Genomic DNA, 72,089 nt, shown 5'->3' on the forward strand with positions numbered 1-72,089 from the left:
TGGAAAGGGCAAAGGGACTGTGCTGGAGAGCCTAGGGAATGACAAAACCATGGAAAGAGCGAGCCTGAAGCTTTGGAAAGTCTGCGCTCAAGTGCTTTTGCAGAGCGCACCTCAGCCTCCTTCAAAACGGAACACAGTTAAACCTCCCAAAGGTACTCAGTGAGAAAAAAAGAGAGGTGCATGCAGTGCTTACAGACATGGTCTCAAGGCACGAGGAGCAGTCAGACCAGAGGGCTGTGCAGCCCGTGACTGGCAAGCGTGGGGCTGGAGCCTGGTCAGAAAGCACTCCCCAAAGCACGTGGAGCCCCTCAAGCCTAACCCTGCCTGACGGTTAGCCAGGTTGCAGGCACCTCAGGAGACAATGGTCACAGCACCCATTTTGGGGGAGACATGGAGGGAAGGAGAGCTCATAGGCAGTCTGCAGACCACTCCTGCAGAGCAGCAGGGACACAGCTAGAGTGCCCATGGCCTCCGAACGGCTGCCCCACAACAGCTGCTCTAGGATATTCCCAGAGCAGATGTGCAAAGACAGAGTGGATGTGTCAAGATTTTAGTGACAGAGGTCTGGACATTACTGCATCCACCTCTCATGGAAATGAAGCCTTCAGACCCATCTGGTTTTGGTCCTTCCCCGATTTCTGAGACTCAGAGGTGTTCAGACACCAGTAGGGATCTGGGTCGTTGCATGGAAAATGAGAGTACACACAAGGCTTACATGGGGTGGGTCTGTTTCTGATGGATCTGTACCCCCTTATAAGTATTCACACTTACATGCTGTGATGTGATGTCCAAACTCACCATTTCTCAGTGTGCTCGAGCGAATCACCATCACACCAACGATCGCCACAGTTGTGACTAATTTCTGTTGCTGTCCCTTGCATTTTTGGGAGGAAAGCCAAGTACTGAAGATGGGGATAGAAGCTCTCTCAGTAGGTGTTTCAAGCTGCCTTTCCACTCGTGCCTGAAAACTCACTTGCTGTGCGAAGATCTGACAGCACAGGCCGCAAAATGCACCGTGGTGCAAAGCGTGAGGTAGGGGAGCACAAGGGACAAACTACATTTTTAGTCATCTACTTCCTACATAACACTTGACAGATCTTTGTTTATCACCAAGAATAAAAAGTCTGGAAACAGAATGTTTTATGCAGTCACTTTATTGTTCTTCCTCTGACCCTGTGGATGAGGACTCATGACTCCCTCAGGCCAAAGGTCAGATTTTGTAAAAATAAATTTTTATTAGTTGTGAAACGTTCGTCTGCTTTTTAAAAAATACAAAAGAAGTCTCATGTTTTTCAGGCAGCCACCTAACAATTTGCAGCTGAAACATAGCAAGGTAGCACCTGGTACATGACAGTCAGAGCCACTGGGTAAAACCCAATGAAAATTAAAAAGAAATATCCAAAGAAAAACAAACAAACAAAAAAACCCCAACAACAAAAACAAACAACAAAAAGTCAGTAAGTTTGCAGAAAGGTCATTTAGTGTTGTGAAAAACAGAATACATTTTTTATAACACATGCATCAACTTTCCCTTAGTGAATAATTTGTAAAATGTTTCCTTTGGTGGTGTGACGAAAGCACCACCTCATCCTTGTGTCCATTCCCAGCATGGCACAGCGTTCCCTGGAAGGGACATACGCATCCAGAAACAACGGCTCCTTCCCTGCCCTGTCCTGGGGCTGACTGGCCTGTATTTAAAGCTGCCTTTGAAAACATTGCGTGTGACATTATAGAAATAAAAGGAAGCTCCTTTTGAAGAACTACCTGTTCTTTATTATAACTGAACGTCTGTGCAGTGAACATGAAACCCTATGCGCTAATATTTAAGCACTAATAAACCTCCCTCTCATCTAGTTGGTCTAGATGACAACTAGGGGGGATATAATACTGCTGGCTGCTGCTCCTGTTCCTATCTGCTGTAACCAGGAGCTTTTGTGGTTCGACTCTGCTGTACCATTATCTCTGCCTTAAAAATTGAGTTTTATCTGCTTTTACTAGCTTTTACAAGGCATCAGGACCGGGCCCTGTGCAAATCTCTTTTATTGTCAACCCTCTACATGTTTTACAAGGAATCCATTAGTTTTTGATTTGCAGGTCTCCGCAAATCATCTTCATCATAAATACTAAAATTACTGCATTGCTTGTAGTTTTTCTCTTGCCCATCTGGCAGGGCCCGATGCCGTTCTGCCAGGTAACTTTCAAGATGTACATGTCAACAGCAACAACACTTTGGGGGAAAACAAACAAACATTAAAAGATTGAATTAAAATATTGATCTGCGGTCTTCTGCCAGGGCTATATAAAACCCATCCTGAACCCATAACAGCTTCAGGAGACTCGGGGGAGCCGGGTACAGATTTTGGTCACACTGTTTCAACTGATTATATTAATTTTTAAGAAGTTTCGCCCTTCAGCCAGACTTTACTGGTCTGCAGCTGCAATGTCCTTACATAGGTCTTATTACAATGTAATATCAAGCAAAATGGTTTTGTTTCCACTTCAGGAGGGGGAAATGGAGGGCAGGAGAAGGAAGACTGGTTGGGATAAGCAGGCTGCAGGCACTTCCATTCACTCCTCTGGTGTCTTCAGTTCTGTGTTTTCTACCGAGCAATTGTTGGCTGCACCAAAGGGAGCGCATGTGCAGCTACAGCTCCATCAAAACTTGTATCATTGCCCTGATGTGGTGTAAGATTAGTAATTCCTTTTTGTTTTATTCATTTGACTCTTAAACCTTTCATGGTTCTAATCAACCTGATCACTTGAAAAATCAGAGAACACAAAATGATCAACAATTAAGGCTCAGTTCAACCACCTAAACATAGATATTTACTCTCACAGAGATGCCCTAGGGTCAGGCCCCTCACCTGACCTCTCCTGCTGGTACAGAAGAATATGAGTGTTCAGCAGGTCCTGGGTCACTTTTTCTCAGCACCTTGTCAGTGTCTCGGGGCATTTCTAATGGTACTGAATGCAAACTAAAATCCATAGATATCACAGAAGTCCAGTGAAAGATGTCTCCTTACATTTTGCATTTAGCTTGTACTTAGATTCTAGTTTGCTCTTTCCATTTCCAACCTGAGAAGGGTTTGTGTGCCTCCAAAGTGCCCGTTTTCCCCAACAATGTCACTGCATCTAGTAAAGGATTATACTCCCCCTCTCAACCTTGCCCCTTTGTTTTCCTCAGCAGCAGTGCGATGTCATCTTGTGACAGCTCTTTCCAGCTCAAGTCACTGCCTACCTGCTTCTGCAAAGCAAAAAAAGAGGACTTTGCAAAGCCCTTTTGGGGATGCAAAGAATTAAAAAAAAGCCAGTTGGATAGGAGCAAGTGGGAAAATACAAAAGAAAGTCAGAGGGAGGCAGAGCAGGACACCTGAGCTTTGAGAGGCATGAATCTGTGATAAACCCCCTATTAGTTTTGCTCAGAGAGTAGGGCCCCAACCAGGGCAGCTGGGTGGGCAGCAGCAGGGTCTGGACCCGGGGGACGGGGTGGCAGCCTATTAAAAAAATTACTCTTTTTTTTCCCTGTTTCTTTTTTTTTTTTCTTCCCTCTGTGGCTTCAAAGAAAAACGATTTGCTCATTTGGTAATAACTGATGGGGACCGTGAATTACTGAGCTAGCCCCCAGCCTAGTGTTTATCTCCTCGCCAATAAATCTCTAAACTGAAGCAATGAAACTAAGTGGTGCTGCTATTTCTGCGCTTTATTTCCATATTAATCAAAACACAAGCCCACCCCTGCCTCCTCCCTGGCCCAGTGTAGCTGGAGAAGACGAGACCGGTGAGGGGACCGCGTGGGTTGGACTCATCAGATGGGGAGTCCGGTGGGATGGGGAGGGGGAGGGAGGGAGAAAAGAAACCCCACAACTGAGGGAGTTAAATCAAACGCCCAGGGCCTGGGGGATTGGTGTCAAGTTTGGGGCAGACCCCCGGAGGTGGGGGCAGCAGAGTCCTCCCCCACGGGAACTGGGAAGCACTGGGAAGGGAGGGGAAGCTGCTTCCCCCTGGGAGTAAGAGCAGCGCCCATCACTCTCGCGGCCCCGGCAGGGCCGGGACCTGCCGGGAAGCAAGTACGTGCAGAAGGGAAAACAAACGGGGTCCATCAACCTCGGATATATTTATATTTATATTTGTATTTACATTTACATTTATATTTATGTGTTTGTGTACAAGTGTCTGTATTTTTTATATGTGCACACAGCCATTACTTATTTTTGTGGCGAAAAATAAACGAATTTCCAGAGAGCGCAAAGCCCCCATCTATCCCAGGAGAAGCTGCCCGTACCGAGCCGAGCCCAGCCCAGTCCAGCCGAGCCGTGCCGTGCCGTGCCGAGCCACCCCGGCCCCGCAGCCCCGCCACGTCCTGCCTGCCCCGTCGGGCACGGACAAGCCCAGAGGGTGGGCACTGCCAGGCTTTGCCACCATCGGATCCTTCCCCCTTTCCTATTTCTATTCCCCCCCCCCCGCCGTCTTTTCTTTTCCTTTTCATTTTTTTTTTATTTTAATCTTTTTTTATTTGCCGGTTGTCTTTGTGGGGGAAACCCCCCTGAAGAAAAACCCACCGTTCCCCTTTCTCTCCCCATGAGCAGCTTCACCAGAAGTTGTTCCTTTTTTTTTTTTTTTTTTTTTTTCAGGGGAAGGGAAGGGAAGGGAAGGGAAGGGAAGGGAAGGGAAGGGAAGGGAAGGGAAGGGAAGGGAGGGGAGGGGAAGGGAAGGGAAGGGAAGGGAAGGGAAGGGAAGGGAAGGGAAGGGAAGGGAAGGGAAGGGAAGGGAAGGGAAGGGAAGGGAAGGGAAGGGAAGGGAAGGGAAGGGAAGGGAAGGGAAGGGAAGGGAAGGGAAGGGAAGGGAAGGGAAGGGAAGGGAAGGGAAGGGAAGGGAAGGGAAGGGAAGGGAAGGGAAGGGAAGGGAAGGGAAGGGAAGGGAAGGGAAGGGAAGGGAAGGGAAGGGAAGGGAAGGGAAGGGAAGGGAAGGGAAGGGCCGTCCCTCCTGCCGCACCGGTGCAGGAACCCGAGGCGAGGAACAGAACCCGGAGAGATTTGAATTTCTGTTGATCAGACCGAAGTTTCCTCCCCGTCCGAGAGCAGGAGAGGAGACCTCTCCGAGAGCGCCTCCTCGCCCGCAGCATCGCATCTCCAAGTCGCTCGAGGTTTCCCCACCCGACCCATCGGAAAGGAGAAGGAAACGGCATCTCTGCGGATGCTCTTTCCCTTTCCCCCTCTCCGCTGGTCAGGACGTGAAACCAGGGAGGCGAGAAGCCTGGCGTTTCACTGGCACCGCTCGGGGCACCGTGCTGCCGGAGAGGAGCCGGGAGGATGGGACATTTATCGCCCCTTTCCTGGGGACTCAAAACCCCGGCTCAGCCCCACGCGACTGCTCGGTCCCTTTTGCTGCGGAAAAGGACGAAGCGGCTTTGCGCGCCGTTCCCTCACCCTTGCACCGCGGCTGGAAAAGAGCCCGGGGCTCCCGCGGAAAGCGAGGCAGAGCCCGGGGCGGCTGCGGGTGGCTGGGCGGGGATCTAATGCCCCCAGAGAGCTTTTGCTCAGGCAACGCGCACTCCGTCCCCAGGACCGAAGGGGCCGAGCGGCAGGGATGCTCTGGGGAGAGGCAGCGCGGCCGGGGCTGGCGGCGGGTCCCGAGCACCTGGCTTCGGCTCCGGAGGGCTGCCCCAGGACGGAGGGGTGACTTCGTTACAGCCCAGCCCCGTCGCAGGCTCCGCAAGCTGTTGGCAGCCGCAGCTGGGGGGCAGCCCCAGGCAGAAACAGCCTCGTCCAAGCCTGCCCCGCTCGGCCCGGCCGGGGAGAAGGATGCGGGGCCGGGGAGGAGGATGTGGGGCCGGGGAGAGCCGCGGCTCTGCGCCCCAGCCGTGTCAGCCCCGCCCGGAGGGGGTGCGCCGGCGACGGTCGAGTCGGCTGCGGAGGGGCCGGCAGCCCCGCGGCCGGACTCGCGGCCCGCAGCCCGCTCCCCGCAGCCAGCGCGGCCCCCAGCCCCTTGCCCCGACACGCCGCCTTTCCCCGGCGTGTCCCTGCCCTCCTCCCGCTTTCCCTCCGTCGGGGGTGCAAGTGCCTCTGGCTGCCGGGGCCGGGCAGGAGCTCCCCCCCCCCAGCCCCTCTCCCCGGGACGGCGGGGCAGGCGCCAGCGCCCTGCACAGGGCCCGGAGCCCCGCTCCGGTGGCCCCGTGGGGGTCACCCCCGCCGCGCCCCCAGACCCCCTCCCCAAGCACAGCCCCTCCCGGGGCCCGGGCTGCACCCAGCACTGCCGTGGGCCTCCCCACTCTCCACACCATCTCCCGCCCCCTCCCCGGGCAGCGCCGGGCTCTCCTCCGGCGGGAGCCCCTCCCTGCTGCCTGCGGCCAGCGGCCCGGCCCGCTGCCAGCGCTGGGGGGTGGGGGGGGCATGGGGCCGGGCACCGCGCTGCCTTGGGCAGAGGCGAAAACCCTCCTGCAAGGCGGACGAATCGTGCACAGCTGAAAACGGAAGGGAAGGGAAGGGAAGGGAAGGGAAGGGAAGGGAAGGGAAGGGAAGGGAAGGGAAGGGAAGGAAAGGAAAGGAAAGGGGAGGGGAAAGGAAATTGCAGCATGTCTTGATCATCTTGCTGAAGTACTGGAAAGATTTACTTCAACCTGAGAGTGGCTTTTGTACAACATGGTGCGTTAGTTCAGTACGTTTTCGGGGCAAATATACATTCTTCTTTATATTTTCAAATGTTTGTGTATGCGTGCTTGTGTCTTAACGATGATCTGGTTGCTGCAGTGTTGCACAGCCCGTTCCCCAGCACAGGTCACGCAGAGGTGCCTTCCAAAAGTTGTTTCGCACCTCGATTTAAATGCCTCCCCTTTCCCTGACACTACTCAGCTTGCGACTCAGGGGGAATCGCCTTCCCCGTGTTTCTTCAGGTCCCTCCCGGACACTCCCTCCGTGTAAGGCGGGGGGCCGGGGCTGCCTGGCCGGGGCGTGCAGGACCCGCTCCCATGTGCGGAGCCGGGGGTCGCTGGCAGCCGCCCTCCCCCGAGGGTCCCGCTCCTCTGCCCGCACCCACACCGCTCTGCTCCCCGCGGAGCACCGCCTCCCGGCGCGACGGAGCTGCCTTTCCCAGCCCCCTCCCGCTTGCCATTTCCCTCCCAGAAAAGGGCTGACAGCTGGACCTCCAGGAAAAAAAAAAGTTATTGCCCCGTTTTTACCTATAAAGGCACCTGCCACCCCCCCCCGCCCCTCCCCAGCTGTGCCCGCGGCCCGTCCTCCCGCCGCCCGGCACTGCCTGTCGGACCGTCCGTCGGCTGAGGAATTCCTGCCGACTTGCAGCCCGGCAGCTCGCACACACCGGGGGGACGTTTGGGCAATCGCTGTCGGGTTTGTCGCTGCTTCCGAGGCAGGGCGTCTCCTGAGCCACACAAGGAGATTTGCCAGCCTCCTCCGGCTGGGTCAGAAAAGTCGTGGCAAAACCCAAAGCGATCAAATACGGCGCCTTTTCTCAGCTTCTAGTCCCAGACAAAGGCGAAACAGGCAGCTTGTAATTCATTTTTTTTTTATTTTATTTGGAAATCTCATCCAGAAACACTGGTCAATAATAAATATATCGATAGTTATCAAGAATATATAAAAAATAAAGACACGGTGTTGTCTTTGAGGCCTTAACCAAAAACAAACAAACAAACAAACGAAATTAATAATAACAGTATTTCAAGCAAACGCCCAGCAAAACATACCGAAAAAGAAATGAACAACAAGGCTTCCGATGTAGTTATACAAGTCACTGATCTGGCAAGAGCTGCCCCCGCATGCAAAACCAAACCAAAGCAAATGCAAAAAGCAGCAAACCCGAACAAACCCAAAGCCAACAAGAGAAACGAGCGACGAGGACCCCAGCCAGCCGACCTAGCACACTTCACCGAGAGCAGGAGATGGGAGAGTTTGCAAAACAGACCCGCGGGAGGGCTGTGCTGTGTTTTGCACTATTTCCCTCTTTATTTATTTTTTTTTAAGAGGACACAGAGGGAAGAAGAAAAAGAGCCGCAAACAAAACCGCATTGCAACCAACTCTGGGAAAAAAAACCCAAACAAACAAACAACCCCCCCCCAAAACCCCAAACCCACCCACAAAACTTTAGTGAATTTGCTCGGAAGTCCCTGTTGCCGGGGTAGCCGCCCATGGCCGGTAGCCACGGGTGGCAAGCTGCGGTGGGAAGCATGCATGCCCTCTCTGGGCTACCTCGGGCCGCCGCTGCGCTGCCGCACCCGGGTTTGGAGCGGGAGGTTTCGGAGGTGTCGCCGTGCGAAAGGAAAGAAAGGAAAAGCCCGCAAAGAGAAGAAGCCCCAAACCGATCTCATCGTCAATTAGTAGCTGCGAACACTACAATGACAACCATGTCTTTTTTTTTTTTCCCCTTTTGCATCCATTTTAAGGAATTATTTACATTTGATCACCATCAGCGGCATTATTATTATTATTATTATTATTATTACTCTTTTTACAACAGGGACATTTTTTTTCCGGTTTAGTATAATAAGAAAACACCGCCCGAGGAGCCGGCTAAAACATTACCTTTGCAAGGTCCTTACTACACTAATCCCGTGTTACGGGGGGGGGGGCTTGGCGGGGCGGGGGGCAGCGGGGGCAGGTCCGTCGGCGGCGGGGGGGTCCGGCCGCAGCCCCCTCCCCGCAAGTGGGACCGCCGGCTCCGGCGCCGCCCCGGGGGCCGGGGGGGGCCCCGTCGAGTCACTTGAGGAGGTCCTTGGTCTCCCCCGAGATCCTGGCCATGTTGGAGGCGGTGAGGGCCGAGAGGTGGGGCGGGGGGGGCATCTGGCAGATGGTGCAGGGGCACGGCAAGCCCGCCCAGTGCTGGAAGCCGCTGCCGAGCTGCAGGGCGGGAGGGGTCGAGGGGGTCTTGAGCAGGGAGTGGGGGGGGCGGATGGTGCCGATGGCCGGCAAGGAGGCGGAGAGGGAGGAGGAGGTGTTGGCGGAGGACAAGGCACTGCCGAGGATGGGGTGCACCTGGTGCACGGTGCCGGCGGCGTGGGGCGGGTGCCCGGCGGAGTGTCCCACCGTGCCGCAGTGAAAGGCCGAGTGGTGCCCCCCGTAGATTTCCCCCACCAGCCTCTTCATCTCCTCCAGGGAGCTGGTGAGCATCAGGATATAGTTTCTGGCTAGCAGGAGGGTGGCGATTTTGGAGAGTTTTCTCACGGAAGGTCCGTGGGCGTAGGGCATCACCTCCCGCAGCCCGTCCATGGCGAGGTTGAGGTCATGCATCCTCTTACGCTCCCGGCCGTTGATCTTCAGCCGCAGCTGCTGCAGGTCCTGCTCCGAGAGCTGCTTCTTGATTTTGTACTTGCTGCCTTCTCCTCCGGCCTTGGAGCCGTTCCTGGAGAGGCCTTCCCCAGACATCTTCTGCACCAGGTCGTTCTGGGTGGAGGAGACAGAGTTGAGCCGGCTGTCTTGGTGGTGGTGATGGTGGTGGTGGTGGTGGTGGTCTCGCAGGTACATCTCATCCATGTCTGGCGAGGAAGCTCTGCTGGAGACAGAGCTGGAGTCAGAATTCATTGTATTCGGGCTTCTGAGCAAGAAACTCTTCCCTGCTCTGGAGGCGGCGGAACAAGACAACTCTCCTTCGAAAAGCACTGAAAACGGAAGGAAAAAGAAATAAACGGACGGCAGGCTCTGCCAGCGAAGGGCTGGAAGTGCTGGAGGAAGAGGAAAAAAGCCCCTCGGCCCCCTCTCTCACCACTCTCTCTCCCTCTCTCCCCCGGTTACTCAGCCTGTTTAGAGGATGGCTAGTTAGTGTATGCTTGGACTAACCTCAGCCTGAAAAAGAGGGGCTTTTATAGAGCTGCAGCAGAGAGCAGAGACAAAAGGAGCCCTCCTATGTATAATGGTCTAGTTAGGATGACGTGCCATTATTCAGGGCGGTGCGCTTTGACTGTCCCATTTAGCAAGGACCCCTATTCATATTCATTGTGGTGCCACCCGGGACACCTCAGCCACGGACCATCAGGAGTCAAGGAGACACAAAACCCCTCTGATTGACACCGCACACTCATCGCTCCGTGTGCGCGCCATCTCCTCCCCCTGCCCCTCATTTCCAATATAAAACCGCATCCCGTCTACAGTAGGGAGGCGAGGGGCTGCGGGGGGCTGCGCGCCTGCTCGGGGCCGGCGAGGAAACCCCGGCCGCGGGCGGCAGCGGGCAGGAGCCGCCCGGGGAAGTCCCCCCGCTCCGGCGGGGGGGGGACGGGGGGACGGAGGACGGGGGGGACGGGACGAGGGACGACACGACGTCGGTCGCCCCCGTCCTGCAGCGAGCCCGGCTCCAGGCGCGGCTCCCCGCTTTGTTCGCCTTTCCCTCCCCCTCCCCCCGTCCCCCCCGGCCGGGGTTTGTGGTGCGGCACCGGCTGGCCCTCGCCCGGCCGGGCTGGCGGCAATTGGCTCGTACCTGGGTCGCCGCTTTGTTTAAATGAGCGATTACTCGGGCAGCCTCCGCGGGAAGATGCGCGCTGGGAAACCCGCCTCCCCCCCGGGCCAGCGACTCCCTTTAAATAAACGGGGAAAGCCGGGGTGCGGCGGCAAGTCGGTGTGCTTGGCGGCGGGAGGGGCGGCCGACCGGGAGGGCCGGCTCGGGGGCGGGCGGCAGCCCCCGGGGGTCCGCTCGCCCCGGGCTGCGGCGGGAGGGCGGCGCGGCGGGGCGGCCGGAGCAGCCGTCGGCGGGACCGAGAGGCTGCCTTCGAGGCCGGGGACGGGACGGACGCAGGCGGGAAGGGAGCCGGCCCCGCGGGGCGGCAGCGCTGCAAAACAGCCCCCGGCGTTCGCGCCTGTAAGTAAATCGGCTCCGGGCACCGGCTGCAGCCTGGGCGGGACCTGCCCTCGCCGGCGGGGGGGCGGGGAGGGGGTGCGGGGGGGCTCTGCCGGGCAGGGCTGGCGGGGCACCTGGGGCAGGTGTCAGCGCCCCAGCTCTCGGCCGTGCGGAGCGTCCGCCGGGGGCCAGCTCTGCCTCTGCCCCGGTGGCGGACCGAGGCGGCGTGGCTGCCTGCGGGGCTCTGCCGGACCGGGGGGGTGAGGAGCCCCCCCGCGGGGACGGCGGCAGGAGCAGCCTGCCCCATCCCGGGGAAGGAAGGGAGCGTGGTCCTCCACCGCACCTTCCCAGCCCCCGGTGGCACCCACGCGGTGAGTGCGGGGCTGCCGGCCGGGACGGAGCAGGAGCCGCCCGCGGCGGGCGGGCCCTGGCGCTCCCGGAGCCACCCCGGGTGCCCCCGCTCGCCCGGGGGGGAACCTCGGGCTGAGGTTTCACCTGCCAACAGGCGCGTAGGGCCCAGGAGACCTCGCCCCTCCATAGTCTCCAGGCCCCGAGGAGAGCGAGGAGCCAGGAAAAGAGGGACACTTCCATCCGACTTAACCGTGCTTAGTCTGCTGAGCAAAACTAAAGCCTTCTGATTTCAGCACTGTCAGTAAATCCCGCGGTGAGAATGAGGAAAAGAAAAGAAAAGAAAAGAAAAGAAAAGAAAAGAAAAGAAAAGAAAAGAAAAGAAAAGAAAAGAAAAGAAAAGAAAAGAAAAGAAAAGAAAAGAAAAGAAAAGAAAAGAAAAGAGAAAAAGAAGTGTTTGGGAGAATACATCAGAAATAACTGATCGCCACCTCGGCTTATCCCGCTGCCGCCGCGAGAGCCGTAAACCCACCCAGACTTCCCCCAGCTGAGAGCTTTGCCGGGCAAACAGGCAGGAGACGTGGCCGGGCCCGAGGCCCCCAGCGCCGTCCACGCCCGCGGAGCCCGTGGCCGCCGATCTCCGCGCCCCGCGGAGGAGGCGCGGGCGGCCTCCCCTGCCCGCAGGGCCGCTCTCCGCGGGGTTCCCGGGGGCTGCCCGCTCCTCCCTCCGCCCTTCCCTCTCGTGGAGCCGGGATGAAGCAAATGAACAAAACTTGACACGGTGACCGGCTGCGGCGGCGGCAGGAAAACGCGCAGGATCGGGGGAAAACCCCGGGCCCGGGGCCGGCGGCTGGCCGGGGGCCGGCAGCTCCCACCCCCTGTCCCCGCGTCCGCCGCTCCGGAGGAGACGCGCAGCTGGGTTTGGGGGAGTTCAAGTCCGATGGGGACAGAGAAGAGGAAGGCGAAAAGATGCCGTCGGGGGAAGCAACAGGAGGGGTCCCGTCCTCCCCTCCGGCAGGGCGGGCTGCTGCGGCGAACCCCGCTGCCCTCCGGGCCTGGGGCTTCTTCGGGACGGGACGGGGGCCGATACCGGCCTACGGAGCTGCCGGTGCCACCGCGGGGCGGAGAGGGGCGGGCGCTGGGACGGGAAGGAAAGGTCGGGTCGTCACTCGGAGGAATATTACGAATATTTCTTCTCTCCCCCTTCCCGGCGATGGCTGCTCCCCAACGCCCCCCGCTCGGCTGGGCGGGCCAGTCCCGCCGGCACGGCCGCAGCATCCCCCTCCCGGGACGGGGCGGCAGGGCTCGGCTCTGCTCCGAGTCGCCTTAGGGCAAAGAAAGGATTTGGGAAAGTAACGCGAGGTTAAATCACGGGCACGGAGACACTCGCCAGGGAAGTCGTTTCGGAAAAGGGCAGCACTGCTTCAGCACGATTACTGGCTGTAACATTGCCTGGCGCGTCCAGCCTCCCCCGCTGCTTTCCTCTGCCGCTTTTACTTCGCTGATGCTGGGGAGAGATAGAGGGAGGGAGACAGGGAGAGAGAAAGAAAAAAAAAGGAAGAAAAAAGAATAAAAAAAGAAAGAAAAAAGAGGCAGAGAAAGCAAGAAAAGAAAGCAAGAAGAGAAAGAAAGAAGAGAAAGTAGGAAAGAAAGAAAGAGGAGAGAAAGAGAAAGAGAAAGAGAAAGAGAAAGAGAAAGAGAAAGAGAAAGAGAAAGAGAAAGAGAAAGGAAGGAAGGAAGCAAGGAAGGAAGGGAAAAAGAGCAAAAAAGAGCAGAAAAGAAAGAAACATTGAGAAAAGGAAAAAAAGGAAGGTCTCGGCAGAGCAGAGCGGTGCGTGGGAAGTGCCACTCGTGGGCGCAGCCAGCTGGGAGGAGAGCCGCCCGGACACTTGCTGGCTGAGCCCGCGGGGAGCGGGGGAGACCGGCCGGCCCTGCCCGGCGGCGGGCGGTGTGTGCTCTCGGCGGGGCGGGGGGGCCGCGCTGCCCCGGGGCCGGCTGGCTGCGCCCACGGCCTCTCCCCGTCCGGGCGGGTGCCCGCCACCCCCCTCCCTCCCACCCGCCGGCCAGGGGCATTTCGGAAAGGGCTGCAGAGGAGCTCCGGGCGAGCCGCTGTCCCGGTTCAGTCAACAGCAAAACTCCCCCCCGACGCCGGCAGCGACGAAATGAAGCCCCGGGAGTCAGAAAATCAAACGTTTTCCTAATCGGGGTGTAGGAGAAGGGCGAAAATGGTAGCTGAGTGGTAGCTAAATCAAATTAACGTGCACTCCCCCGCCTTTTAATTCCTGTTTTCACAAAGGCAGCGAGCTTTGGCGAGGGAGGGAAATGTGTTTTCTCTGGAAAGGCAAACTGCTCGGGAGCACACGGAGTACCAGGTGCGAGAGCGTCCCGCACAGCGTCCGCGCCGGCATCGGTCGGGGCCGTGGGAACCGCGACCCGCTCGTACCCCAGAGCGTAATGGTAGCGGCACGACGGGCGGCTCACGGGACAGATGTGGTTTTAGAGGCTTCTCGGAGTGGAAATCGTGCGTTTTCAAATATCGGATTTTAATTAATGGATGCACTTTGAGGCAGTGTCCGATTTTGAATTCTCATAGCGTTTGGTATGGAAATTGGATGTACTTTTCTCTTGCCTAGTGTTACTATGAAAGAGTATTAAATCTTGCATTTCCCTTGACTTTATTGTCCTGGCCGGCAACACAGAGTCGGATTCATGATATGAAGACTGGTTAAATCAGTATTATGTATTTTTCTTTTGGGTTTATTAGAAGGCTGTTAGCTTTTATGGTTTATGGCTATTAGTTTTGGCTATCTCTGTTTGCTTTTAATTTCATTTCGACATTTGACAACCGTACTTTCAGTATAAAAGTAGCTATAACTGTTAACATTGTAATAAGGTAGTTGTTGATCCTATTGAAGAAACACAGATCACTGCCTTACAGGAAAGCTCTCAGCCAGCTCTCTGTGAGACGGGTGCTGCTAGGAACGGGTTGTGCTGTACCGCACTGGGTGCTAAAGCTGAAATTTGGTTGTTTCTAAACGGTGTTCATTTTATTTTAGAGACGACAGCCGAGATTCCCTAACCACATGCTGATTTTGCTCAAAATACATTACTGGATTACCTTTAGGGTGACGGTATAATTCAGATTGATAGTATCTCGTCATCTGACACTTTGACATCACCAAAGTGAATAGGCTGAAAGACTATTTTAGTTCTCGTATTTTTGACGAATTTGCTTTCCAAAAGTAGGGCAATACGAAGGTAATGCCTCCGACTGGAAAGGGATGAGAAGGCTGTCCTGGGCTGATGCAGTCAAATTCTGCAGTCAGATAAACCCGGAGATAATATCCCTCTGCCTGGATACAGGAAATTTCTTCTCCATTCATACATTTTCAAATTCGTTGGCAACAAGGGGTCAGAACAAAATTCCCCCCTGTTTATTAAGTATGAAACTGGAGCCCTTAGTCAGACCTTTAAAGTATCCTGAGGATGACGACAGGATCGGGTCCATGCCAGGCACTGTTTCTGGGGAGAATATAAACTTAAAGGAAATAACTGCTGGGCATTCCAGTGCAGCTAATTAAGGATGGCATTTTATTTTCTGTATTTAAATACTGATTTGCAAAACTTCTGGAAAAAATATGGCATAAAACCTTAGTAATAAAATTTAAAATGTCAAAGACTAATTAATTAGAGATGTGCAAATTGCTAATCCTCTGATACATGACATTTGCTACTAAAAGCCTGAAATTAGTTTCCATAAACAATAAAAACCACTTAATCAACAGTTTGCATTTAATTCCTTTTTTTTTTTCTGTAGTGAATGCACCTGAAACCTGGATTTTATTTACAGAAAAGATTATAGAAAATCAGTTTGAATGTTTCTAAAGCTATCAGACGTGCCATGGTATTACTCAACTGCGAAATATTTTTCTGTCTTTGGAATCTAAGAAGAAAAACCTGTCAGTTTTATTGAATATGCATCTATTGAATAGTTTAATTGTAGATGCTTGGTAAAACTTGCACTACCTTTCAAATACAGCCACAGAGCTGAGACTGTGATGCACATTTCCCATACGCAGAGCTCAGCCGGTGGTGCACACTTCACATACGCAGAATGGGCTAAACCTGGCATTCCTGGCAAACAAACTCGTCACATACTTTGCAATCACGGCTGGCTTGTCACCGCATTGAAGGATAATAATGCTGCTCAAAGGCCTGTATTTATTTTCTCTTTTGCCTTTATGTTCTGGGCCCATATTTGCACCTAAACTGTTAATGTTCCCAAATGGGCAAGTTTTCTTTGTCTTTCTTTCCAGCCTTTCACATCACTTGCAGTTGTTTGCACTTTCATTACTGTGAACTTTCTCCATCTACTACACTCAATACTGAAACTCACCCACCGTTTTCTAAGAACGGTCTCCCTCATTGCTTTAGTTGGTAGTCGACAGCTACCGAGTTAGTCTCAAAGTCATGTAGGCTATTTAAATATCAGCTATAAACAAAGTAGGAGATGGACAGAGAGCACATGAGGGCTCCCCCTCACTCCCCCACAAAATCTTCCCCATCAGAAACCCCAGATGCGCTGCTGTTTAGTGAGCTTCTCAGATGTTTAAAGTTATCTTAGGCCAGAGTGAAAACTTTGGTGTTCTAACGACTAAAGATTGAAATGTTTTGCTGTCTCAGAAACAAATTAGTTTAATGCAGTTTATTTTTCATAGTGAAAACAAATAAAGCCATAGAAATTTTTGAATAACGCTTCCACTAGACATACAAAAGCATGGAAGACTCGCTAAAGAGAAAGAAAAAAAATTCCTTGTCTCATTTTGTATCTCAATTTTAAACAATGCAATGTCTCAAGTGAATATTTACGCGTTGTTAATAGGCTAGTACAAATTCTAGAAGACACAACAAAAATTATCTGCAGTCTATTCACAAACCTTTGCCATGTCTCAGTGTTTGGGGATGGGCGTATGGACTGCCTTCACCACCCTTGAATAGAACTCTATTGTGTGGGCTTGTTCCATTGGGATCAATGGGACGACATGTGCAATGAGATGCTAATGAACACCAGAAACGATGGTAAAATCTGGCCCGGCTAAGGCATAGGGCTGTTTTTATAAATCACTTCTGAGTCTCTTGCTATACTGCTTTTAGTTAAGCTGTTGAAACTTCAAATGTTCAGGGAGGTTTTACTATATAAAATAAGGTTTTTTCATCATTTAAATCACATTTTCCCACCCTTACAATTTCAATCACTCTCCATTCTCATCTTGTTTAAAGTTGCAGCTGAAATGAGGCAGCCCATTTTCAGTGGCAATTGCACAGTTAATGTAAATGCGGTTCCACAAATGGAAAATAAAATACACTGGAGGAAAATAACGTCAAGCACAAGTATAAAAGAGAAGAATGATGGTCAGAAAGCAGGCACATGGGAAAGGATAGTGTTGGCAGTGTGTAGCCCAGTGGTCATTGCCCCACCACACCTGCAGAACCCCCCCTCGTCTTCTGAAATGTTCTTGTCTCGCACAAGAGGGACAACAGTCCCAGGCCCATCTCAGACAAGTCCTTAAGCAGCAGTGCAACTGCAGGGGGAATAGTGCTAGGTGAGTGCTTAAGAGCAGGCACAGGGCTGCTGTGCTGTGGGAGACTGGTGGCTGCAGGGCCCATCAGCACCCTTTCTTGGTCCTGCAGTTCTTCAGCCTGGGTCGGGATGTAGGATTAGAATGTGTCGTTTGACCTGAAAATCTACAAGCCTATGGATATAACACTGGGAGCCCGTGACTCTCAGCAGCTTGGAGCAGGCTTAGAAGTACTCAGACACAATAGTAATGACGATCATAAAAGTCCCACCTCTGTCTCTTAAAAGACAGTGGGAGAGAACACCAGGTCCACCAACACTGTCTTTTCTCATCCGCTTATGGCAAAGGTTAACTATTAACTATTGAAACACTGACAAACTGTGGTGTTTGTTTGCTTATTATGAGGCCCGTCAGGGCCAGAACCAAACCTTACTGAAGCTGACTGATGTCTCTCGGTTTCAATAGACTCAGAGGTCAGGCCCCTAAAATTCAAATCACCAGTGCAGTTCCTTGCAATAAAGAACCAGTGAGTACTGTGAGGAAAGGCTTAATTACTCCAATGAGATAATTTAGTTTTTAAACAAAAATGCTTTAATTGGGGGCAGGCCCTTTCATATTCGTTTCCCAAGAAGGAAATTGATTAGCGAAATGCTAATAATAAGATCTTAAGAGAGCCCATGCCAGCCATAGACAACCAACCTCAGCTAAGGGAGCTTGCAGTTTCTTTGCAGTCACTGATGCTGAGCAAAACTCTTCCCAGGGGAAGGCCTGTGAGTGAAAAGCAAACCGTCTTCTCTAGTTTGCTCATACTGCTTCTGTAACCGTTTTGCCTGTTATTCTTTTGCATCTGAACCAAAGGTGAGTGTCCAGTAACAGCAGTTTTTTGTATCCAGACCTAGCCTGAAGCCATTATCTCTTTTTCTTTGTCAGGAAGACACTTCTTTGCAGCAGTGCTTAGCTGGGTCCCTGGTAAACGTCTACCTTCACATGGAACTCAGTGGCTTGAGATACTGCCAGCAAATTTAATTTGTAGTGGAAATAACACAGGACATGAATGATTCCTTGGTGGAGGTTAGTGCCCCGAGTCCTCTGCCTGGCCATCGGAAGTGCTCCTGGCTGGAGCATGGGATGGAACAGGATCTTGGGAACTACAGCCCCGTCTCATCCAGTTTGTATGCAGCAAAACAAGCAGTTGGCATTGCTCCTATGCTACCCGCTTTTTTCTTTCAGATATTTTGTACACTCAGGGGAGGCGAGAGGCACAAAGAATATCATTCTGGACTGGGATGACTCACACACAAAACAAGGAAAATCCTTTGCCTCTTAATTGCCAGAACACTGTTTTGCACAAAGGTCAATAAATATTTTATCTCATCCACTCATCATTAACTCTCGCTAGCCATTATTACCTGTAGCTCAGTGAGACCAACAGACCCCCAAAAGGTGGATACGTTGAGATGTGCAAAACCTTCACTCATGGGAGTACAGTGTAAATAGGTAAGGCAGATGGGAAAGACTGGGCAATAAGCAGAATGATAAAAAGTAAAGGGGAAGAAGCAAGAAATTATATGTATTTTTAATTTTATAACTCTGTATGACTGGTGTTCACAGCTGCAGTGGGAAGTAATTATTCTGACCACTTCTGAAAATGAAATTCAATTTTAAATGAATTTCATAGGTACATATGTTTTGGTTTGTCTTCTTCATATCAGCTTTGTTACTAAGTGAACCTCTTCTCCACAGCTGGCAGGTACCTGAAATGGATAATCAGTGTGTAGCAGTTCCAGATTTTGCAGATATTGCTACCTTTTTCCTAAATTGCAGAGGCCTAGTCTTGCATCATTAGTGTATGTGAACTATTCAGAACTCCCTGAAGATTTGGGGAGCGTGTATAGACCTGATAGTCTCCCTGCTTTTCAATGTTTTAAGAGTTTCCACCTATCTGAAATCCTATAGAGTCACTTGTACACCACAAAATTTTGTGACTTATCAAAATCACCAGAATTTAGACACTTAGTTCCTTTAATCTGGATATTCATGGCACCCTTCCCACATATTTTTATTGAAGTAAGACTTGGAGTTGCAAAAATAGCAAGTTAACAAAATATTAGCTCAAATGTGGCCCATTTTGTTCATGAGAATAAAGACCCACTGGGCTTTATACTGGCTCACTCTGGCATTAGTAGATTAATATTAAATATATTGGTTTCAGATAATGCTTACTGAGGACTCCATGCCTTTTAAAGATAAAAGTAAATAGAAATAATTAAGAGAGTATCTTTGATATTTTGGCAACATTTGAGTTTCCTTCAGCCTATTTAATCTACTCCAAAATTTCACTTCTGGGCTGAAAATTGTAAACCAAATTCACTTATTGCAAATAAAAAAATCTCTGAAAAGATGTTCTGCAGGGTATGAAAAGTTTTCCTTTTTTTTTTTTTTTTTTTTTAATTTGGTTGTATATGTTCCTGTCCCTTATAAGTCATAGCAAACAATATATTATTCCACAAGAGCTTTTATCCTAGTGAGCAGAAAGTGAGCAGAAAGACTGAACAAAAGAATGAATGAATTAATTAATGGATGAATGTATTAAAAAAAGGCTCCACCTGCTCTGCTCCAAAAATCTCTCACTATACTACAGAGAGGTTTGTTACACTGACTGGTATTAAAGCCTTCCTCTTAATTTTTGAACAATATTTGTTTACATTTGGAGCGATTGCCAAAATGCAAAGTATGTAGCATAGACTGTGCCTTTACTGATGTGTCTAATATCAGGAAATCACCACTGTCATTGCCCTAAAGGCAACCAGGAAGACAGTCTATCAAAAATGGAAGGAGAAACCCCAGATTTTTCTATTGCTTTATCAGAAATGCCTAACACACTTGTTTAATCTTAAGGCTTTGCCTTGTCCACATGAACAGTTCACTTACATGTGAAGGATTTAACTTAATATGAGCAAAGGCACCCTTTTAAAATTTTTTTGCCTTTATGTTCTAAAACCAGTGATGCTTCCTTGTCTTCCAATGACAGACAAGCTATATCGCAACAAACCGCACAGGAGAGAACCTTGATTTGCCTACGAAACCCCAGCAGAGATTGCCAGAAGTTCGCAGAAGGGTTGCTCTAAAAAGAGAAACAGGAAAGCCACGGTACTCCTGTCTTCTTGTCGGGGTTCTAGCAGAGCCCCACCGGTGGGACTGAAGGGAAAGAGTTGGTGGCTAAGGGGTGCTGGATTAAGGGGCGGGGAGGGGGGGGGGGGGCGGGATTTGTGTGTCGTCCCCCCAGACAAAGGGCCCTGTCCCCCGCAGGAAGGTGCTGAAATGCAAAGCAAGCTCCCAGCTCCTTTTCTCTCTCTTGGTGGCATTTGGAAGTGTAAAGCTTTGAATACCAATTGCTTGAACTGGACATATGTGAATCTCTTCTAATCCTACTAATCCCGTCCCCAAGTGCTTCTTTGTATGTGGAGGCAACACACATAGATCTAAGTGAAAGTGGCCGTAATCCTGGAAATGTGGAAAAATGTCCCAGTGTGGGAGTTGGGAGAGGGAAAAGCTCCCTAGCGGAGGGGACCCGCTAGAAGAGCATTGTGTTTGTGGGGTGAGCGAGGGGCGGCAGTGGGGGCAGGGAAGACATGAAGGAGAGCTCTCACCTTCCCTGAGCTGCGAGGAGGAAAGCAAACCCACCCAGCGGGAAAGCTCCCTTGCAAACAGCCATCGCACACTTGAGCAAACCCGCAGAACTGAGACAAAGTTTCCAAACGCTGGGAAATTCACCCACCGGCAGCTTTCAGCAGTGTGAGCTCAGCAGGCTAGGCACTAATGTGCTGACTTCATTATTTCCCAACCTCGCCCCGCTGAATGGCAGATTTGTGTAAGGAATGGTGGGTTACCGCTCTGTCCTTCCCTGGCCACAAAGATAGGGAGGGGAGCCAGGGTCGTGGCGCCAGTCAAGGGCCTTGGCTCCCTGTCTTACAGGGGACTGTCTTACTCTGCGCCGAAGTGAGAATTGGGCCACGTAAGCAGATGTCTTTGGGAAGACTGACAGGGCAGCAGAGAAGAAGTCAGCTCACAGGTGATCGGTTTTGTTATTCATTCAGCCTCTCTGAAAACTGATTTCAGGCATCAAATCCTCTAACTGTACGTAGGTGAGAGGGTAGAGATGGGAGAAGTTTCTGTGTCTTTGATTCAACACTGAAACCTCAGCATTTGGCTGGGCTGCTACTTAAAATTAACATCCACCTGGATACTAACAAACCCTATGGGTTTTCCAAATATACAAGTCATATAATTCAGCCACACGAATTTCCCAAATGTCAGACAGCTAATTTACATTTTCTTGGCTAGTCACTGAATAAAGTGTGTTTATATCCCACAGTAGATAGTGTACAAGGAAATTAATCTGGTTTTTGTATGTGCTTTCAAAAGATTTTAAAATATGGAGCAATTGATAACATTATTTGCCAGCCAAATCTTTATTTTGCTCAATAAATCTCTAGATAAAACCATGTTAGGTAAGAAAATCTAAGGCTATATATTCTCTGGGAGCTGACTTTTTTATTACCTCACCAGACTTTGTGCTTTCATAAATAAGTGTCAGCTGAAATTAACCTGCTGTTTAGAGATAGTATAAAGCATCCCAAAATCAGCCTGGGGACCGGGAGTCAATTTTTTTTTGCACATGAACCTCCTGAATGTCACAGGGACAGAAAATGAGGATAGATCCTTAACTTTGCATGGATAAAGCAATAAGATTGTCTCTTGGAAACATGCTAAGCCAAACCCCACAGTGCACTAAAATCACTTCATTAACAGCTCAGGGAAGAGTTTTGCCATGTGCATCAGAGAGCATGTAGGATAAAATGGGATGAGAATAAAATGCTAGCTAAGCCTAGTACTAGTGACTCTGCGTGGACTTGACCCCACTGCTGGCCACGGAAACACCGCTCACGTGAAGAACTGTTGCTGGTCTCGGCATACAAGGGACACTGCTGATATCGCGCTGGCAACGTCCTCTGGTTCCAGCAGTGCCATCCTGCCTGCAGCCTGGCCGGTGTGCTGTCCCGTGGGCTGGCGTGGGAGGGGGCCTGGCAGAGTCCAGCCGTTCAGGGCAGAGAAAATCCCCGGGGTCAGGGGATCCCTGGTGTCAGGGTATACTGGCACACTTGTTCCCTCACTTCAGACTTTCCGGTCCTGGAAGAGAAGGGAAACAATTTGTCTATAGGGAAGCTGCCTTCATTTGTATTAAATGGCCCTGTGGCCTATGGGTGCCTGTGGTGCCCACTCCCTCAGGACACTGTGCATTTTACAGGTGAAGCGAGGGGATTCCGATTTCCGAAGACCTCACGCCCTGCTGCCTTCCTGCCGGCAGGCCTCATCCACACCCTGGGGTGCGGCGGGGCCGCGGCGGGCTCAGCGCCTGCGTCCTGCCACCGACCCCTCCACAGCACTCGCAAAGCGCTCAGCAGCCCAGCCCTCCGGGTGGCAGGGAGAGCTCTGGGGCAGCCTGGCACCTCCCTGGGCCGGTCTGCCCCTGGAAATCTGGGGCTGCTCAGCCCTCACCACCCATATTGTGAGTGGCTCACACCGCCATCCCTGAGGGCTGCCTCTGGGGACCAAAGGTTTAAACAAGTGCCCGCTTTCCCCTGGGCGGCCATCTCCCCTGGCCGAGCCCCAGGGTCGCATCCCCTGCCCGGGGGCACCACAGGCCTCCCCCAGTGATAAGCCCGAGGTTGCCTAGCAACCCAGGCCAGCCTAGCAACCAACTGCCTCACAGCCCTGGCTGGCGGCAGCCAATCGGAATGTCCTGATGACCCACCCCAGGCGCCCGTGCCATTTTGCCTCTCAGTGCTGGGAGGTGTGATGGATCCCAGTCTGCCTCTGGGTCCTGAGGCCAGCAGGCAGCGAGTGGCTGGTCCCCATATTGCTGGGGTCCCCTCCAGAAGGAGTTGTCCACATGCACACTTCTTGCTGGGTGGAAGCCGCAGCCACGTGGTGGCCCAGGCCAAAGCCAGTTGGCCATTTCAAGCCATGACCGATCCAGCCCTCGGCCTTGCTTCTGCCCCGGCACCAGCCAGTCTGCCAGCACATGTGGTGCTGTGATGTCCCTCAGCTGCGGCTGCACACACCGCAGCCGCTGACCCCATTGCCTCCCCCTTAGACCCCTCTGTTCCAAGGCCATTCTGAACAGGCCCCAGCGCTCTCCACAGTCTCAGTCTGCACAGAGGGGTGGCAGCAGGGCCTGTAAGAAACAGGCACCATTGGCACCTGAGCACAGACACTTTTTGGAGGATTGCAGCCAGCCAAATTCTTGCGGTGTTGCCTGTGTTCTGTGGACCCTTCCTCCCAGGGTCTTGAAGTCTAGGCCTGTAGGCCACGGCTCTCAGTGCAGTCCAAGCAGGCCTGGGGGGAGCCACCTCCTCGCCAGCTTTGGCAGGCTTCTTGGTGACCAGAAACCTTAGAACCGTAACACGGTCAGCTGCAGCCCGACTACGAGCCCGTCAGAGCAGAGGGGCGATGCCCTGGCCAGCAGCAGTGGGGTTTCTGGATCATACAGAGCTGTTTCTCTCCGCTTCCCTCGGGTGGGTGCTGACCCAGGTACCAGGTTTCATGTCAGCCCCAGGTTAGAAGTGCCAGAGAGGATGTGGCAAGGCTTGGTTTTGGCTCGCAGGGACCCAGTGCGGTCCCTGATGGCATTCAGGCTTCAAAGGCCAAAGGGTTAAATGTTCATTTAGTCACTCTGCCCAACTAGGTAAGACAGGCTCTGAAGGAGCGGTGCGGCTCCAACCAAAGACCCATTTGTTATGAGGTGATAGCTGGTAATGGTGCGAGCGAGGTAAATACCTATGTCACGTTGAGCCAAGGCAAACCTGTGTTGTACTGGGCAGTGGGAATACAGGACATGGGCACAACTGACTTGACATCAGGACAAGGTTTAAAAGGTCTTTCCAGAAGTGCTTCAAATGCTGGTTGGCAAAGGGCCATGCCTGGGGGAGACTCAAAGAGTAGGACAGTGCAGGTGTGACCGGGCCAGCCTCAGCCTGTTGTGTAGCTGTGCAAGGGAGTGGGCTGCCGCCGCCGGTGGAGTATTCCTCATTTGCAATCAGAATCTGTAGCATATGCACTGAAATGTGTCACAGTGAAGAAAATCAAGCCTAGATGTTGCTGTCTCTGCTTGTGTACAGTCGTCTCGGCACATCAACATTCGAGCGTGGGCAATTTTTTTCCCAAAACCTGCCATAAATCGAGGGCATTGTATCCAGGGTACATAAGCTAGGATTCTCATTGTAATTTTGTTCTCTTTGATGGATTCACACCAGCTAGGGATCTGACCCTATTTCTATAATCTGCCCCAAATGCCAAAAATTAGAGCCTGTTTCAGTTTAAATCAATGAAGCATTAATATCTTTAAAACAATTCAGTTTCAAATCGTTGCAAACAAAATTAAGAGATGTGGGACACCCTGTAGGCTGAAGGAAAACCACTGAAATCAATTGGGTGAATTTGGAACTTAATATTTACTGTTGGGATCTACACAAATTCAAGAGCCAAAGGCAAGCTTAGTTGGATTAGTGCTTCAGTGGTCCTTCATTATCCATTTCTCCCTCAGTGACATGATTTGTGTCTTCAGTTAACTGTGCTTATTAAATGAAAATGATGAAGGATTGGGGCAAAAGTACATACATAGGAGGAGGATGTTGAATCTTGCTAATCATGTTTGGAATGTTATTGCATTTCATTATATAGGAAATTTCATTGCGCTTTCCTACATGTTCTTCCAGTGTTAAGTCTCAGAGCCTCACTCTGTCATTGGAAAGCAGACACACAGATCAGTTACTTGTCAGTCAGAAGAAAGGCAGAAAGCAGAATCAGCTCCACCTGAACATGGGGTTTCTGAGCACAAACCAGTCTTTTCTTCCTCTAGTTTATACTGCTTTCTAGGCTGTGGTAACAACCAGAGAACCACTTGTGTGTAAGAGGATCCCAGTCTGCCTCCTGCGGGGAAAGCAGAGGAGGAAGAAGGCCAATCATGATGTGAGTTCAGGCTTGGCTCTGCTGCAGACACTCTTGACCCTATGCCAGTTTTACAGCTGTTTTGCATAAGGAGGTCCTGACACACTGGAGAATCGGGCTGCTGCTCCAGAGGGTGAACGTATATCAGCTTGGCCTGTGTTGTGGAAAAGTCAGAGCCATGTAAATAACTTGAACTCAACAAGTTTTTCTCTTGATATTGGAGCACCAGCTGATGTGAACTATGAGGTTGGATCCAGTTACAGAGTAAAAGGAGAGGGAAGGGGATTTGCGTGTGGCACAGGCAATACAGGGGACATGAGCATAACATCTACTCAAGTCTCCAGTTAAGTCTGCAGCTGAATCTGAAATCATCCCATCTATTTACTCATCATGCAGGTAGAAACTGTTTCGCAGGACACATTTCAAATGGCCTTTTAAATAGCCTGTTAAACCAAAATAAATATGACCACATTACTTTTTAATTTCTTACTGTTTCAAACCTGGTTTAATTAGGCACACTGTAACCTTGGAAAAATCTAAGAAACAGGGAAGTGATATTGATTCTTTATTATCACTGTAATTGTCTATTCTGATGTGTTAAAACTGAAACAATCTTCCAGCTGCAATGTCTAATGAACTCCAAGATCAAACAAGATCTTGCTAATTATGGAGTTAATGAGGACAAGTTCACAGGCAGAGTTAAGTTAGTCATTACATGTTTCAAAGCGTCTTGAAGCTCAATAAGATCTTCATTTGGTGCTATAATGGTATACATTTTGCATTTCTCCTTTCTGAACATGTTACAGAAGGGCACCCTATGTATGGTATATGCTGCTAATCATGTGCAAATGACACAAAGATGACTTCAATAAATTAAGAGACAGGCTGTTTATAAATCAACTCAACATTGAAATCTCATTTACATTTCTGCTATCCCATGTAATGTGTTTACACACAAAAAATGTCAACATTAGCATGGGAGGGGGAAGAATTTAAATTCCACAGCATGTTTCTGAAGCCAAACCGTCAAGGAAAAGTAATCAACATTTTAAATGAGCATACAGGAAACTAGATATTAAAAAAGAAGCACTACTAAACCAGGCCTTTGAACCCATGATAGCAAAATGAACCTTACAGCTGTATCCATTTCAGGGGAATGCTTACACTGGGCACAAGCGGGATAGGGTAACCAAAGCAATGCTGTGTTTAAAGCAAGTTATGCTTCTCAGTCCTGCCAGGGAAGTTTGTATCTAAAAATTATTTTTTCCAGGACTTTTTGTAATCAGAGTTTATTCTCTGTTTATCTCCTGCTTTCCCAAGTTTCTCTTTTAGAATTGATGGTAACCTTGGACTCTTAGCTGTACCTTCTTGTCCTTGCACAACAGACACTCCTAAAGGGTCTGCAAGATGTATAATTGCAAAAAAACATGGACAACCAGATTGCTACACCTGCATTGCTTAGTGCAAGCAGCGGGCAGTTTGTCACAGTGTCAAGAGTTTGACTGCATCCAGCAAATAACCATCCTGGATTAAATAATCCATGTTGTGTGCTTTGCATTAAGCAAACCATGTCATATGGAAATAAAGATCATCTGACAACCTGTTGTGATTGCTTTAGAGCTCACACTCCTGGATGGAGAACAGTAGAGCAGGAGATACCAGGTAAAGGCTCAGGGATACCAGCAATGACCATGAATCCCTGCAAGGTCCAGGCAAGCAGTGGAGTCTGTGGTAACGCCGAGTAACACAGTTACCTCTTGATTTAGAACTGTGTATATATATATATATATATATATATAATTTCAAATTTCTCTTACAAAAACGTGGGACATACATCTCCATTCAAAGAAGTGGAGAAGGCCAGGTGCACATCACTGAAATGTAATTGTATTTTTTCATAAAATCTTTTTTTATACAATGTAATTCTTCAGGCTGTGGTTATGTGAGCCATTTTTTGGCATCAGTCCTGATTTATTTGATTCTTTCTCCTGCATCACATCCTCCACTATGCTACTACAGCTGTTCTCATGACCCCTACGGCAAACCATATCAAGGAACTGATCTGGGTGAGAAATAAAATGTTGTTATATTTTTTCTGGATTATTTTTCAACCATATTAGTTAATGTCCTCATTTACAATGGTGCCACAAAGCCCATTGTGCTGACAAAGGAGGGGACAGACTGGAATGGAAGTAGAGGTGTAAAGGAAATTTGGAGGGAGGACAATTAGAGGTGTTTTAAACAGCACTGGCACAATATGTATCACAGTCTCATTTTACTGATTCAAAACATACTTTTCTACCCCAAACTGAAGACAAAATTCTATTTCTTAGCAACTCTCAATACATGAATGAATTTTCCAACCTCTGCTTTCCTCCAAAGTGTCATTACCTAGGCCCCCAGCATAACATTTGGGGAGATTTTCTGTTACTTAGCCTGAAAGCTAAGCTTGAATTAGATCCATATTTAAACAGAGTATTTTGAAAACATCTTTTTCAGAAACTCATAGGTGGGATGGCAATGTTAAGATGCTTTCATTTGTGGTCAGCTGAGATGGCACAGCAGTTTCTACCCTTTTGGCTAAGTTTCCTTTGGAGGTTGGTATTCATGTCAATCAGGAGCTCAGAATAAAAATAAAAAGTACAATCTGTGTCACTGAAGTTTCCCTGACTGTACCCACAATAGGCTTAAATCAGTCCTCAAAGCAATTTCCTCTCTTACAGCTGGTTTATGGCCTCCTGTCTGACTGCACTGCATTGCATCCTTCCTCTGCCAGTACTGGCAAAGGGAGGCAGGACAGCTCTTGCACTTGCTCTCCCTTGCTGCTGCTCCCGTTTGCTGCCCAGCACTCAGCTCCCTGCCATTTCTGCTAATGGGTCTGGTAGTGTTTCTCTTGGCCATCCTTGCTTCCTCAGGCAAATTGGTTTCCATTTCACGGCTCCATGTGGGAGACTTGGCATCTGAAATATGTACCCCTGCAGTCCCCTCTGACCATGGAGGAGGGTACGAGGTGCCTAGTTCAGCCTCTCTCAGCATTGCCACAAGCTACATTAGGCACATTTTTGTTCAGCATGCTGGCTGTTGCTCTTCTTGTTCGGTGGTGCAAAACTCTTCCCAGGCCTGATCTGAAGAATTTAGACCTCTCAGCTGGGGCCATGAATAGCGCGATGAGGGAAATTACTAAGCCTGTAGTGTAGCAGTGCCAAGAGTGAGCATCTTGTTCCTTGTGTAGATATAGCTTTCTCTCAGGCAGATACCTCAAGAAGTTAAAATTGGCTCTTAGTGTTGGCAATACAAAAGGCTCCTGGAGAAGCTCCTGAGTCAGGGAAAGGACATAAGAGAGAAGCTAGACGTGAGGGAAAAACCTTGAAATTGTACTGGGTAGAGTGACTCTTTGCTTTTGTGTTATGCTTGAATAGTCTGCATGAGCAAAAACTGGTGCAGCATGACACCAGTTCTTTCTAAGCTGAGGAGAGTGCTGGCCATCTAATAGATGAGAATCTTTTTCCTACTACTTCTTCATGGAACTGAAAAATCCTTTAACATAATTTTAACCAGAATTATCTTCTCCCTAATAGCACAAATTCTAACTTATCATTTTGTTAGGTTTGTACATAGTTGTGCAACAAGCCCTTTTAAGCAGTCCCTCAATAGTTCTCTTATACCACTTATACCACTCAAAGGTTTTCTTATACCACTTAAAATGGGGAATGTTTTCCCATCCTACGTGGTCTTTGGTTTCCATTCCTTTCAATGTGATTTCTGCTTTGTTCCTTTTCTGTGCTAGGAGATGATAATGAGGTTCACACACCTTCTGCTCTGATGCTTGGAAATCTACCCTGGGTTTAGCTCAGCTGCAGTGAGCTGAGAGGTTTCCCCTTGCATGCCGCCAATTTTCAGTGTGCTCATATGTGGCTGACGCAGTAGGGGGCTAATCCCAACAGCAAACATTATACTCTTTCCATACTCACTTACACTTTGGAATCAAGGGTAAAAAGTTCTCTTTGAAGCCCCTTTTCTCTGAACGGTCTGGCAAGCTAACGTGGACTTCCCAGACTCTGGCCAGAATTCAAATGTATTGCAGCGCAGCTCAGTGACTGTAGCAATTGTCCCAAGCCCTCACAGCACACCAGTCTTCCTGTAGCACAGGATCAGAAGGACACGCTTCTTTTTCAAGAAGTAGGAAGCCATTTATTTAAGCACAGCTGCAGCCAACATTCTTGAGCAAAGTTTACCCACAGTGAATTTGTCTATTTTTATCAGTCCTCTATCTCCAATGCCTCATGTTGCAGCATGCACCACAGTGGAAAAAGAAAATAAGTGATTTAGTGAAATTATTTCTGATCACTGGACATAGGTTGAGCTGGCAAGTCTGACCAGTGGAATAATGTTCAAAAGCTCATGCCCTTTTCCATTTCAATAACAATAGAGACAGATTGTGTGCTCAATCTGGAAACAAATGTTGCCCATATTTGGATCTCAGTGGGAGCTGCGCATGTGGAATTTGGCCCAAAGAGTCATGCTGCAAGATGCTGTTTCCTCCTGCCCTGCTCCAAATCTTGATTCTTGCTATTTGTAGACAAATAACAGCTGACTGTGACAGAGGCTGTGTTAATGTAAGTATCTGCCTAAAAACAGATTTTTGCTGCAGATGTGCATGTGAATGGAACAGAATAATTCTACTGATCTCTTGGGGGTTACTCAGAACTGAACTGGTGCAAGAACCAGATCTGTTGTGTATCACCCTGGATGGGCATTTTTATACGAACTCCTCTTTACCAGTTCCTCGAATTCACAGGCAGGTCTTCCTTCTAGCTATGATTCCAAAGAAGACAGACAATATTTGCAGCATTACATATTTGCAACTGTTTCCTATATTAGTCTGATTTTATTGGAACACTAGTAAATTTTCAGATTAAGTAAGTGTACTGTGGAAAACTGGCTGATGCTTTATGCACTCAGTTTCAGCTCTTTGAAACTAGGAAAATAAAAAGGATCACATGCAAGCATCTGGGTAGGAATCTCCTTTCTTCCTCACATACATGAAGGGGGAAGCTTCCAATGGGACTAATTCAGAAGGGGGCCTAAACTTCTTCAGTGTGCACATGTTTTTAGCTGTGAACCTTACTCATTTAGATTTCTTTGATAGTCACGGATAATGCATAGTGGAGACTAAATTTCCTATTGAAAGTAGAGTTGGATGACTAGGACATGGTCCTAAAAGCTGGGAAGCAAAGGGATGATTCCTCTCAATGGAAAGAATGACTTACATGTATGGCTTCCACCTCCTCTGGGTGAGCAGGAGCCTTGGACAGAAGGCAGCCCCGCTTTGCAAGACGATGAAGGGGAGAGGGAATATGACTTACCTCTGAACTTTTTCTTCCAGGTAAATCTACTTTCTGATTTTGACCTGAATTTTTGAGTAGATTGGGATGAACCAGACTTCATTCAGAGGTGAATTTCTTAGCAAGTAGATAATTTTCTTTGATAGTTCTCTCTCCATGCTACATCTGCAGCTGAACCTTTGGCTCAAAATGAAATCCTTGAGAGCAGAGTGTTCTCCCTTTCTTCTCTTAGAGCTACAGAAGGCCACAGGACATCAAGCTTAACAGCTCCACAGTCAGGCAAGTGATGGCTTTGCTTCCCCACATGGCTTACATCTCCTGGGCTTCACAGATATTCTAGTTTACGTTATTGCAGGTAGAAGCAACATGGGCCCACATATTTCTCTTTTTGATCTGTTACTTGTCTTCGTCTTGTCATGTTTTTCCATACAGGAAGCTCTTTATGGCAATTTGCTCACAGTGCAATACTCTCTCGAGCTGCTGCATAAATGTGGCTCTGAAAACTTACCTGAGAGCTGTTGCTGGACTGTGATCCATCCGAATCCTTTTTCATCACTTAGAGCCACTCCAGTGTTGCTGAGGGATTATTAGAGGTGAAAAAATGCAGAAGTACATTTCTCCACTATTCTAGATAGTCACTCATGGCACACTTAGAAAAGCTTATGTGAAACATTCAACAGACACTGTGCAGTATGTAGCCTTAGTCGTGACAGTACTTGGGCATTAATGTGAGAGCTCTCAAGCACACTCCCAGCCTCCCAAACTCTGCAAATGGAAGAGCACATGAAAAGGCTGCTCCTGTGGAGGAGGATGTAGTACTTTTCTGACACATTATTTGTTAGATTTCAGGTGCATTGCACTATTGAGAGCAAGAACTTCCCTGCTCTTGAACACCTACCCTATAGGGCTTAGAAATCCTTCCTGTGTAACTGCCTTTTCAGCTTGCTTGACTGCTTACCAAGGTCTTTATTTTTTCTTCCAGGGAAAAGAGGGAGGAGGGGACTTTTTCCCTAGACCCCTTGTTCTCTCTGTTTTGCTTTGAATGTTGCGGTGTGTTTGGTTCCCCCCCTCAATGTGCTCGGATAACCCAAAAGAAAGAGAAGTCTTTTTTTTTTTTCATCCCTTTTCCCTGAGGAGACACAGAGAGAGAGGGGGGAAAAAAGAAAGATTAAGATGTAAGCTGGCTAGATAAGCCTGGAACTGGGTTTATTACTACTGCTGAATGAGAGTACAAGGATATAAAAGCAAACCTGCTTTACTGGAGCTGGAGCGAGGTTGGTGGGAGACCTACGCTGATTGTGTGCCACTCCGAGAAGGGATGTTTCATTAATTACACATTAACTATGTGCACTGAGGAGGAGGCAGAGGATAAAAAATGCAGATGTTTCTGCTGCCCGACAGAATGAAAATCACTCTTGATCCTGTCAAAAGAACATTTTGAATCAAAGGGCTCCACAGAAGTGGAAGAATGAGTTTTGTGGCTGAGTGCAATGGTGCGGCCTTTTAATCATTAAACCCTTTTATAGCGGTAAAATGAACATCCATTGTCATGGCCACTCCAATGAGGCCATCGGAGCTGGTGAAAAGGGAATGCTTTACGAAGGGCACTAAAACAGGACACAACCAGCCCCACTGCTGGATTTCTAAAGGTAACAACAGAAGTGCATGACAAAGAATGAAAAGACGGCCCAGGTTGGTTTGCTTAAATTACTTTCCTCCCCAAGCCCTCCTTACAAGCTAAACTTGCACCAGATATAATGAGCATTAGGACTTCACAGGCTGGCAGTTCCCCTCCTTTGTTTCTTCAGAGTTTTACTGTCTTGGTTTAATTTTTTCTGTTCTTTAAGTGAAGGCTCCTTAGGAAAATGGATTGAAATGTTGTTTTATTCTTAATCACTCTCTACAGTTGTAGTAAAGCCATTAGCATTGTGAGAGGAATGATCCTCTCCTTGTATCCACACCACCCCCACCTTCCCAAGTATGTAGGGACAGCAATGCTTTAAGACTGTTTTTCAAATGAAAGGTCTCCAAACTATTTTTAGAAAGCAGACTTAATTTTAATTTGTCAGGCCATGACCCTGGAGTTTTAGTTATATCCCTTCCTTGCTTCTTTCTTCTCCTTCCCCTTAATTTCTCAGTAGAAATGATTCAATAAACTATTTCTCACATCAACCTGGGAAGAGTTGAAAGACTTATTTCCCAAAGTTCATATAAGCCTTGGAAAACCATATTGTCAGGTTTTTTGGAGCAGAACTTGTCACAGAAAAGTAACCTCATTTCATGGGGAGTTTCATATCTAGGTTTTATTCCAATAGGAAACAAAAGGGAATCAAATCCCATCTCCTAGGTAATCCATCTGACGGACACTCTGGTACCATGAATCTTGACATTCTGGACTGTGAAAGAGGCCAGAACAAGATGAAAGCTAAAGATAGCAAGGCTTTCTGGCTCCCAGCCAGTCATCCAAATGAGCTGCTGAGGATCTGAGTACTTTGGGAGCTCCAGCTTTGGAGGAAGCGGGAGATCAACTAGTCAGAGACTTTCATATCATCAGCAATTTTCTGAATTTGAATACTGAACTCTGAACAAACTCTGAAAAAATGTCAATGTAGCTGAATCAGCAGAATGGGATGAAAAATATTTTGATGGATTATTTTAGACCAATTCTTTATAAATAATTTCTGGGATAGAACTGATGTTGAGAGTTTTATCGTTTCTGTGGCATTTGGAATGCAAATGTATTTCAAACACTGTATATATTAATCCTTATATCAAATATAAAAATAAGTGAATAACAAGATTTCTCAGGAGCCCTGGAGGCTGTTGGTGTACTAACTGTACTGTTTAGCTATGAATGCTATTTTATTTTTAGTTAAGGAATGAAGGAAAAAGCACTATGCTTATGATGCTCAATTACTATGAGTAATACAATCTGAGCCATGTACTTCTTATGTAAAGGGCAGAAGCCTAGAGAAAGTAATCAGGAATGTCCGTATGAAGGTAAGAGCTTTATGGCTCAACCTCTGTGAGGAGGTTTGATGGGATCCTTCCCTGGGAATATTGCTGCAGGAATTGTCAGCACACTTCAGCTGGAGACAGCTCTTCAAAGCTCTGGAGGGGTCTAAAGCGTACAGAAAAGTGCCTCTTTGCAGATTTGTCTCATCCTTTCTATCAACTAAAAAATTGTCAAAGCCACATTTTCATTTTTGAAGGGACTCAAATGGTGGTCCTTAATTGTTTAGCTAAGTCTGGAAGAGGCTGTGTGACTGGCTCACTGCTTTGCTGGAGAGAAAATGCAAACCCCTGCATAAGGAAGTAGCAAAGTAGTAAAGAAACCACTTCATACAGAAGTAGCAAAGAAAACAAGTGCTATAAAAATGCTTCTTCCCCAGCAGCAATCCAAAGGGGTTGACAGACAATTCTGGGTGCAGCTCTGAGGGGCAGTGAGAATCTAGTTGAAAACAGGCCATTACAGCAGGCTGGCCGGGATGGCAGGGTGATAACTGAACTGCTGGGAGGAGTGACCTGCAGGAAGCATTAAAAAGAGCTATTCAGAGACTTTCTATAGATTACAGGTAACTCAAAAGTGCAGAAGAGTGCTCTCTGTGCCCTGGTAGTAGTTTGGCTAATTATACAGTTCAGGGAAGGGCTTGGACAGCTAAGGTCACTGATAAAAATTGATTCAGGATCAAACATGGCTGTGAGATGATAATGCCCAGCCCAGTTCCTATTGAAAATACTGAAGGGCCATCTGGGCAACTTCCACTCTTGCACTACCTACAAAGGTAGGGATGCTCTAGTGATGCTGACCTAGAATCATGCTTATAAAAGTTATATCAATTTAAAGTATTTCTAGTTTTCTTGGTTTCCCATGGTAAAATCAGTGTTGCAATTGTTAGCTTTCTGTTTTGCCTTCTCTGTGCTATCTGTAAGCTTTTAGCTGCATTTTCAGAAAAATTTTCAAAACTAAAATGACAGCATCCTGTTATTTTAGCATTAGTAGTTCCTTGCTTTAGAAATTTCTGGGACTTATCAAGATGGAAATAGACGTAACACAAGCATGGTCCAAATTAAATGAATTCAGAGCCATTATTCTGTGACTTGCAAGGAGGAAGGATGCTTTCCCTATCCTGGCTGAGCTAATATTCCTACCTTTGCTGAATCACACCAAACTAGCCTTCTGCAGCTACTAACAAGCAGCAATGCACCAATCCTTTGTTTTGGCTGTGGTCCATCTACCAAGCAGACTAGTGCTTTCAGTCTCCTTGACATCATCCTGACATCTCCCTGGTCAGATGGCAAAACACACAGTGCTGGTGGTTGGCTCAGACAGGTGGATTTCCTTGGCTGGAGCTGAAAAGAAATAATGTGTCTCTCTAAAACTGCTACTGGCACCAAAATAAGAGGCTGCTTACAGCAAGTCATGTCAGTCTGAGATCCTCCCGCTCCTTTCTGCTACAAACAAAACTGTTAACAGTGTTGACATGTCAGTTATAGTCTGTGAGCATCTGACTTGGTTGCACCCCTCAGACCTTCCTGCTGCTCTGAATTCGGCCTGAGCTCAGCCCCCACAGAGCCAGGATGTCCCAGACGGCGAGCAGGAGTCTGAGGAGCTGGGCCAGACTCTGCAGCGATGCTCTGTGTCCTCATCCAGCCCAAGCTCTGCAAATACAATTTCTTTTAACTCAGAGGAGAGGAGATAAGGGTTCACAAAAATAGTAAAACAGATTACATAGAAATTACAACATAATACTTCTTTCATTCCTTCCCTAAATTTATATTCAGCTGTATTCTCAGTTCCCTGTTCAAGGTAGCCCTGAATTTAACGACTGAATATCCAGCAATGTTACTAATTTCTGACAAGGAATACATCTAAATCTTTTCATACAGTTTGCATTGGTTCTTGTCTTTTTTTTTTTTTTTTTTAAATTTTCTTTTTTGGGTTTGCGATTGCTCTCTATTAAAATGTACTACCCTGAAAATTACTGAAGATGTGCATGCTGCCTGAATTTGTGAGGAATGAAGCATCCCAAATTCCTCTGTTTTTTACAAAAACTGGGGCTACTTGCTCTCTTTTGACTCTAGACCATACAGGATGAGACCACACGTTCTAGCATGCCCATAAAAGTGAAATTATACTACAGTTTTAAACTGAACGATAACAAGTGAAGTAAAACAGAAGAAAACAAGGCAAAGAACTACATAACAAATGATTTCTATTCTGCATTCAGAATCCTAAAAGCATTTCCAACAAGACATTTTTGGTGCTCAGCATAGGTTGGGTTAGGGCACCTTGATTTTCAGAAATGTTATGCTTTGAAATTAGGGTATCTCAGTTTGGTCACCTAACCAACAGAAGGTACCCCCAGCTCCTGCTGGCTTTGAAAAACACCCTCCCAAGGCTTTGTCAGAGATGCCACAAGCAAGGGTGTTGAGAAAGTCACTTGTTTGTAAACAAAGCATTTTACAATGCCTTGCAAGACATTTTAAGTGAGCCTATGTTGCATAAAGCTCCTCAGGGATCTGTCACAGCAGCAGCAGCAGCGCACAAAACAAAGTCACTTCTTCTGCTGCACTTTATTCTGTTGTCATGTTAAAAGCAATGAATTTATTTCCCCCTCTCAGCCCTCCCTCAACTACTGCAGCCCTGCAGTAAATCAAAAAAGTAAACTCTCATTCTCATTGTGCAGGGCTTACTTCCAGGCCTCTACAGTTTCCACAGTAACTAATTAGAAATTTGCATCTCTAAGAGAGAATTATTTAATACTGATGTAAGCCCTTTTATTCTTTGGAGCTTGGCCTTTTGCTACTCAACTTCTGGTAGATGTTGGGCCTTAAGGTCATACTGTACAAACTCTGAATGTAGGTGGCCCTAGTCTTGCTTTTTTTATTTCGGATGATTCATATCCTGTGAAGAAAATGTCTTGCCAGGTTTTTGTTGAATGGCATAGATTTGAAAGGCAGCACCCAATTCATTTAGTAGCCATTTGTTTTAAACTGTAACATCTTCCCCATTCCTCATTAGCTAACTCTTGTGTAATTGAGTCATGCATTTTTAGCCTTGTTAAACCAGTGGAGTTAGGTCACACTGATGCACCTTTCCCATTAGTTCCATTTGCTGCCCCCGGCTTTCTGTGTTTAAGCAGGCCTTTTATTTCGCATGGCAGGAAAGAAAGCCTCGGATACTCCAAGTGCACAGACATGTGTTTTATAGCTCAGCCATAGGTACTGTAAATCCAAGATACTGTCCCACAGTCTCAGAGAAGATATAAATACTGAGAGAGGAGGAAGTGGAGGCAGCAAACTGAACAAAAGCCCTCCTTCACGTTCATGCCAGAAAATGGGTTGGAACAGTTTTTGTCCCAAACCAGCAAGTGCCCCTCACGCAGCTGTGCTACCTCAAGCTTCAGCTGACTCCAACAGGCTTTGCATCAGGCTTGCAGTCAGTTTGCCAGCTCAGGCTCAGAAATTTTTCAGCTATTGCACTTTTCTACAAATCATCTGTCAAGAAAGAAGCACAGCCAACACCACCCCTTTCTACCATCACATGGATCTTGCCCATCCCCTCCTGTCCAACTTTATACTGCTGTACCTCACAGGACTTCAGTAGGGTTCATTTTATAACCTTGTAATTTATAATCTTACAATCTAATATTATATATATTATGCTTAAAACATCACATGTATAACCTAGTCATATGTGTATATCTACATATACACACACACATATATATACACATACATACATACATATAGAAAAGATTATATAAGCTTATAATGAAAGAGGAACAGGTATTCTGGTTTCTTCCCCCTTGCAATTATTTCCAAAGAAGACATCATAACTGAAGAGGAACGACTGCATCAACCAATACCTTTCAATTCTGGAGTTGCAAATAATCCATTATTGTAACTTAATATAACTTTAATTAATTGAGATTGAAATAAATGGCACTTCAAGAGCACCTCCATGCATAATGCTGTCTGTAACATAGGAGGTGTTTGAGAGACATAAGGGTTCTGCACTCGTGTACATGAATCACAGACCCCATTTTTTTTCTTCTTTCTTCAAAGGAATCCTGTATTTAGAAACAAACCTCAAACTTTGCATGCACATTATCATCCAAGCATTGTGAAAGGCAGCCCAAAACCATAATTATGGGCATCCTGGGTGAAACCCCAAATCCATCTAGGTCAGTATACAGCTCCAAGAGTCACCAAGAGCTGATGCATAAAGAAGAGTCATAGAGCAGAAATGCAATATTCATTCAGTGTGCAGTTCTGTGCTGCTGTAGGGGATTCTTAATAAAAGTGATTTTCTTGCATTTCCTGGTGTAATAGTATAACAGTTTTTGATGGTTTCTTCTTCCATGAGTTTGCCCAGCTGCTTTCCGAACTCAAGTAAAGTCCTGGCACCTATACCATCCTGCAGCAAGGAGTTCCACAGCCTAAATACATATTGAAGAAGTCTCCTTTGAAGATGTTTTCCTATGGCAAGTATTAAGAGATGATATTTACCTGGTATTTATTCCAATCCATTTCTCCTTACATTGGAAAAAATGCCTCGAGCTTTTATCTTAAAGATATTCTTCACTATGACTGTGATTCAGCCCCCTTGTTTTACTGTCTTTTGTCAAAGATTGGGTCTGTATTTAATATTAATAGGTTAATATCAGGATTTGTAGCCCTAGTTCTCACAATCTCATGACTCTTGCTGTGACTAAAGGATACAATGCAGTTGCCTACGCACAAGCATCTAATCCACTTAAGAGGCTTTAGGGCATCCTGTCTGGTAGCCAACTGCTTCTGCAGAAGGGCCACTGTCTCCCTTTGTCAATCTGCCACCCCCTTGTCAGTCCACTGAAGTGCACCTTCAGGGCGGCACCCGTCTGCTGATGTTTTTAAGAATTTACCAAGATATGAAATTTCTCACTGGCATCTGAAAAGCCTTTGCCTGTTGCAGTCTAGGATTCTGCTCCCTCTTCTACCTCTTACTATTGAAGGGGAAAAACCACACACACAACACTAAGCAAATGTTAGAGGAGGAGAAGGATGGGACTGGCAGAAATCTGCCAACCAGCTCCTAGTAACTGTCTCCTCAGAGACAATTTGTGGCAAACACAAACAGAACTAGATGTAGAGAGTTTATCAAGGTTCCCGTGCCTCATCCTGTCACGCTAGCAAGCCACATCTGAAGAGATGTCCTGAAAATGTGTTTTTTATTGTAGTTTAGACACTAACCCAGTAAAAACTCAGCAGGATCCAGGCAGGCAGTTCAAGAGGTTAAATAAGAGCTCTAAGAAACAGAGAAGGTTTTAATAAAATTTGTGACATTTTAAACTACCTGTGAGAAAATAGTCTTCTTTTGGATAACCAGCTGATTTCCTAGTCAAAAACAGAGATAAGTTTAATAATAGTGCTTAAGTTCATGCTAAAAACTAAGAACTCCTGTCGCTTCTTATGTAATTGTGTGAACAGCCAGAACACATTGGTGATTTCTAGTTTTGATGCCCAAAAAATCTGACTTAATATTTTTAAATGGGAAAATAACAGTTTTAAATACATAAACAAGTATGGAAGAAGACAGGTATGTACACATACAAACCCACACATGTTCACAAAATTCCTGCTGACTTGGCTTGATAACTGTTGAATAATTTTTTCTGACTTTTTCAAAATCAAACAAAAGGGCACCTTTAGGACGAAGCAAGGCAAGCAAAAAGATTTTTAGGAAAAGTTATGATTCCAGCTGGACAAATACGGGAACAATTAATTCTATCTGAGTGCATGCTGAATAGCTCTTTGATTTTGCCCTGGTCACTTCTGTTCTTTGCTTTCCTAAGAACATTTACTGAAATGGATGTTTCCACACGTGCATGTGAACAAATGGCTATTTGCTTACATGGGCAAATGATCACAATTAAGGCCCCCCATAAACCCTTTCTTTATTTTGGGGTACTTTCTAACAAACCTCCTTTCCTTCTAAAAGGCTTGCCTGTAGCCTGTGCACAAATAAATCATACCTATAAAACTGGCAAACCCCATCAGAAGAAACTATTCCCCACGAGCCTTTCATACAGTGCTCACCAGCAAGTGAGAACAGGAAGACCCAGGAAATTTCAGCTGTGACTGCATCCAGATCTTAGCCACTCACACATGGCACAGCTGAAGTGGAAGAGGCCCCCGACCTGAGCCAACAGGTTGTCTGTCTGTCTGTCTGCCTGTCAATCACCCCGCTGCAACTCCTTAGTCACAGAGAGGCAGTAAAATGGGAATTTCCCATTAAGAACAATCCACCTTCACACCATTCCACATCTTTCTCCCTGGAGACACCTCCATTCAAGCCAACTCATTAACACCTACTTGTTGAGAGCAATTAGGTGGTCAGGTAGATGAGTGGGTGTGGGACTCAGGTAGATAAGTGGCTGGGGTTACAGGGCAAGGTCCTTAGAGTGAAGCTCCACAGTGCAGGCACCTGTACACCAGAGCTGGAAATGGGCTTTACAGCTAAGGCATAAGAAAATGCATAACTAAGGGCATCTAATTAGATTAGTAGGTTTTTGTGCTTTGGATGTCCCATAATTCAATCAATTAAACTATGCTTTAATAGCGGGGTCTTTCATGGCATATATCCCAAGGCGCCACACAAAATAATAAAATTAACAGCTCATGTAATTATTATGGAGAGAGAGTTACTACTTACTAGGTAAGATTTCATGCTTTCCACCATGAGCCTGGTGCTGGCCTTGCTGTCCCCAGTCCTGTCACAAGAAATTCTCCTGTCTTCAGATCTGCATCTGTAAAATGTAGCCAGAACACAGCTTTATAACCTAGATTTCAGATGTCTCCAAACGACCTCCCTGAAAATTCCAGTTGTTTTCATTGAAAACCTCTGGCTCAGGACCAGGCAAGCTACCACCGATCACACCACCAGTAAGATTTTTTTTTTAAAATAATAAGCTCTGTCCATAATGGTGAATACACACCCCTATTCGCTTTAATTTTGCCTGAAGTACAGCATTTTTTAATTGCAGAATTCAGAAACTGTAAAAACATTGTACAGGTTCTTGGGGAAGAATTCTCCACGCACTTGAAAATACTGCAAGGCACATGGACAGTCAGAAAGCAGTTCATCACTGCAGAAGCTGGCCAGCTTGATGCAGCTCATCTCACCACTTGCAGACAGCACAGCATTGATCTCCACAGTCAGGATGGCAGTTTCTTGTTTCATCCTAAAAGCGGCACACGCAGCACAGAGCCTTCAAGGAAATTGTACTGGACTTGCATCCCATGTGGTATTATTAATATTACATTAATACCAATACCAATATCAATATTACATCCTTTTAATAAAATGAGGCACTTGACAAATATTCTTCCATTTTTGGCATCTGAGCATAAAGGGTCCTGAAAGTCATATCCATGGGCTCTAGGGAACCTAACTGCAATAAAAAAATGTCTCTGCACACAGGTGTGGTATAGGAAACTAGACAGAGGACACAACGTTAAATTTCTGTTAAATTAAAGAAGACAGCAGTGAATACCATGGTAAATATGGATGTTGTGCTATTTTGGTTTTGTTTTTCCCCAGAACTGAATTTAGTTTTAATTTAATTCCTGACTGTGCTGACACCTGGAAACTCAGATTTGAAACACAAAGCAGACATAGCCATGAAGATTTCAGCACGTTGCTTCCCAGTTTGTGACCTGAAGGGACTGTTAAAGAAGGTGTGTGGAACATGCCACGTTCCTGTGCCCGTACCACCATCACCACATCTGCCGCAGCAGCCTGCAGGGATGTGGTGCTGACTCCCACCCATCACTTCACAGGCCACTGAAAGACGGCCAGTCGATTTTAATCATGGCAGCACTGGGCTGGGTTACAGACTGGGTGCTTTATCTCCTCAAACATTCTCCTAATTGGAGCTATATGCCATGAATTAGTACGCTGCCAGGGCGATCCGGCAGCTGACACTCTGTTCCAGGACATTTTCATGCTGGGATTGCACGGGATGGGATCTTTAGTGGCTTTAACCTGGGAAAACTCTGGTATAGACCAGCGGAGCCAAAGGCCGATGAGAGTTCAGATGTGCCAAGGATGCTACTCAGTGCATCTCTAAATATTTCACGAGGTACCAGCTGACATAAGGAGGCCGTTATGTAAATTTTCATTATTACATTACAGTTCTGCATTTCAGACAATTCAAGTTGTTGCTGCTATTTAAATCCCCAGTATGGTTTGCACACGTTGTCAGAAGTAGCCGTCTGACTGAAAAAAAACCAGGAAATTTAAAACCAAACCTGACTACTCCCTCTTTCCATTTACTTCTTATGAACAACTAATACTTAAAATTATTTTCTTTGAAGCCAACATGATGTGCTCCTCTGCTGCAATCTAATATGCCAAGCATTCCTCCCCAACCCCATGTTTTCAGCTGAGTCAGGAGCCCTTTAACTCACGTTAGGGATATGACCAGCTGCTCCACCTTAACTGTCCTTACCAGTGCTGTCCGAGGCAACTAAAATGTGCTGTACTGGAGGGCTGGGAAGCAATTCTCTCTAGTTCAGAGCCTGACGTTCCTGCATCTCATCAGATGACTTCTGCAACTTGAATTATTTCCTATCAAAAGGATCTGTGTGCTTCCTATGCCACAGCTGTGACAAACCTTCCCGAGTCTGCTGTGCATCACCAAGAGCTCTTAAGGTCCACAGCAATGTCTCTATAAAGTTCAAGATTAAAATAATAATTATAAGAAAGCAAAAAAAATCATAATCGGGCGAGAAAAAAACCCAGCCGCCTCCTACCCGCCACTGCATCCCAAAGAAATTATGCTGTTCCTCCTTATAAATAATAGGGGTGTGCAACGTGTCATTCCTATTCAGTGTTTGTGGGTTTTTTGGTGCTTATTGATGCTGCATCTGTTTTGTCAGTGCGTCAGCTAATGGAGAAAGTTAATTGTGTTGGTTGTAAGGCCACCTGTCACACACATGCCTCATTTCCATACTAATAGCCCAACAGTGGCAGGCAGTGTACTCCTCTGCAGTAACACACACAGCCTCTTTGGCAACCTGGGCCAAATGTGCCTATGCAGCAACTGCAGCCCTCTTCTCTGAATGCCTCCAGTGTTGTGGCAACCCAGTCCTGCATTAACCCCCCGCGGACCTCCCCAGCCCGGAGGGGGTTTTTTGAACCCTCGCAGACACGCTGGGTGTCACGCTTTAGCATGGGAGGGTAGCAGGCGCAGCTCTGCTTCCTTGGCAGGTTGGGTGCCTCGCACGCTCCCTGACCAGCCAAATATTTTGCTCCTTTTGCATTGTTGGATTGGGCACCCATCGCCAGCAAAACCTGGCGAGCGCTGTCCGTAGCGCTGTTCACATCCGTGGCAAGGGCCGATTGAAAGTCCATCTCTTTTGTGCCTTCTGTTAACATTTTGAACAAGGGAGGCGATGCGGATCAGAGCCGGGGAGAAGAAACACGCCTGCAGCTGAGGCAGGCACAACTGTGCTGGGCTGCAGTGGTCTCAGAGAGACTTAAAAAAAAATTCACTTAGGTGATAGAGCCAATGCCAGAAAAGCTATAATTAATGAATATTTTATTTTAACATATGGGAAATTATTCTGCTCAGCCAAAATGGTCAGGGGTTTTCGTTCTTTCTTCCTTTTCCTTTCTTCTTGCTTTTCCTACCTTTTTTCATATACAAGATTATGTGAGTAAAGGGATTTCTTTTGAACTACCAAGCCTGCTCTTGTTCAGAGTCCATGACTGTTGTTCATGTCTTACCCCAGTCTGCAAAATTCCCTCATAAACCTCTGACCGAGTTTACACTAAAGGCATGCCTCCTGAAGTAATACCTGGCAACTTGGTGGCTTAAGGGGAAACTAGTCTTCATGCTTTTTAGATCACTGTAGCTGAAATTAGAAATGCCATATGCAACTATCAGGCTTGCAGAGGAATGTCCCATAGGCTGAAAGATGAACCATGAGTAGGCTGCTACTCCTTTGCACCCTCTATCTGCAAACATATTAGATAAAGAAAATACTCCAGATATAAAGTATTGCCTAATCGTATAAGCCAGTGGCACAGAGAATACTGTGCATGCACCGCTTGAGGCCATTTCTTCTTGTCCTATCACTTGTTACTTGATAGAAGAGACTGACCCCCACCTCACTACAACCCCCTTTCAGGTAGTTGTAGAGAGCGATAAGTTCTCCCCTCAGCCTCCTTTTCTCCAGAATAAACAGCCCCAGTTCCCTCAGCCGCTCCCCATAAGACTTGTGCTCCAGGCTCCTCACCAGCTTGGTTGCCTTTCTCTGGACACGCTACAGCAACTCAATGTCTTTCTTGTAGTGAAGGGCCCAAAACTGAACACAGCATTCAAGGTGCAGCCTCACCAGTGCTGAGTAGAGGAAATCATGGTCAGGAAAGGAAACATCTGTATCTATTATGCATGAAGGAACTAGCCAGAATATCCGCTGTTTAGTCCATCTTAGATGCAAAGATGAATAACAGCCCAGGGAAGGAGAAGAGGTTCAGCAGCACCAGCCATCAGGCTCTCACTGGGCTGAAAGCAACTGGGTTTTGTCTGCAAAACTACATGGTTGTAGGGATTTTCCATTCCTGTACTGACCCTCTCCAGAGGTGCCTGCAAACATCTGTTTGGCAGCTGCTGTGGGTGTCCAGCTCACTGTTGGGTCTGAGGGGGGTGTGGGCATCTCTAGCCAACTTCCACACAGAGGGCTCTGCAGGAAGACTTGGGCAAGCACTCAGCCAACATGGAAGGACGCTTGGCATTGGGACTGGAGGGGTATCAAGGAGCTCACTGCAGATCTCAGGCCAGACCTGTATCATCAATGTTGTCTAAATAATGAGGAGATGAAAGATGGTCCATTGCACATCACACCAGGTGTTGACACACTGTGAGCTAAATCCATGCAAACATACTATTTGTTTAAATCATGGGTTATTCTTTTCATTTTCTTTTGGGTTTTGAGCCCAGTTGTTCATGTCTTCTGATTTCCCACAGTGACCATGCAGGCCAGAAGCCTTCTCCTACTGGAAGCGGGGAGTTTCACAAGCACCAAAGTTTTCAGATGGAGCCTAAGCAAAACAGCAGCTAGGAGGAAAGCTGACTACACTACCTTATTCACAAAAAAAGGACCTCCTTTGTGAAATAAAAAAATGTGACTTTTAGAAATTCTGGAGAACCAAACTGTTGTACAAAAAAAAATAATATATATATAAACCATGAATATATATGTCTGCACATTTTTCTTGCTGGTTTCTCTTACACTCTACATAGTCAGATCACCCTGCTTGCTAAAAAATTCTGCATCCTATGAGAGAAGATGTGCTGGTTAGTTTGAGAGAGGATGCACCGGGCCATAAAATGGGCAGTCTTTCAGGCTGATGTGTCCCATTCTTGCTACGGCAGGTTTCATGAAGAACAGTACTTCCAAGTACTTTGGTGTTGAGGTTTGTTTATTTGTTTTATGTGGATTGGTGGAATTAAAACTTCAACCAAACATCTACAATGCTAGAGCTTTATAACATGCTCATCTATGGGACAAAGGCTGCCTCTTCAGACTGTGTACAGACTACTAGTTTGTATTTGGCTGAAGCAAGAGGTTTGTTCTACAAAAAAATATACTGCCGGTGTCACACAGACTGCTATTGTGAGAAATGTGTGTCTGCCCAGCTTGCTTTGATGTGTACATGGACACTTGGAGTCATGCTGCTGAGGACATGAGCTTCCCATTCCCCTGCTCCAGAAGAGCAAAACTGCTCTACCTCCTGAGCAGGTCTGAGGAATTTATCTCCTAAGTCTTCTAACTTCTCCTCATGTGGCTGTTATTCTCTTCCCCAAGGAAAGAGTGTAAAATTATCTGCAAAAAGGCAGCACAAGCTATTTGGGAGTTTCTCAACTCCTGTATCTGGGTACACGCATCTACCACCTTCCAGCTACGCAGGAAGGTGAAAAACTGATGCACGCTATAATGCTGCCTTCTGTGCTCCAGTTTCCAAGGAAAGAAAGCTGGGTAGCACAAGGCAAGAGCGACACAGTAATATCCAACAGGTCCCCGGCCTCAGACCCTATCTGCTCTACAACCTGGACATAGCCACAAAGGTTATCTATCAGAGCTCCAAAGCTGGAGACACAAGAATCCTTTAATATGAATACAGCTTCGGTTTTCCACTACCTCTAGCAGGTTAAATTTTCTGAGAAATTTTTTCCAGCATAGTACAATTGTAGATACGGACATCCTCAGCTCCTGACATGAAACTACAGGTTAAAAACCAGGCCGGCAGTACTGCCAGCCTTTCTGTGAGACTGGTGCTTTGATTCCTCACTTTAAACATTGCGGCTGTTGATATCACAGTGATAGCACTTTGACCAAATTATGGGATACAGTTTCCCACTCACGTTCTTCTGCTTTTTGCAACAAAAGCTTTCCGGGATGAAGTCTGGCTCTTTCTAGATGTATGCATAGACCTGAGAAATAGCTTTATTTTATACACATGTGTATATACATAAGCATATAAATAAAAAAGTAGTTTATACATGTCTTTATAAACAGTTAATAAATATACAGTATATTTATAAAAACTGAAACCAAATATGATTTCTAGAAATGGTGAAAGAGTTATTTTTACAAAAAGTAGTGGTCTAAACAAAACCAACGCACATTTTTTTCTCTCTTTCAACTCTTCTCTTTTTATGCTCTTTTGTTTTCTTGAAAGTAAAGCCAAAGTTGAAAACTTGAGTTTGTGCTTCACAAAAATTCTCCCTAAATTCTCCCCTCTCCCACCAAATAATAACATTTTACTTTTGGTATTATTTTTTCCACAGAAATATTTACATATTTCTGAGCCAACACAATAGGTGATACTGTGCTTACATACCCATCCACCACACAGCACACTGTGTTTTCTTCACAGACCTCCTGAGATTGCATGATTGCATATATAACCTGGCTCCACACAGTGTCAGTATTGTTCTGGCCCTTTTTTTTCCCCACATGAGTTTTTATGCTCAGCATATCTTGGCATTGTGAACTCAAGGCTTTCTAAAGAAGGGCTCAATTTACCCCTGATTTACCCCTATAAATCAGCTAATAAACCATTGTCAGCACCGGTGTTGTTACACTTCATGGTGACAATGAGGACAGAATATGCTGGTGCAGACAGAGGCATTCCAGCATTGAGGATTAAAATGAGCAGGACCCTCCATATTTTGAGGACACGTGGGGATAGCCTAAAGAAGAAAAAACCCTACATGCTAACTTCTACACGCATGATTTCCACTGCTGCTTCATTTTAATGCCTGCTACTCGTGACCAACCAGGCAAGCTAAAGGAAATAACTTGCTTGTAATATGGGCACTCTACCTCCACTTAATATCTTCCTTTAAACTGTCTTCCTTTCTCTGTGTGTTCACTCTTTACATCACTATTTCCAGAAGTCAGTGAGTCAGAAGTCACTTGAAGGCACCACCTTGGCTCAGGTAAAAAAAAAACCTTTATTTTCTTGCACGAAATATCTGCAACAGAGATTAGATTGAAGGTGGTCTAATAATGTTGCAATTTGCCCTCTGTACCATGGCAGCAAGTGAGAGCAGCCTCAAACCTGCCCCCTGCCACCAAACTTCTTTCCCATCCACCCTCCTGTGGGTGACATTTGAATAGAAAGAGAAGCCATCTCTGCCAGGAAAAAGTGAGGAGGAGGCCAGGTCTTCAGGAGGATCAGGGATGCAATTAGGATTTTCTCCTTATCCTGACACTGTCGTGCTCGTGGGACATCCCAGTCAGGCACGCTCTCTCAACCTGGGCTCATAGTCATGATACCATGGGGTCCTTAATGAAGATGAAGGGCTCCTTTCACCTGCTTTTAATGATGAAAGGAAGTCCAAACTATTCAGCCAGTGTTGGAGGCCTTAGTTATGTCCTTTCTCTCATCACCTTTTCCCGAAGAAAAATTTCCTAGTGGCACACAAGTCAAGCAAAACCAAAGTCTGTGATTAACATCTGAGGTGGTTCGTTTTTCTCCTGGGGAATCCTTTTCTAGAAATGTTATGGTCGCTTTAAATAAACCTAGTAATAAAGCAATCATCTAATTGCTCAGCCAGCCATACCAGGAAGGACCTGCTAGGTGGTCCATGGAGCTGTGTCATTAGCAGTCAAACAAGAGGAACCAGCCTGGTACTTCCTTTTCTTTAAGCTGTGCTGGGAAGGCTCAGTTGGGAAAAATGTCTCAGCCAAAGGAAGCGTCAGCCTCTTTTAACACTACATAATGCAGCTCGGGTGCCTGCCAAATCGTAATACACTGGAACAGACGGAGATGGAGTACTGCGGGAAGTGCAGTGCAAACTGCCTAAGGGTACAGCACCTAGATGAGGAACTTTCCTGCACTGTCAGGAAATCCTTCCTTTTCCATTGCTAGGAAAATGTTTTGTTCATGTTTTCTGGTTTTCTGGTTTTTGTTGGTTTTTTTTTTTCCCTCCACTTTTCAAGCCCTTGGCTCTTGGCAGTCAGCCTAGCCCGATGAAGCATCACAGGGTCCTGATGTTACAGTACTGTTTTTGTTCAGTAAGTAGCAGAAGGAAAATAAGTGTGTTCCTGTTTACCTAAGTATAATACTGCTTGTGTTAAAATAAAAAAAGGGTTGGCGATAATAATACTATGAAGAATTTCTTCAGTTATTAATAATCAATTGTAACATCAGCATGGTTTGGATATTCAACCTCATACTTTAGACCTTAAGGCAACCTCTGATTTCTCAGTGTCAGGGTGAGCCCTACTCTGAAGGCAGCACATCCTCTGCTGCTTACTCCTGCAACCACAGGGTTTCTTTCCTGAAGCAGCCAGGACCAGTCACTGCCACAGAAAGGAAAGGAGACGAGACAGACCTCGAGTCTGCTGGAGTAGGTAATCACTGTGTCCTGACACAGGTGCACTAATGTCCACAGTGCTACTGTTGTTGTTTGGTGTTCACATCCACTTTTCAGGTATTCATATAGTCTAAGACAATATCCTAGAAAAATATTGTATTACACCTTACTAAAGCATAATTACAAAAATCAGCCTTTGGTCTTCATTGCTGGAGACGTTTAGAGACTTCCACACTACAACCTAGTGCCCTATCTGTGTACCATGCTTTGGCACAGTTTGCATAATACTTCGTATCACGCTCACACATTTTAATTGCTAAGAAGAGTTGGGATTTTAAAATATATACTATTCTTCACAAGACCTTAATTTATCCCTGTTACACTTATGTTGAAATCACAGAAGATCTCGCACACATAAGCAAACAGGGTTCATTACATTTTTTGGCACAGAATACATGTTGACTGTGTCCCATTTCAGAGGGGTAATTTCTTCCTGATGGATATGCAGCCAATGCTACAGCCAGAATGATATGCAGTGCTATCCTTACATGACTGACTGAGACAGACTTCTTTCTGAGACAAAGCTTTTCTGACCATCATAGAAACCAGCTAGGAATAAGAGCCTGATTCCTAGCAAACACTACAACATTACAGGAGTAAAATAAGAGGCAAACCAACTTTCCTTTCTTGTATAGCACAACGGTTAGATAACCCCTTATGTGAGATGAGACAGCATTGCACTGGTGATGGACAACAGTTGCAAGCAATGTTCTCCTTTCCCTGAAAACATCAGCCTTTACTAAAAGTTGATTTGGGCTCATAAAAGGAATTGAAGGGTCTGACATACCATGGAAGCAATCTGTATGCGTGAGGCCTGCCTCTCAAAACAGATAGAAGTTTTAAAAAGCATGTTTTAAAGCATTTAGCCCCTAACCTTGATGTGCACAGGAGCACCTAGTGCTGAGCAGAGCCAAGCTCAACACGATGCTCGTCCCTGCACGCTGCTGGGAGTAGGGCTTTCCTCCAACTGGAGACAGGCCACCGTGCTTCAGCTTTGTCCATCTTCCCCTCCAACAGTTGTCCTCTGAAGGGACTGCGGTTCAGATTTATCTGTCCACAGCGGAGATTCATCTGTCTTTCAAATACTTTCTGCTCACTCAAAACACCAGAGGCCAAATTCTCATCTCCTCCATGACCATGCAGCTGAAACAGTGTTGCTCTGAACCAACAGAACCACCTTGCCACCAGACATGACTCCAGCACACAGACCTTTCCTCCCACGAGTGGTCCCCACTGATCAGACTGGCGAGATGGGACGTGCGGGGCTGAACCCGCTGCTTTGTCTTGCCCGAGCCCAGGGGCAACACCTTCGCAACACTACCTCCTCCCCTTTTCCTTTCCCCCTTCTCACAGCAGTTTGCCCAGCCCTGGAACTACATCCAGTTCCCCAAGCGTGAAAGTTGAAGGGATTGATCTGCTGTTCATCCTGCAGGCTCCAATACGTGCGTATTTTGGGGCACCCCTGAAGGCAAAATGACATCTGCATGCTCAATGCTATAGAACGAGAGCACAATGCTTTAAAGCCTCTCAGAAAATCTACAGGACAGTTAATATGATTTAAGCCTATATTTAAATTTTATGAGACTCATTTTCAAGGCTAATAACCCAGTTTACTGTGCACAATATCAAATGCAAATTTTATTACTGACTTGGTAAAATCCAAGACGATATTCATTAGCATATCTCAGCGCATCACCCTTTTTAGCCAAAAGGTGCACCAGGAGTAACAGTGGGAGTTTTTATATGTGCTGTAAATTACAGTTACTATCTCATTAGATAAACACATTTAAAATCAGGTTATCATTCACTTATATATCAGAAAGTTGTTTGTTCAATTGCAGCTAGTCTCGTATTACAACATATGGTGCATGAAATTCTTAGACTAATAAAATTTCAAGGTACAGGGAGCTGGTGTCTTGGAAAAAACTGTTTCTGCTCAACGAATGGCTCGATATAATCTGTAATTGCTTTGAAACAATTATGCAGCAGGCTGTTTTGTACTTAATAGTATTTACATCCTTGGGTTTATTAGCAACAAAATCTAAGTGGAACTTGTGAAAGAGAAATTAATTTTTTCCGCTAAAAGATGTAAACTTTTAAGTTAAAGATCCAGCAGATTGTGGAAATCTAAAATATACGCAACAGTCTCTAATTTAACTTATTTCTCATTGAAATGTTTCACTATTCTTTTAGGTACCTGTAGTAGATTATCTTGTCTGCACCCAAGTAATTCCTTAGCTGAGTTCCCCTGGACTTTCACCACTCTGGGCAAGTTTAGGTTTTTGCTCAATGCATGCACTCTGACTTTGCCATCTCCTGGAAATACTACACAACTAAGGTCCACATATATTATTTGAAGTCAAATTGAAAATTCCTGCACTTGTGAACTTTTGCCTACTAAGCTGAAGTGGGGTGACTGGAATGGGTGGGTGAGTGAGTTCAGTCAGCATTTTGTACTACTTCATACGCTGGCAATTAAATAAGTATCTAGGTACACAGTGACACGAAGAGAGGCATGCTCTATCCAGAGCAACTGCTACGCAGATACATAGCAGCTTTGGGTCAGACTTTCCTGTGGTATGAACTGCTGGAGCTCCAGCAGCTTCAGGAGAACTCAGTCAGTTTGCACCAGCATTGGATTATACCTGACATCGTTTCACCTGCTATACTGAGCATAGCCATATATACTCCTTCTGGCTTCATGCTACACACTGATAACATACAAATCATCATACACGAACCTAACGTCAAATGTGTTATGCCAGCATTCATCTAGGAGCAAGGAACTGCATACTACTGCTTCATCGCATAGCTCCTACTGGGTTCAAATATGTAAGACAGCTTGAGGACAGTTACATATTTTGGGGTTAAGGTGGTTTTCTTGCCTTTTGTTTTTAAGTATAAGGAAGAGAAAATGCTGTTTTTCCTTGTTTTGTTTGTGATGTCTTGGGTTTGCCTACACCGTGAGCTGTCTCCAAGGTTAAAGGAAGGAAGAGAGTTGAGTATTTTATACAGACATCCTTTTCTCCTGCCAGCTAACTCTGCACACCAGCGGCAGCAGCACTGGGGCCCAAGTTGCAAGGAAGACCGTGGTGTAACAGTTCTCATCCTGCTCAGTACTGCTGACTTCAGGAGGACTCCAACCACACAGCATTACCACCTTTTGGTTTTCCTTGTAACGTGTTCTAACATGTTCTTAAATATTGTAACTAAAATCCCTGCCTTTGAGTTCAGCTTTATTTATCTGTCTTTTGTGCTGTAACTTCACTAATTTTCCCGTTGCTCTAATCTGCAATGAACTGCAGTGAATTCATTGCCAAAGCCCTTGCCATCTCACACTCATGGTGCCAGCTGTACCCTGGGACAATTAGTGTATACGAAACGTTTGTTATTACCATCATCTAGCAGGGTTTGTCAGAGTAACAACATGATAAAACTTTAAGAAAATCCTCACCCTTTCTGCATGGGGATATCTCTCATTGCTGATTTCAAAGGATCTGCAACGAGGGACTATTATAAGAAAAAGCTCAAGCAAAGCCTCACAGCCTTCCTGACTAGTCCTGATAAGAACTGTGTAAGCTGTTAATAAGTACACCCTTCTGACTGCAAAAACCACCTTTAAATTTTGCAACAAGAAGCAGGCGTAACCTGACTTCATCCCTGCCACTCTGCGGTACTCTGAATAAAACCACAAATTACATTGTGGAGCAACGCTAAAAACCCCCACCAGACTGTGTGTGGAAACTATATCCCAGAACATGGCAAATGCAATCTGTTTCCACTCAACTCGCTAACAATTCTCCTACAAGGTGGCTTTCCCCAGCCAGGGCTGGGACCCCCTCCTAACTCCCCCCTGCCTACCTCTGTGATTTAGAGTGGGGTCTGGGTCTGCTACAGCATTTTCTAATGAAGGAGAGGCCAAACCTAGCTGCTAGCTGTGCCTTGGGGATTTCAAGCACATTTGGGCTTCTCTGAGGCTGCCTTCAAGCTACTTCCAACACGCAAGTTTTCTTACATTCCTGCAGAGCAGTGGCACCTTTTTTTCTTTGCATTCATACAGCACCTAGCAAAATGAGTGCTATCTCTGACAAGATTTCCCAGGTCCTGCTGCAAAGTAAATAAAGTTAATAGTATTGGATGTATTTAGTTCCTAACACAATTGATTTGTTGAATGGTATTAATATATTTGCCATTTAATAGCATCTACAAATGTGTATCAATAGACTGGAAATAGGTCCTTGCTGTACATAATATATGAATATGGTTTTATCAATCAGTCACCGTCTAAACAGGCAGCTTTTGCAGATGAATTTTGCCTAAATTTTATTCAGTAAATATTACCTCATCAAGCTATGCCTGCACATACTAATGATGGGGAATGCATTAATTAAAAAAAGATACCTTTGGCCATGAGCAATGTGGCCAAGCAAACATTAGGAAGGATGGATGCAGTCATAGTGAGATGGGGGAAAGGTTCACAGCCATGAGAACTGGGTGTAGGACACTGGGCTGTGCTAATGGAGGCTAAAAATCCCTGATTATTTGTGCTAATAATGGAAGTGGCCAGATATTTGAAGACCCTTCTTAGATAGTTTCTCTGGCAATCCTAAATATCTGTTCCACTTTTCCAGCCTTTTTGACTCGGTATTTTGCAAAGTTCTTGCAAAATAAAAAAAAAAAAAAAATGCAGACACTTTCCAGATGCTGTACCCATTTTTGGTATCCTCAGTCAATCCGGGCCAGGAGCAAGCCTTCTTGGACGGGCCAAGGATGGCACTTTGACTCAGGTGGGCTGTTAACAGCTCACAAGTCCGTCTGTCCCGTCCCGTCCTGTCCCGCCCCAGGTGCCTGCAGGTCACCCCAGCCGTTCAGCAGCCCTCTTGCCCTGCTCCTGTGCCCAGCAGCCGAATGGCAGTCACAAATCCTGGACCAGTCCTCGGGACCTGCTGGATACTCCACATTTCCCACGGGATCAGCTTGCAGGAGGAAAGGAGCTCTTCCCAAACCGGGAGCTGTGGTTTTACCTACGCAGGGAGGACAAGGAGGTCGTCACCCGTGGCGCTCGGACGCTGCTGTGCTGCCCGCAGGCTGGCCCACGTCCAGTGCTGCGTGGAGGAGACAAGCCCCTTTTTGGAGGGGTTTGTTTGGTTGTTTTAAGAACAGCTACTTACATAAAATCATAGCAGGTAGAGCTGAGCCCGGCTAAGCCGCTAACTCCGGCAACTTCCCGCCTTTCTTCCCAAACCCGCAAAAAAATAACACTAAACCAAGCAGTGCCATCTATTGACTGCATGGGCTTATGGCCTCGCTCACAGGCACGGCACACGCGTGGGCGGGCCCGGGCTCTGCTGGCAGGATGCCCTTGCCCCTGTGGCAGGCCAGAGCCTTGGTGCCCCGAGGTGGGATGCAGGAGGATGCAGTTCTCCTCCGCCTTCCCACCCGGCCCTCCCCAGGCCTTTCCCCCCACATTTCTTCCCTGCCATCCATCACCACCCTGCCTCTCTGTCACTCTGCCACCGCGGCTGTCACCCAGTTGTGACTGAGGTGGAGAAAAATGAGCTGTTTAAGCGCGGCAGACCCCGGGACGTTCAGGAACATGAGACAAATTAACAAAGTGCAAGAAATTAGAGTGCATAAATCTAAGGGCATTAAATCATCACGCGGCTGCGCTTGTTCGGAAGTAAAACGATCTGAGCACTGCAGTTAAGCCTTTCTCAGCTGGCCCCGCTTTCCTATGGGATGCTGGCAACCACTTCAGCCTCCACATCTTCATCCCACCTCATGGCTAACTCACCTTACCATGCCTGAATGTCTTCTTTCAGAAAAACCTTACCTTAACATTTTCCTCCTCATTCCAGCTTACGTGTGATGTTAGTGGGAACTATGGGAATTTACGTGAGCAAAAATTCTGTCTTCACATTATTTTTGTCACTTTTCCCCAGCTAGTTGTCTCATCCATCATCCTAACGATAAATTGTTTTCCGTCCACTGTGGAGGAGGGAAGTCAACAACACTGACTCCATAAATTAATCCAGAGACATAAAAAAATGGATTAAAAATATAATGAAGTTTGTTGGCTTGCAATGAAGTTATCCTTCTTGTCTGTAATTAAAAGCCTACAGTAACTTTGTGAACATAATTGTATTATACCCCAAACATAACACCAAAGAAAACCTGATGCAGGTAAAAGGAAACAGGAAAACATTCCTCATGCAATTTTGTAGCTAAAAGCTCCATTTTTGCATGGATAAAAATAACCACCAACCTGTTTCCTTTTTCTCCAACACATACAGATTGGGTGGTACCACCAGAATCAGATACTCATAATAGTGTGTTCCAGATTACCAGGATAGTAGAGTTATGGATTTGGTTTTCAGAAAAACATAGAGATATGAAAGATGAACAGATCCAAATTTGATCAAGATGTGCACATAAACTACCAAACTGGGTAAATTACAGGATACTATGACCCACTATCCCCTCTTACACCACAACAGCAAAAAGAAAGCCTGGAGAAACATTTAGAGGAATAACCTACTCCCTATTTTGCAGTTGCAGCGATTTAGAGGTTAGTTTATGTTTTGAATTAGAAACTCATTATTATTTCAATTTATGTCATTGTAACCCACAGTATTGTTCTTATTTGTATCATTCTGGCAGGCTCTTAGGCAGGGTCCCGAGATAATGAAATCCACATGAAGTTGTGTGTCTCCCACACCATTCTCGGAGAACTTAACTGTTTGGTTAGCTGAGTTTGCCATCTTTCTTTCCACTACAGAAAGAAGTGTTACCAACCTAGCCTCCTTACAGCTTTCTTCATATTTGCTATTTGCTTATTCTTAAACCAAAACATATTATTTATAATCTCTGGAATTTGGAAAGCCCCAGACATTTTGATCTTCCTTCCTAGGTTTTCTTTCAGACCTTTGTTATTCGCAGGGTGGCAGCATGGGTAATGGTGTAACTTTCTAGTAACCCTTAAAAAAATTAACTGACCTGAGAAAACACACTGATTTATGTTCAATCTCTTTTTGAAATAGCCACCTTCCTTGCTGTCTTAGAAATAGAAGGAGCTGGTGATCACAGTCTAGTCCATATTTGTGGTCCTCAAAAAAGCACAACACACTTTTGGTATTACCGTGTGCCAGCATAGTAGTTCAGGCACTGGAATGACAAAAGTTTTAAGTCTGCACTGACATTGCTTTGTGATAATGCCTAAAGTTACATTGTTCATAATTCAAATAGGAAATAGTTCATTTGGCTTGAAGCACTGAAATTGTCTCAGGTCTGATCTGGCTAACCCATTTCACCGGTATACCTTTCTGTTATTCAAGACCATGGAAACAGTTTCTCTGCAACCACCATCATGGGGGTTAACTCTCCCAATGCCCCATGTTTTGCCAAGCAAGGAAAGAAGAGTGGCTTCATGCACACCTGAGAAAAGCAAACGAAACTGTGATGTTATGACATCTACCGGCTGCTCAAAATGCAAGAATGAAAAATACAAAGTAATGCTAACTGAAGATGCAGGTGTACCATATCTTGGTAGAAATGGGATTTGCATGTATATTAAGGTTTATTACATGAAGATGATCAAAATGAGCAATGTCCCCTTTTTCTAGTGCTGCACATCATCTTGTGACCCGTGAATTGTGATTGCTGTGGTATCAAGTTCCAAAGCACTGTTTGGAATGATTTAATTTAATTTCTAGTTGTCTTTTGAGGTAGTTTAAAGCAAAGAAAAGAGGCGATCTTGTACGACAACTTCAGATAATTTCCATGTCTGAATCACTGCAACTTTGAAAACAAAGAGCTTTTAACCTTAGCAAAGTCATCAGGAAACCTGATCCATTGTGGCCTTAGGTTTGGGGCTTGAGTGTTTTTTTTAAAAACTGAGGATACCCATTGCACCTTGTAGGTAACATTTTTTGAGTGCACAAACAGTGTGGACACTTTGTGAAAAACCTTATAGTTACATTCACTAAGGTATCTGTCTGACTCCAAATGACATATAAGTTTGATCACACCACTGTCCACTTCTCTTTAGACTCAGGTAAAAGATGATTTTTTTCCTTGAAGATTCAGGCATGGCAGCTCACCATTTCTCTGCTCTAGTTATTCAAGTCCTAATGCAAAAGTTTCACAGAGGTTACCAAACAGTTGAGGGAGCCCAGGAGCTGGACAGCATTCTCTTCTTATGGGGTTCAGTGTTTCTATTACCATTTTGCAGCGGGAGATATTAAAGTCAGAGCTTCATTTTTGTTGCCATCCTTAAAGACATCTCTAAGGTAGTGCTGTCTGGCATTCCCTGGTTAGTACTGTTAGGTACTTCCATTACTCTAAACAAGTACCAACCATCCTCTTGGATCCCTTACTGTTATAATCAATGAAGCTGTACCACATTGCCAACACAATCATTTGCTTGTACCAACACATGGATGGCAGTGAGGGGAAGGCTTTCCATCAGTTCCATGACCTGGGTGCCACTAAGTATTTGTACAGAACACAGAATATCACCAAGTTCTTCCAGCTCCATTCAGGATCAGAAATTACATATGTGTAATTGCTCCCAGGCTTCACTACTTTACACTTGCCATCGTGGGAATGCTGAACTGATAACTAGTAGTGAGTGGTGCCCCACGCCACATGGTCAGTTATCCCTCTTATGAGGAGCTGGACACTGGGTTGTAGCAACTGAGAAAGATGCAGAGGCATCGTCTTGACTCAGGTGAAGATGAGGTTAGGCATTTGCCAAGTAGGAAGTTGTCTGGGTCTGCGGCTGGAAGGAAGCAGCATTGTCAAGGTCTGCCAAGGACAAAGTGACTAACCTGCCTGGGGCCCTTTTCCCCATCCGTAGGAGCTGCAGTGCCTTGTGAAGGGGCTCTTCCTCACAGGAATGAAAGGGACGAAGTGGAAATTACTACTCAGATGACTTATTCATCTTTTTAGCACAGCCTCTCACCTGTCCTATGAGGGGTTGCATTTCTGTATGGCCTGCCATACTTTACAACATGAAGATTACAAGGGCTCTCTCACTTCTTTTATGTCACTTCTTCAAAGCCAGACAGAGTCACTGCTAGGAAGTGCTCCCTTTCCTTTGATCAGCTTCATCGTGCTGTAGAGAGAAATGGATGCTTTCAGAAAAGATATTTGTCACCTTGCAGAAAAAGACAAATTTAAAAAGTCCAAAAAAGCCCAAAGTTCCAAGGGCTTCCAATTTATACCTGCCAAGTTGTTATTCTCAAACCACCAGCCATGCGGGATTTTTATTTTGGCTCATCCTGTAATAAATTTACTGTGTGACACCACGTTTTGTTTCTGAAGACTGGAATTAGCCTCCCATGCTGGGTTCAGAAGAAGTGTTTTAGCTTCATTTGGGGTCTGAGGTTTGAAGCAGGACAGCTCTTGTTGACTGCTTCCAGCTTAGCAAAGGACTTGTTTGATGGTTAAAATCCATGTCCATACATAGTTCCCAACAGTATCTGTCTGTCTGTCTGTCTCTATCTCTCTACCTTTGTATCCCTCCATACAGCTATCTACCCATCTATCCAGCTGTCTATCCAGCTGTTTATTTCAGCTGTTGTCCTCAATATTTTTTTCACTGAAATAGTCAGGAAGAGGGCAGGCAAAGCTTGGTGATTAAGCAACAAGACAAATCTCTGAGAGCTTAAAGAAGAGGGGCACACCATAATGCCTGCTCAGGGCCTCTCTTAGCCAAATGGCAGAGGTGAGGGGAGTCTCCTCCTCTGTGTGAGGGCTCGATACTCTTAGGGAAAGGACCTTAAGGAGAGGTTATGCAAAATCAGAGCTAGTGCTGAAACAATTTCTTTCACACAAACTGTTCTGCTTTCTGTAGTTCCTAGGGGTCAATCACACTTGGTGGAAGGCCCCTGTGCTGTTGGAGGGGTTGTATTTGCCCCAGCAAACCCACTTCCCTTCCCCCCGCCCCACAGGCTTGCCAGTTTAGGGATCCCTGCCAGGGAATCCCCATGCTGGTTTTGTTTCCCAGAACCCCCCGCCAAGGGATTTTCCACAGGAAGGGCAACCAGGTCAGAATTTTTCTTTGTAAAACTGATCTTTATTAACTTTGGCCACAACATATACTGATGGAATTTCTGATCACCTAAAAACCCCTTTAAATAAACAATAGGAACCATTTTTCCCAGTCCCCTATTCCCTTCTCCCAAAAAAGTACTGCAGTAGCAGTTCTAACCAAGGGTATAAAACATCAAGGGAAAAAAAAAGGTAAAAAACAAGCTTTATTTGACTCTCTAAGACAGTGAACAAACAGCAAGAGAGTGACTTCAAGCTTTAAATTACTTTACTTTGGCACTCCAAACAGCAGTCAGAGATGGTTTTTCCTTTTAATTTTACAAGCTGCTTTTAAAAACTGAGTTAAAATTCCAAGCTCTTATCTCGCTATCAAGTTTCTGAGGCGGACGTCCTCCTGCTGCAGGATCAGCCCCTCTCGCAGCTCTCTCACCACGCTTGAAACCGTGCAAATTCTGCACGTGAAGAACACGCTCAGCTACAAAGGCCTCCGCCAGCTCCACAGCAGACTTCAGATGGCAATGGCAAGCAGCGAGGAGAGCGATGGCCAGCTAACGGCACGCGGAGTAAGAGCGATGTGCCCTTTGTGGCGGGGGGGGATGGCGAGGCGCAAGGACCCCAGCTGCACCCAGCACCCTGCTGCAGGGGGGAGGGCAGCGGACGCACCCACGGACGGATGGACGCCTGCAGAAAAACACAACCCACAACTGCGGAAGGTGTCTAATTAAGACCCCCCTCCCCGAAAAGCTGTCGCTAGGTAAGCAAAACTGTTTAAAACATGTTCATCATTAAAGTGTCCCCCGACAGCAGGATGCGGCAGCAGACTCGGCGACAGAAGGGAGAAGAAGAGAGGCATATGGCCCTCAGCCCCGTCCCCTGCTGACAAGCTGCCTCGCCGCAAGCCCCCTTTTCACTGTCGCCCGTGCGCGCAGCAGATTGCAGTGGCCCAACTTCCCCATCTGTATCCCAGGCCTGTGCCCCCGACAATGTGGCAGCCATGCAGTTTTCATCAGGGCCGGGAGCAGGGGAGGGGGAGGCTGCGGGGAGCGGAGGGGTGGGAGGAGGAGGAGGGGGAGATATTAACAACCAATAATCACAATGCTATCCATAATGCATTGTCTCCATGAGATTACATGGTATATTTCCAGTGGGGATTAGCCCATCCATCACAGCCCTTTATTGGCCCTTTTTTTGTTGTATAAAGCCCAAACACTGTCGTAAAATTCTAAACCGCTTAATTGCTGCGCTGTAAAAATTTGCATATCAGAGATATGTCATTCCTTCGTTAAATGGCGCTAGGCATTTGTTACAAGGTCCTAACAATTGCGCGAGAGCACCTCAGGAAAAAGGTCACCTCTTGGCATTATGCAAAGTTCTCAGCTGAATTCTAATCTGCAGCAATTACGGGTTTAAATGTATCGCAACTTAATGGATTTTGATTTTGGGTGATTCAAACTCCCCAGGCACACAGACTCCTTCTGTCTGGTCAGACAAGGTAAGCGGTGTGATGGCACTGGCTCAGTCCCTGTTTCTGTAAGGTCTGCAAGCTTGGCTCTCAAAAGATTTCTTCATAAGCCAAACTGTGAACCTTGGTGCAAATTTTCCGTGATGGACATATATTTACGGTGATGTCCTAATTTCTTAGATTAATGCCAAGTTCTGTAGAAACTGCTACAGCCATTGCATTGCCACTTCAAGTATTCATCATGAAAAGCAACCTGAAGTTAGATGTTTATGCATATGTACTAACAAAAAGGATCATTATAATAATGAGCAGCTTTTATATTGTACTTTTAAGCCATAGATCTGAAAGATGCGCTTTACAAGATCAAGAAAATATCATTGTCCTGATTTCACATGTTTAGAAACTGGATCTGGAGAGCTGGTTTGAAGCTGGAGGCACCCTAGAGACCCTGATGACAAGCAGCCCTAGCAGTTCCCCTCTGCTTCTTCCCACCTGCTTGCCAAGGACTGAAAGTACCAGCAGGTCTTTAACATGTGGTCAGGTCTTCACTCCATACCTTCTCCATAAACTGCAGCAGATGTTCCCCAGACACGGTTTCAAACCACATAGTAATTTTTCATTTTTGTCCATATTTTAAGAGTATGTTTAATCCAGACCATTTCACCTCCATGGAGCAGAATGTCACAAGAAGTTGCACAACGAGAAAGGCGCAGGTCAGATATTTTTTTCACAAAATAGAGCCTAGAAGCTGGATCTTTTTCCTGTGTAATAGCAGGGAGCACCATATCTCATCTTGTTGGGAAACTATAAACCAAGGTGACTGGAGCAGCCTAAAGGGATTTTTCAAGTCCCACACAGATATGGGGGTCAAAGCCTTTGTTGCAGGACCTGGGGAGAGCCCTGGTATAACAGGAGAGCCATTTGCAAGCCCTGGTATAAAAAATAGGAGCAAACAAGAAGAAGTTCTGGGCTGTGTATACAAGGCACCTTGGTTTGAGCTGACATGCTGAGGCAGTGTGAGCTACTTTGAAAACTGGTCAAGTTACAGGAGATGTCCATCATAGTAAGGATCCAAAGCAATTTAAATCTCTTTTAATTACCCAGTCTGTTCCTCTTTCCCCAACTCTCTCCCTACCCACAATTGTTCATGCCTCTACATAGGACACAGACTTACCTGCCTCTAGACATCTGAGGCATCCTCATTGCCCATCCTACAAATGTGGTCAGATTCAGCCTATGTACATGCTTTTGGATGTGGGTAAGTGAGATATATCCTCCCAAGGGACTGCTGCGCTTACCTTCTGTAATGACTGAAAATTGCCTCCCACAAGGAAAGAAGCACCTCCAAGAAGCACCATGGTGACGTTAGCATTGATGTGTCTAACACCTGAGAGGGACAACAGCAAGTAGGTCCTGCAGGTGTGCTCCAAATGCACCAGAAAGGTAAAATGTCCTTTTAAGCTTTTGAAGGCTTACCACTCTTCTAAGAGTTCAAACCCAGCCTCTTTTTCCAAGTAAGACAGAGGCAGGTAGGAGGTGAGGAGATGGCCAACAAGGACTTGCAGCTCCTGCCCGTGTGCAGGAGGTCAGTGTAAGAACCCGCCTAAGCCACATTAGCCTTTCAAGCCTTCCTCAATGCGCACAGCTAGCCCTGTCATCTCACCAAAATGAATGTCTTACGAGTAACGTACTGCATCACCTCAGGAAAATTTCTTCTAATGCTCCCATTTCAGTAAGCCATTTATGTTTTATGCTATCTGTTTTACATGTTCGTTTCCCAGACATTTTTCTTTCTACTGATAAGTACATTTTTCAGGTGTGTACCTCTTACCAGTGCTGTAAGCACTCATATTTAAAATCAGCCTTACATTGTATTTAATCATCACACTATGGTAGTTTTATTGTTATGACATTTTAATCTGGCAGGTGGTTTATTAACCAGAAAGAATTCTAACAAGCAACCCAAACGTTCTAATGCAATAAAAACATTGTTTCCTTGTTTTCTTTTTTGGTTAACAACTAACATCAATGCCAACTTCTTGTCCTACCCATGAACTCGGCCACAGTCAATTCACTTCTATATGTGAGCTCTTGATTAAGTAGGCCTCCTACAAAGTAGCTCCACGTACCTTTCCTGAAAGAGATTTCAGCCCCTGCGCTTGTACTGATGAAACCCTCTTCCTCTGTGGCATTGATGGAACGTTGGTATGGCTGTAGATCCACAAAATCATCCACACAGGAAGAAAACCCTCCAAAAAAGTTAACCCAGATTATTTCAGATGTACAATTCACAGCGGTTGCCTGGAATCTCTCAAACCAGCTTATTTTGCATCTACAAGCCTGTGCCTCTTTCCCACCACTATCTCTGCTTTACAGGAGGAGAAGCAAAGTCTGATCCATCCAAGGTTTTCCAGCACTGCAGTGACAGAGCTGGAAATGGGTCTGGGGTCCCGGGCGGCAGCACCATGCATGACCCCCAGGGCCATTTACTTTCTTCCTCCTGCTCCACCCCCCGAAAGCTTCCAGCCCTCAGGAGCAAGCTCCTGAAATCATAGGGACAGTCTGCAGAGCTCAGAGGATACTGGAATGGAGTGTTCAAAGGACAGAACTGGAGGTCAGTTTGCCAGCTGCCCTCCCTGAAGAGCTCATCGCCCACTGACATTTATATCTGCCTTGGAAATATATTTGTTACCATAGCCCCTCTCCCAGCCCATCTTCTGCTTCTCTTTCTTTCATATTCTGTCCATACCAGACCTGGAGGACCATTCCCACTGCCTTCAGTGAGGTTTGAGATAGGGCTAAGTAATCTCTAAGTGCAATTTATTTTACCCTTATTGAGCATTATTAATGTTTCTATTAGGAGGGAACAAATTATGTAATAACATGTCCTTTTTTCCTGCTTGATTCATTATTCAAAATTACCCCAACAATAATTTAGGTGAATTATTCTGCAATTAATTTGCCACGAGTTTCTTGCAAATACCCACTGAACAGTATCTGAACTCTCTTGATTGGTTTCAAAGGTCTGCTGTACACCTGGGAGTTGGGTCAGACCCGATACCAACAATTTTTAGGGAATGTCTGCATAAGAATATGGGCTATTTCCATTAAATTAGTACACAGTCCCATGTGAAAACTTTTACTTTGCTTTCCAAATGTGTTTTTTTCCCTGTGGTTTAGCATAAACCTATTTCTAACTGAATTAAGTTAAATCAATACAATCTGGGTCACATCAAAATAATTTCTACGTGCTTTTTGCACTGTTTTAGCCAAATTAGTGGAAAAATGCAGCTTTAGTTAAGTTTAGTCAACACTCCAAGTAAATAAAGCCCCCTGAACCAGGTTTCCGATGTGATAGTTCTGTCTTGCATCATCAGCACCTGTTTCCCATGCCTTTTGTCCATTTTTTTAACATGCAATGTTTTGCATCTGTCCCAGAGTCTTTTGAATTCAGTGGAAAAGTTCCCTCAACATTCATGACATCTCCATCTACTCACCTTACAGGTAAGTGTCTTATTTAATTTGGAAGGCCAGAAGTATAGCTGATAGAAATTGCCTCCACGTTACTGACTGCAGGTATAGTCCGATTTGCAGGACCTGAGGTGCGAGGTCCCAGGCAGAGCAGCACGGCTGGTGGGAATGGCTGGAGAACCACTTAGTGATGCAGGATGTTCCTTCAGAGGCCTCGTATTAATTTGTGACCAGATCCATATTCATTACATTTTCATTAGTTCCTAGTAAATGTGCCTTAATAAGGTCTTTTTAAAGAAATAAAGTAACTGTCATATTAAAAGCAACTTGAATAAATCTGTGGCAACAGAAACTGGTCCTTTCTTAACTTCCTGGGACTATAAATGTTAACATGCTCATAAATACATTTACATTTAGACACAAGATCCAATAAAAGCCTTTGAGGATACCATTCATCCCTTTTGCACAAACACACTCCTGTTATTATTAGCCTTGTAATTAAAAACCTTTTAACAATGTTAACCAAAGGCTTTGCCATCATAACATCATCATCTTTAAAGCTGCTTGCTCGATGTGTAACTATTGGAAATGCCGGAGAGTGTGTGCGCGTCAAACAATCCCAGCAAAACTTCGCATTACACAGGTGAGTAGGAGTCAGCGAGTTAGGAGGCAGGGAGAATACAAAACCCTGATACACGAATAGATTACAGAGAAATAAGCAGGTTACAGGCACTGGAATAAAGCCTGTCCCATGCTGCTACCTCAACACCAGCACTCCCCAGCAAGGCCCATTAACGTTTCACACTGCAAAGACCATCTTCTCTGCTCCCTCCCCCAGCCATTCAGTGAAAAGGTCTTAGCACAGCAACCTAGGGCACTTTCACCAATAATTAACTGGAACTGAGTTCATTAGGTAAAACATGGGGTAAGCAGGCATGGGAATGTCATGCCAGACTGGGATATGGAAAGTGAAGTCGATCCATGGTCCATCGAAGCACGGGGTGAGGTAAAGGCTCACGTATTACAGCAGTCACCAAGGTGTAGAAATATAATAATAAAGTTCCACAACTGTCCTATTAACATACCAGATTTGATTTGGCTGCATTATATTTCATCAAATAGTTTACAAAGCACCCAGCATAAAACATCATCATAATTGTAATCATATATTTGGCGATTTAACGCGTACATCATAATGTACCATTAGTTACACAAATAACTAATAATTTGCTAATGACAATATTATGTTAAGTCAGTTTAGGGGCAATTAAAGTGAGTGATATTTACATATGCCTAATGAATCACAGTCGATGGCAGATTAAGAGATTCTAATGAATATTCATCCAGACATTCGCAACCAGCTTCACAGTTTATAAACTGAATTATGGTTGATTTGCCCTTTTAAAAATGAATATGTGAGTATCTTCTGCATGGGAAGAATGAACAATTGGGGCTGATTGTAAAATTTTTTTTTAAGCAATGTACTGGTCAGGACACAAAACATTTTTATGCACTCTCATACCCTTGGCTTCTCAGCTCTTTTTATATCACATATCAGCATTGATGAACTATCTCCATTTTCATTCCTACCCATGACATGAAATATAGAAATTGTTTTGTGTTGAATTAAATGCAATAGAAGTTTTATGCAGACTCACTAAGGAAATAATTACACAGGTAGCCTGCTTTCCCCAAGCAGAGCAGACAAACTCTCTCCGCCATATGCTAACAATATTCTGCTTTTAAAGGTAGCCTTTAGGCATGCTTACTTGAGTCACTGACCAAAATATCATTCATTTAAAAGGAAGCTCTATAAGCTTGTCAAAGGATGAAAAGAGTTACTTTGACACATCATATGCCAGAAGTTTCTACTACTATTAATATCAATAATATTGGTAGCAGTAATAGTAATAGCTAAGAGCATGAGCTACAGCTTTATGGTTTGGCTATTAGATTTCAAAGTGAGCTTGGAGAAATGTGAAGCATTTAAAGTCCATACACAGAATTTTCCTTGGAAATCCCTGTGAAGTGTTGGTGTGATTCTGAAGTAGTCCTTGAGGCTGGTCCCCGTGTCCCTGCTTCAGCACCATTGCCAAGCAGCATTGCCCCTAAATTCTGGGATAGTTTTGCATGATTTAAAATGTGGAAAGTTAAAAAGTGATCTTCATTGCTCTCTTCCAGCAGTTTGGAAGTGAAACCACTAAGAAACAGTCCTGTGGAGGGGGAGCTTGCTTGGTTTCATTGAGATCAAACACAGGAACTCCGCAAGCAGCCACTAGAAAGAGACAATCTCCAGTAGGCAAAGAAACATCATTAAAGGTACTCAGTTTTACTTTGCTCAGTCTGAGGATTTTAGATTACCAGTCCCAGCCTTCAAAGTGATTTGGGAGTTCAGAGAGTAAACACATTTCTGTCAATGCCTTATGCAGAAAACTGGGAGCTATAACTCAGTGTACTGGTAGATCTACACAGTGTGGTGCAATACTTCATGGAGACATAGCCTGAATCCTGGAAGCAGAGGAGACATACTTAGTTTTATCCACGTTGTCCTATGTTCAGGAAAAGTCCAACTACAGCTGGGAAAAACGCTGCTGGGGTTCGATCAAAGGACACCATAACTGCAACACAGAGTTAAAGAACATGCAGCTGTAATAAGTGACTTGACCATTCTGTTTGCTCTGACTTAATCAGGTTAATAGAATTGGCCAGAAACCCTATTTTCCATAACATTACAAAAAGTTTGCTGGCTATTGTGTTTTTTTTCAGCCACATTTATTATTGAAAAAAATGGATTTCATTTTTCAATGAAAACTGAAAATGCAGCAACAAGTAAAACATGAAGTTTTTTTAAAAATCTTAAAAATACAGTAAAATTCTTTTTTAAATTAATATTTTTATTTAAAACATCATTCATGTTTTCACTTCATTTTTCATAACAATTACTTTTCAACAACAGGAACAAAGTTCAGTTCAGTTCTTTAGCCCTTTTAAATGGCAGAGATGCTATAGTTTCCTCAGTTGGCTGATTCCTTCTCATCTGCATTTCCTTAATGTAATGTTTTATAAGAGGAGGACCAGCTAATACAGCATGAGAGGAATACTGTAAAGCCTGTACTGACTTTCAGAAGTACTTGAACTTATCATCATTATGTTGGATTTTCCCAAGGTTTTTCTTCTTCCCTAAAACAGGTCTATTTCTGAGGTGCTAAAATGACAACTTCAGCTATGCTACTTTCAAAATCTCTGTAACCTCACCCTAAGAAGCTATTTACTAATTTTGTTTAAAGTTTATTTGCCTTCTGTATGCTAAACTTTCCACAGTCTACAGCCAGCAAGAATAGAGGTTATTTTATCCTTCCCTCCATATTTGTCTCATGAAAGGAATTAAGCTGGTAATAAGTTCAAAACTCCCAAAGCCTGAACTTTACTGCCATCACATTGCATTGAGATCATTGTTCTCACCTTACCGTTTCAGCTTCAGTGCCTCTGTTTGCTTTACCTCTGCAAGTTTGCTTCCTCATTGTGAGTACAGATACAATCTGTACCACTCGTACTGCTGGCAACTGCATCATTTCAGAAACTTCCATCCCTTACATTTAGCAACTCCAACCACCCTTACCTGTTGCAGCAATTCATAGAAGTGTCATGGATAACTTGATCTGCCATTCAGACACTGATCTTCTGCGAGCTTAAGTAGGCTCTACACCTGTTTGCAAAAGCATAAGGCTTTTGCCTTCTTTACTGTCTGTTATAGAAGTTACCTATTTTTCTCTCATACCCCAAAACCACGGGCCCTCTTCTTCAACCATTACTCTCAGAAGCATGTTCAAGGAACCGGGCGCAGGGTTGGTTCCCATTTTAGGATTTATTGACATTACTATGTATTTCTGGATTGAGAATAGTCCTAAAATACATGGATCCCAGCTTTTCAAATTAAATAATTCTGTGATCTTTCTGTTGCCACACACAGCGCAGACATGTCTCTTCTTGCTAGTCAAAACCTATGTTAATATTTGAGAGAATATTGTATCTATCTCTGTACACAGGGTGAAATCTTACAGTGTGTGACAGGCACAGACTGTAACAAGGGCTAACAGAACTTCTTAACTGCAACAGGATCGGGATTTCACCCAAGTCCATTATTGCTATTGCCTGTATTACTAGAGTGTTAAAAACGCACAGGGTTGCATTGTTCATGGATACTGCACCCAGAAAAAGATGATTCCTCCCTCAGCAGATTTACTGCTTAAAACATTTTTTTTTGTTAGTTTGTTTAATTTCTCCCACATTCAGCGGTCCAGAAAACCTCAGGGTTTCTTCTTAAAATGCAAATTGTATTAATTATGGGCCAGATTTAAAGAAGCAGAGTAGGCTGGTGAATGAGCCCTGTTGTACAGCTAAGAGACCAAAAAGCAAGGGCTGCTTGTTTTACACAAGATGGCATCTGGGTGCTTCCCTGTTTGATCTTATCCAACACCCTTCTTTTTACCCATAATTTGCAAAGGAGCTGTGGAGAAGCACTTAGGTATGACAGTAATGATTGCAATTTACTGTAGCCCATGATAAAATGAGGCCAGAGCAAAGGTTAAACACCAAACAAGCAGTGGATAAAATCATCTGCCTGGTGAGTAATTTTTACCTGGGTTGGAAGTGTGTGAATTCTCCTTACTTACACTGCTTCCCTGAATTTACGGAGAGCTCTGTGGCTACTGACTGTGCCCTCTTCTTCATCCCACCCTCCAGCGCCTGCTGCAAGTGTGGTACCTAATTAGTTTCACGTATAGAGAATAGGACCCCGCGAGTGCACTGGTAATACTGCTTCTGCAAACTTCTGATGCAGGGAGACAAGAGAAGCAAAAGAAATGAGAAGCCGAAGAGAAGAGCTCATTTGGCTTAACACTGGCACTGAAGATGAGCACTGCTTCAACAGGTGCAATCCTACAGCTCTCCTTGTCTCCTACAGCAAATGAGGGGACTGATAGGCATTTAATGAACCTCATTCTAACCTGTGTGGAATAATCTTCTTGCTAATCTTGTGACTGGTTTCCATCCATCTAGCAACAGCAGTGCTTAAATCTCCTGTTTGCACTTTACTAGCTGCAGATTGTAAATGTTTCATGAGCCGCTGAGCTTGCAGCATTACTATTTTATTAGAACGTTGAATATCTCGTGTTCATTGCTGTCTTACCAGCAAATTTTATCTAAACAAAAATTGCCTCCATACTTCTTGTGAATGACAATTTGGTAGTCTGATGGATGCTGTTGTTTCAGCTTGTTTTGCATCAACAGTTTGAAAATAGCCCCTCTGCCTTGCTGAGATGCAACAGTGCACCTGTGCTAATGCCAATAAAAATACATTCACATCACAAGTATATCCAATTTGGCTCCTGAAGAAGGGGCAGAGGTCCTGTCAGCCTCTGGTCCTGGTGTTAGACACATGTGAAAGATTCTCATGCCCCTGAAATGCAGAAAAGGTTTTCCTAAGTTGAGTATTCCCAAGAGTGCCCCCTATTCCTTAAAATTGCACAGCAGCATTACTGAATAGATAAACTAGACTGGTTCAGAGTTTAGCCACAACTGGACTAGTGTAACATCAAGCACTGACCACCAAGACATATGACCATGCTTTTGGTGTTTTCTCAGTTCTCAGAAATCACACGTACCCTTGGTAAGGCCTTGTCATGCAGACAAATCAGTTGAGCAAGGAAAACTGCTGGGATCATGGTCTCTGTGGAAACTCTCTCTTGCAGACCAGGGAGCTGGAACACTCAAGAGGGGAAAGATAAGACCACAGAGAGGTTCTGGGTGCATAGCTTCTGTGCAGCCCCATGGAGAGCTCCCACCAGCCTTCGGCTGGTACAGGGGAGCAAAGACTGGGAGAGCCAAGCAGTTTATGTGGGGAAAAGGGAGAGAGAAACAGCCCTCCTTCCTGACGGAATAAATCACAAGTTAGCTCTCTTGGTTATCCCCTCCCTGTGGATTTTGCCATGGTGAAGTATGAGTAAGTCCCAATTCTATTATCTGGATCTGAACTTCAACAAGGTGTGTCTTTATCCACATCTAGGCACTGCTCCAAATAGCTGCTGAAATCCCAGACCAGTCTAGGTCCATTTCTGCAGTATGATAGAGGGAGCAGTTTGCATCATTTGCTATTTCATTTTCTTTCACGTCTTGAACATGAGCACTGGGAATGGCTGATTTGGAGAGCTGAGTTTTCAGGATCAGTGGATGTATTGGCACAACCAGCAAGCTGTAATGTGCTCTGGCACAGCAAAGGGTGCCAGACCATTCTGCCCAACGTCCTGTTCACACAACCACTCCCAAACTGTTAGAGCTCCCAGTTCTGCCCAGTGCCAACAATTCACCCACCAACATGTAGAAAAACCCTGCTCTGGGCCTGTTGTTTGCAAACAAGGGAGTACTCAAGAGTTCCATGTTGAGATTAATTGTTAAGGGGTGTAATTTCCTCCCTCAGTTCTGGAACAAACAACTGGGATAAAAGAGCTGCATAAACTTGAAAAGAAAGCTCTACAAGGATGACACAGTCAAGTGAGTGGCATGAGCAGTAATGTACTCAACTCGCCAGCATGGCCAACACACTATCCCCTTCCTACAGCAGCCGCAGTCACCTTGTCTCTACCACAGTTTCCCCAATCAGCCACAAACTAACTACTCCCATATCTCCCACTTCCCCTTCCCACTGACTCCCCCCTCTCCACCATAATGCTCTCGATTCTCCCCATATAAAGCATATCCTCCTCTCCCACTGCTTCCTTCTGTGGGACCTGCCCACTAGCCCCATATCTCCCGTTACCCCTTCTGATACTCTGCTCCATCACAGAAACAGTTTCCTCCTCAAAGTGTACAAGACTATAACAAACCTACTCATTGGCCTTATAGGCACCCACCAAAGGCATTCTGGCAGGAGCAGGGCCTGCTTTCAGGCAAGCAGTTGGACAATAGGCTATATGAGTCTCCTAACCTATATAATCAGCATGAAAGCATCCTTTTAGTACCAGCCAGCCACCCAAAAGTCACAGGTGAGGTGGATGTCTACCCTCACAGCTCAGGGGCAGGCCAGGCAGCACCAAGAAAAGCTGCTTATTGGGCTCCAAAGCAAAGCAAAGCGAAGGGAACCCAGTTTTCAGGATGGTTCTGGCTCCCTTCCTTTTATGAAGGTCCTTATTCAGCGTTAGAAGAAAACAAATCTGAGATTTGTTGCCTATTTCATGCAGCGGTTTCCAGCCTGGTTTTCAAGCAGAAGTTAAAATATGCATGTAAGCAATTCGGAGCTTTCTGAATGGAGTATGTCTGTGATTCACCCAGACCCACGGTGAGCACCAGGCACATGAACAATACGTTCTCTCTGGTGACTGACTTTGGAAATCCCTGGTGCATGGAGGCCCATTGCAAAGCCAGGATCGGTCTTGAGGTTTTGATGTCGGATGCCATCCACTGAAGGAAGTTCCTGTTTCCTAAGCGCTGTTAGGAGGCAAAGCTGCTACCACCATTCAGGGCTAAGCACCCGTACACCCTGTGAAAGAATGTATTTTGCTACTTTTTCAGCTACTCTTTAAATTGTTCCCAAAACCTCTGTCTTGTCAAAGAAGTGGCTTTGATTTGCTCCTGTCTGTCAGTCTTAATGTCCTCGATGCCATTATTTTGGGGGGGGACTGCAGTTGGCCTTGCCATATTTACTGTTTCACGGTTTGGAGCGAATGGGGTTGCAATGTTTTCCTCTGTAGGGAACAGAGCCCAGATTCACCAAAGAACCGGAAATCTCCTGAGGGCTCGGCAGCCCCTTTGGCAACTCTGCCACAGGCGACATTTGCCGGCCAACCCGTAAAAACCGACGCGGATTTACCAGAGAGAGAGGGCAAGCACCTCCCTTTAAGGCAACGCCAAGGAGCAGGCTGCAGGCACGGCGGGAAGCCTGCACCCCTCAGCCCGTACCCCCCTTTTCCCCCCTCACCCCCCAACTCCGCACCCCCCCCCAGACCCCCCCCACCCGGCCGCGCTCGGCGCTACTGCAGCGCCCCCTGGCGGCCGCGCCGCGGTGCTGGTTTGTTTTTCCTCCGTTTTTCTTTTTTTTTAGGGTGTCGGAGCTGCTTGCGGGGCGATCGCACCGGTGCTGGGGGGCCGCTGCCCAGGCGAAACTCTGCAGCCGGAGAGCCAGCTGAGGGTGTACCCTGGTTCTTATCCCTAGGTAATATTTGTATGTAACAAAAACTACGTATTTACAAAGAAAGGCCAATCTGCTGCTTTTTTTTTTTTTACTGAAGGCAGAGGGAGTCAGACCGTTACAGTGCAATAACTGTACTCCACTAAAATATTTATGTTCTGCTAAACATAGAAGTTATATAAAACCAGAACATCCCTTTAAATCTGCTCAGAAATACCATTCTATAAATGTTTTGTTCTCCTGCAGCGGGGGAAAAACCCTTTCCACCCACTCCCCAGACAAAACCCCAGCAAAAGAAAAACTGCTAAGGGCTATCTTCAAGGAAATGCTTCCAGCTGCTGTTGTCTTTATTAAAAGAAGTAAAGAAAGAAACAAAAAAAAGGCCTTTCCAACTCCTGGGAGAATCTTCAGCTATTAAAAACTACATACCCATTTAGCTCCCCAAAGAAGTCTTTTATAATTGCAAGCAAAGCCCACAGCCGAACCAACCTCTTATTGCTTCTCCCCAGTTAGACTGCATGTGATCGCTGTAAAACTGACTCCTAAGTGTTACTTTATGGCTGAGGTTACAAAGGAGTTTGGTGAGTGCAATAACTAACTCTGCATCCCGCTAGCTGTTGGAATCCCCAGCGCTCTCTTTTCTGCACACTAAACAGGGAAGTTAAGGACACAAGAATTCAGTCCTTAGAAATTGCACGGCAAATGAGAGACATCTAGCTGGCCAAGAGGCAAGTTCTAGGTATGCAAAGAGATATGGGGAGCTCGGTTTGCAATAGTATGCCTGAACAGAGCTATCTGACTGTAGTCATGATTGTCTAGAAAGACCTGCTGCCATTTGCTGCATGCTAGCCAAGGTCATGCAGACCTATCTGTTTTGAGGGATGCTCTCTGCAGCACTGTCTACAGTAGGATCCAGCCAGC

General features: G+C 45.9%; 1 protein-coding gene across 1 annotated transcript; it reads right to left on the minus strand.

The window, feature by feature from the left end:
- Window positions 1-8,708: 8,708 nt before the first annotated feature.
- OLIG3 (oligodendrocyte transcription factor 3) lies at window positions 8,709-9,530 on the minus strand. The gene has a single exon (XM_075036796.1). It carries the CDS (start codon window positions 9,528-9,530, stop codon window positions 8,709-8,711), a length of 822 nt encoding a protein of 273 aa, XP_074892897.1.
- Between the last annotated feature and the right edge of the window lie 62,559 nt (window positions 9,531-72,089).

Source organism: Buteo buteo, chromosome 9, assembly GCF_964188355.1.
Source record: "Buteo buteo chromosome 9, bButBut1.hap1.1, whole genome shotgun sequence".
Taxonomy (NCBI): Eukaryota; Metazoa; Chordata; class Aves; order Accipitriformes; family Accipitridae; genus Buteo; species Buteo buteo.

What these genes read in the sequence shown, in the direction of transcription:
- OLIG3 (XM_075036796.1), bottom strand. Translation starts at nt 9,530, where the DNA reads ATGAATTCTGACTCCAGCTCTGTCTCCAGCAGAGCTTCCTCGCCAGAC.